This window comes from Pleurodeles waltl, chromosome 9 (assembly GCF_031143425.1).
Source record: "Pleurodeles waltl isolate 20211129_DDA chromosome 9, aPleWal1.hap1.20221129, whole genome shotgun sequence".
Taxonomy (NCBI): domain Eukaryota; kingdom Metazoa; phylum Chordata; class Amphibia; order Caudata; family Salamandridae; genus Pleurodeles; species Pleurodeles waltl.
In genome coordinates, this window is record NC_090448.1 from 1156461956 (window position 1) to 1156534044 (window position 72089).

Genomic DNA, 72089 nt, shown 5'->3' on the forward strand with positions numbered 1-72089 from the left:
GGGTGTCCTGCACTGATTAACTTTATAAACACCTTCATTTTTAATTATATCTTGCGGCAAAATCTTAAAAGTATGGTTGTCTCCTCAAAATTCAAAGAGTGTATTTCATTAACATGCAGATCTGTTTCACCTTAGTACATCAAAATGTATACATACATTAAGAAGTATTTTTTTTTAAATGATAATTTTCAAACATGAGTTTAGAAACATTCATTCTCCCCCCATGCCTCCCATCACCCCAAAAACAATGCCAACAGTGAATTAAGAGTCAAATCAGTTGTTGTGTACACTCTTTGGGTGCTCTAGGTTCCTATTATTCATGAGCATAGTTTATTAAATCAAACACAGGAGCAGGTTTTGTACAGTGCACATCCTCAAGTCTTGTATTTTGAGGTCCTATTTTATGTGATCATGAAGAAAAAAGAGGGAAAGGAAAATTAAACAATTGTCTGGGATCACACAATTTGGTTAAGTGGAGAAGCAGTGATGAATACTAATTTTCTGGCTTCACATTGTGTAATTCAGCCCCTAGATGTATATGCTCTGCTTCCCCTACACCCACCTTACCGCCATCCCCCACTCCAACCCCGACCGCCATGCTGGTGGCATAAATGCGGCCCTCGATCACATCACAGACCAAACTTTTTGGCCCCTGGGATAATGTTTGCTAGTACTTGTGCTTTGGGTAATGTGGATGGGCTGGACTCACAGACCAGTGTGTGGGATGTTTTCTTAGCCATTTGTAGGCCTGTTTTAAGGTCAGATGGGCATTGTTCATTTTACCACAAATATTACATGCAGTAAACACAAATCCATGCAGTCTCCCGTACCTTGCAAAATACCCATACAGCGAGCATCTACAAGTTCAAAACTGTACTGATTTTCAAATGTGGGACACTTTTTAGGTATCTGGTTCACTAGTGGGGGCCAGTTTTATTTTAGAGCCCAGACGATTTTTTTGTACCAATCTGACCCTGGACTCTGCTATATGACGGAGAAGGATTGTTGGTTCCAGATTTTGAACTCTAATTTTTAGTGCCACAAGTTCAGCATGGTTTGTATTGGCACCTATCCCTCCCCCTGCTGCCCAGTCTCATGGCGGGGGTGCAGGTGGCACCATGTGGTGCTCTGAACACGTCGCTGCATCTGAATATTACTTATCCACATGAAGATATGTCCTCAGTGCTATGCACATGAAGGGTCTGGGAGCATCTATTGTGCAGAGATTAAATGCCAGACCGCTGCTCCCCAGGGATCACCCTCAGAAACAATCCAACATTCCCCCACAAATGTCCCTACTATGGAGAAGAGAGTCCTGCTTACCCTACAACAGCATAACTTAATGAAGGTGGATCACAAATTTTAGGACACATCATTTTTGACCAAGAAGAGTTTATAGAGTTGGGTCCCAACTGTCTGCTATATGTTTTGATATATTATAGGCTGTGCAATGCAGCTAAATCTAAATACCCCACTTTTTTCCTTGAGCCACCTGAACTGCCCCCACTTACGAATATGAGTAAATTGGAAAAGATGCAGGGCCGGGTGCCAAAGCTATATATTTGGAGGCAGATATGCAAAAAAGTCAAGCAGCACAGCAAGTCACCTTGCTGCACTGTGTGACAGGGAAAGGGCAGAAATGCACCGTATTTAAAAGAGCCTGGTGCCCTCCTGCCTAAGTCCCTGCACTGGTGCAGTTTTGGCAGCCTAGCGCCAATGCAGCACCCTTGCACCATGGTACAGGGGTGCCTGCATTGTAAGGAGCATTGTTTTTGTGCAGGAAGGGCCACCTTCCTGCACAAAAACAATGCCATGAGACATTTTCTTCTTTTCATGTGTGCTGCAGACTGCAGCACACATAGCAAGAGGAAAGAATGAGGGGAAATAAAAATATTTCCACTCAACACCAATGGGAATGCCTCCCTGGCGCAGAGTAATGCAACGCAGTGATTTACGCTGTGTTGCATTTCTCGAGATTATTGAAGACACAGGGCTATGCAAAGTGGCCTTGCATGGCTTCATAAACCCTACTTAAGGTTGCTGTTGCGCATGTACCACAATGCGTGGTGCAAACATGATACAAACCGGGTCTTAAATATGGCCTTGGTTCGCAAGTAACTGTGTAGATGCCTCTATGTCAGAGATGGGGTGTGGAGGTGGGAGCCTAATGGTCGGAAGATAGATGGACTTATTATTGTGCACAATGTGTTCGGGTGTCCCCCAACTATAGACATTGACTAATACATTATAAATCTCTACACAGGGTTTGTATGACCCCTGAAAGGTTGCACCAGTTGAATCCATACTAACACCACATGTGCCAGAGATGCTGCCCACGGTCTTTATTCATCTGTCCTGGCAATCCCCAGTAGTAGCTAGCTTTTGGCGGTGAAGTGAACAAGATGTTAGAGTGCACTGTACCATGCCCCCTTGATAATAGGGCTCGTTATGTGACAGATCTACCTAACCCAGTGAGTAGGCCGCAAGCCATGCTGCTACTGCTGGCGAAGAGACGAGTGGCAATGCCCTGATGGAAGGGCCCTTGCCCCAGAGTGTCTGATTTGGTGAGGGATGCTGTTTGGTGTGAAGTGTGGAACACATTGATACCTGAGCCTATTAGGCCTAAGGACATTTGGGCTCTGTTCCAAACAACTTCTAGGTATGTGTGTGACTTGCATAATTTGCTGTAGCATCATTACATAGAATTACAGAAACAATTATGCAAGATAAGGCAAAATTACACAAGGAGTGGAACCCAGCAGTTAGAGCTATTTTCTTAGCACAAAATGCACCCTTGCATCCACAAATGGACCAGAGGATGAATTTTGCATTAGGGACTAGAGCTAACCGCAAAAGAACTTGAACAGCAGCAGCAGTTCACACTCTGTTCCTGTGCTCTTGCTGAAGCCATTTTATCCCCACACTGCTCTGAACTGGGCGAGCGGACTGAATAATTTTGTATCACAAGAGTAACACAAAATTACTAAAAAAGCTATGATTACTCTGGTGCAAATACACGTTTGCCCATGACTACTGGTTTCTGGTGTGTTACTCTAATTAGTTCAATGGAAGCAAAGTAAGGCTGCAACACCCACACTGCACAGAGCAAGCACACAAGTACCTAGTGCTGGATACAGTGACCACAATGACATTGATGGACTTTGTCAGTCTAGCTTGCATTGAAATACACTAATCCTCCAATATCCAGAGCTGCATTAAAAACAAGCATTGGCAAAGCCAAAGGTATCACCTCTGGGACCTCTTGCCTTTGACAATGGCTATTGGTAATTCTGCCCAGTATAATCAAGATGTTGTGCAGCACAGCCAAAAGTAAGAAAGAAAAATATTGGGGCAGATTTATCAACAAGTTGTGTCGCCCTTGTGCCACGCAAGGGGGCGCAAGGACGAAGCAACTACTAAGTCAGATTTATCAAGGCATGCAAGACCACCTTGTGTGTCCCTGCGTGGCTTGATAAATCTAGAGTAACGCAACACAGCACAAATCTCTGCATTGCGTTACTCTGCCCCAGGGAGGCATTTGATTGGTGGAGAGTGGGTATCCCCATGCATTCACACATGGATTATGGCGCATCCCCAGATTTACCGTTACTGGTGGACCTAGAAATGAGTCCAAATGCTACGCCTCTCCAGATGATGCGTAACAAGAGGAAACATATTTATTTCTCCTTGTTTTTCCTATTTCTACAGTGCTGCATTCTGCATCACACATAGAAAGAGGAAAATGCCTTGTTTTTGTGCAGGAAGGTGCCTCTTCCTGCACAAATACAATTGTGTCTGTAACGCAGGCACCCTTGCACCACAGCGCAAGGGTGCCTGCGTTGGGTCTAGGCAGCACTTTGTGCGCCAGCGCAAGCAAAGGGCAGGAATGCGCTGTATACATTTAAATATGGCTCATTCCTGCCCTTTCTCTTCCACCTAGCACACCAAGGTGGCGTGCTGGGGTGCTTGAATGTTAGATAAATCTCCCCCAGTGTGTCATTTGGCAGCCGTGTGCCTGTGTTATTATACATGCACGCCTACAAAACAATGACGAAGGGGGCCCAGCATCAATTTACTGCCTGTTCCTCTCCTCCAAAAAATAAAGACATTTTTTTTTTAATGGTAGATAGTTGAGAAGAGTGCAGGGGTGCAACGAGGAGTCGGTGGGGAAAGGGGAAATGCAGCACACAAGGAAGAACATTACAGGAGGTGGGGGCGGTGGAGAAGCACACGAGTGATAAAGCAACATGGGGTAGGTAGCAAGTCTGGCAGAGGGAGAACCACACAAGCGAGAGATCACAATACGAGAGAGAAAGATACATGGAGCACAGGCTGTGGGTATTTGGCAGGGAGAGAAGCACTTGAAGCAGACAGCTGGAAAACACATACACTCTGATGGGGTGCAAGTTAAAGAAAAAAATAGTTCCCTAAAAGTGAACGGCGGAAGGAAAGAAGCCAGTAAGAGAGCTGGTAAAGAAGCTATGCTTCAGAGAAGGGACAAACAGTAGATTCCCAAGCTAGAACAAGGAGAGTCATTGAATTAAATGCATACAAATGAGAGTGGCAATTAAGCGAACGAATAGTAAGCTAGGGGCCTCTGTAAGTTCTTGGTATGCCCACAATAGATCTTTTGCAACCAGACAGATTGCACTCATATGTGACCTACTTCTATTCTGTTGCCCAGGTTGGACAAGCAAGCACAAACTTAGACAGTGCCAATTCCCTCAATATTCTATTGCAGGGATTTTCAATGTTTTTATTTCAGTGCAGTTTTTCTTAACTAGATAAGACATTGTAATCAGATTTTAGAAAAACCCTTCATTGAATGAATTACATTTATTGTCTGTTTTGACAGCCTCTGATGCTTGATTGTTCCTGTGATATCATTGGAAATGAATTATTAAATTGAAATAAAAATGAACTGCAAATTTATTTGCGATACTTATGCTGGAATGGCAACTCATACAGTTTTCACTTTTGATTAGTAAAACTAATTTTGCCGTTTGGCATGAACTCCCACACCAGCGTACTAATTTTGCGCCTCCATTTTCAGATTACAATTGCTAGTGCAATTGTGCACTTGAATTTCAGTCTTATGTATATTGCATTGATTCTCGCAGTGCTTCATTTGAGCCTATTCCTGCCGGTGGGGACCACTGGCACTCGTTTATGGAGACTGACACTCATTTTTTCTCATCAGACTGAGAGCAAGAGAGGGAAACATGCAAAGGGGAAAGAAAGAGGAAGAGAAAGGCAGGAAAAACATCACACAGGGAGAAAATAGGAATGGGCAAGAGTGAGATGAAGGGGCAGGGAGTGCCTGTCAGTGGTTTAAAGTTGATTCAAGACTATGCAGTTCTGTTATTCCTAACACTGACATTTAATAGCACCGGCCGCAGGCGTTTGAGCAGAGCGTTGGGCACCTGCACTCATTCTTTCACAATGAGGGGCTGGGTGCTTGTGCAATTTCCCACCTACATTTGCAGTGGCATGTGGAGGGTGCAAAAGGTATCTTTTGCATTGTTAGCTTCTGCAAATGTGGGCCCAGATTTACTAACACGTTGTGCCAGGCTGCAGCGGGATTTCCCAACCAAGCACATCATGATTTGAGTTGGGAACTTGATTAAAGTGAAGCAAAGTAGCGCTATATGTTTCTTGCGTCTACTTTGCATGAAGGGGACGCACAATGGGTGGTACCTGGGCGTTCCTATGCAACCGCACACAAGTTTAGACACAAATCCCTATCTACTTAGGTTTGTGTACAGGGATTTGCACCAAAACATGATGCCTCCTCGTAGCTGGAGCAACAGTGGAGCAAGTTTTCCAAATTTCCAATTTTGCTGCTTTACATATGTATCTCACTGTGCAGCACACATATGTAGGAGGCTGGACTGGCTTGTAGTGAGTACCAAGGGGTACTTGCACCTTGCACCAGGCCCAGTTATCCCTTATTAGTGTATGGGGTGTCTAGCAGCTTAGGCTGATAGATAATGGTAGCTTAGCAGAGCAGCTTAGGCTGAACTAGGAGACGAGTGAAGCTCCTACAGTACCACTAGTGTCATATGCACAATATCATAAGAAAACACAATACACAGTTGTACTAAAAATAAAGGTACTTTATTTTTATGACAATATGCCAAAAGTATCTCAGTGAGTACCCTCAGTATGAGGATAGCAAATATACACAAGATATATGTACACAATACCAAAAATATGCAGTATAGTCTTAGAAAACAGTGCAAACAATGTATAGTTACAATAGGATGCAATGGGGACACATAGGGATAGGGCCAACACAAACCATATACTCCAAAAGTGGAATGCGAACCACGAATGGACCCCAAACCTATGTGAGCTTGTAGAGGGTCGCTGGGACTGTAAGAAAACAGTGAGGGTTAGGAAAATAGCCCACCCCAAGACCCTGAAAAGTGAACACATACAAGGTGGGAAAAGTATTAAAGAATAGTTTTTATACTGGAAAGGTCCCCTTCAAACACAAACTCAACGCTTGGCAGATCTCACACATCCTTGCACCATGGTGCAAGAGTATGTCTGCGGGCGCATAGCAGTCCAAAGTGTGCCAGCACTGGGGACAGAAAGTTCTATCTCTTAGTAGATGTGCACTATCCTGCTCTCTCCCTTTCATGCAGACAGAGCAGAAACTCTTGTTGCCGCGCTGCGTTGCTCCAAATGTTAGTAAATCTACATCCAGGTGTTTAAAGTCAACAGTTGTAGCGAACACGTGTGCAACTTTAAACCCACACATTTGTAGTCTATGTAATATGGCCCACAATATTACTCAGGAGCTTTTTGCTTGGAGTACTCATGGCTTGGGGTATAGTAATTTAGTATGATGAACATCAGTAGCTGGTCACTATCATTAGATTGGAAATACTTATTGCGAAAAGAGAAGTGATCATTGAACTGATTTCAACTCTCAACTGCATGGGAATCCAAATCTCATGTTATTGAAAACATACAACAGTTTTTGTCCTTGCAAGTAGAAGGACATCATATCACTCAGGGGAGACAGCAACGTAAGCCCTTGTCTCTGAGAGAAGGACACATTACTCGGAAAGACATATATTGAATTAAAGCCCTGAGGATGAATATCAAACCTTACCCAACATTCATTTGCCATGCATGAAATATAATGCATTGCCCTTTACCATGACCTTTGCAACAACTTGTAGTACATTGTGGGAGTTCACCACTCATTTTCATGAAATAAATTCATATTTGTATTTTTAAGGGCTAACGCTCCAAACCGCTCCAAACCCTCTTGTTTAAATATAGTTATATATACGTATGTGTAGTTATATACATATTCACTGAAAACCTGAAAACACCAAAGGTTAAAGGGACATTATAGATAGGAAATAGAATTTAAACAAACATTTAAATTAACTTAAAAAAAACAAAGGCTACAGGGACGTTACAGTTAGGTTCTGAATTTCCTCACACAAAACCATAGAAATTCAGCAGTTAGAGTTAGAGTTATTTTAAATAACTATAACTTGCGCCCTAAAGTAACTATAACTCATGGCCCCACCATGCACAGCTTTTTCTTCAATAATTTCACTGCTAATGTTTTATTGATATTTTTATTGACGTTATAAAAGTTGTCATGAGTGCTGTAGTATCTGGGGTAATTAGCAATGCAGTTATAGCTACCTTAGGGCACAAGTTGTTGCTACTTAAAATAATTCTAACTATAATTGCTGAATTTCTATGGTTTTGTGTGAGCAAATTCAGAACCTAACTATAACGTCCATGTAATGTTTGTTTTTTTAAGTGAATTTCTATCTTTTTTTAATTCTATTTCCTAACTATAACATCCCTGTAACCTTTGTTTTTTTCCAGTGAATTTCTATGTTTTTTTAACGTAAAGTAATTTTCATTACTATGGTGGTCATTATGAACATGACGGTCCGGACCGCCATGCCGGCGGTGGCGGAAATTGCCACTACCGGCATGGCGGTCCGGACCGTCATATAATGTTCAAGGTGACACCGCCACAGGTGGAACTCCACCACCACCAAACTACCGCCACCAGGCAGCCTGGCGATGGCGGAGTTCCTTATCTGACAGGGCAGCGCTGCTTGCAGCGCTGCCTGACGGATAATGTACCTGATTCCACCAGCCTGTCCCTGGCAATTTCCCCAGCCAGGAAAAGGCTGGTGGAAGGGGGGCCCCGGGGCCCCTGTGCACAGCCCCGTCGCGCATGTCAGTGCCCGATTTACGGGCAGTGATTTGCACAACGGGTGCTGCTGCACCCACCGCACTGCTACATTGACAACGGCAATGTCCAGGCCCAGCATTCCGCTGGGCTGACTGGCAAAAACAATGTTTCTGCCCGCCGGCCCAGCAGAATATTGTTTATTCAGCCAGCGGGGTCCTCAATGGGCTGGCGGTCTGTGTTTAGACCGCCAGCCTGAACTTGGCGGGAAATCCCACTGTATTCATAATAAGGGCCTATATGTTAATTCAACTACCGCTGTGCTGATTTTGGCCCTGGGGACCCTATACCCTGGGGCCCATGACTATTCAAAGGGGGACGAGGGGGCACGCCTTGTGCGCCCAGTGTGCACAATGGGGACTGCAGAGGGAGCGTTAAGGACCCTGCAGTCCCAGCCAGCTCACCACCTCCTGCAGAAGTCGGCACTGCTCTTGCACACAGGGAGCTGGTAAACATGCAGCTCTCAGTGTGCGAGAGCAATAGTTTCATCTCTTTCCCTGCCCGCATCTCTGCGGACAAGGAAAGAGATGAAAACTCTGCTTCCAACGGGCAAGAGTACTTTGACACATCTCACCCGCTGGAAGCAGAGAATTTCCTCTGACTTTACGGGTGCTGTCAAAGCTCATGCCAAGACAGAGCAAACAGCTATGTCCTGGGGTGGGCACCCTGGGAAATAGCAGTAGCCGGCCATGGGGGTTGGCAGTCCCTAGGGCCATGGATGGCTCCATGGGGAAGGGGGGCTCGGCCTCCCTCAGGCCTTTAATTTTGACCTGTGGAGGTGGAGGTCCCTGGGGCTAGGGGTTCCCGACGGACCTCTTCATTATCTTTATTCAGCCTCGGGGAGGTGGTGGACCTCGGGACTGTTGGGGGGGTGTGCAGCCCCCACTACATTAGAGCAAATGACCGTGTGGAGGTGGAAGTCCCCAGGGATCCAGGAGGACTGCATCAGGCACCACACAAATTTGATATTTAGCCCCAGGGAGGTGGCGGTCCCTGGGGCTGTGGGGGAGGCCATGCAGGCCTCCCCCATTTTAAATAAAGATTTTGCTTTGGGGAGGTGGTGGTCAGTGGGGCTAATATATGCCCTGAGAGTGGGGTCCCATGAGCCCCTCTCCTTTTTCAGTCCCCCAATGCCCCTGGGACCTTGCCCACCTCGGAGCTAAAAAAAATAAAAGTTTGATTTTTAAAAACTCTGAAAAATCGGCAAATCCTGATCCGTGAATTTTACTGAGAATGTTTTTAATAAATGCGGGCGGGGTGCATGAGCGACCCCTAAACAAAGGCTAGGGGCTCATGGTGAACCTATCCTGGCCCCTTTTCTTTTTTTTTTTACTTGTTTATGGGACTCGGCTGAAGCCGAGTCCCAAGACGGCTGGTAGCACTTCCTTGTGGAAGAATTGGCAGCCAATCAGATATCAGCACGGGGACAGTTGCATCCACAGAGGATCCGCGTAACTGGATATCTATATTTTTTCCCTTAAATATCTTCAAAACTACTGAACGGATTTACACTAAATCACAAAAAGAGCAATCTGTGCGACAAGATCTAGCCTCCTGCCAAATTTGGCGTAATTCCTTTCAGGGGTTTGGGCTGTTGAGACCTAAAGACCCTATGGAAAAATTAATGGGTAAAATATGTTTTTAACACCCCCCCCCCCTCTTTTTCTTCGCCCCCCCCAACCGACGGAGTATACGTTTTGAACATCTCGTGAAGATTCGTCAAGCAGTGCCAAAGTTATTGGCAAAACAAAAAATGTTCTTCCTATGGAAACTAGGTCCGAACTATAACTACCTACTGGTGATTGATATTTATATATATATATATATATATACATATATATATACATATATATATATATATATATATATATATATATATTACAACACTGGTGATTGATATTTGTTGTTTCGCTTGACAGTACTAAATCTTTCTATTGCTCAAATAACGTAACAGGCATCACAGTTCCAAGCATGTTATACAGTATGCATTCCATGTCCATGGGCTGTGCCATGCACCTGCTGCTCCCAAAATAAAGGTTCACGCCGAAAGTCACTGGAAAGCTAGGAGAGAGGTAGCATACCTCTGTCCCATCCCCTTCTCACCTTCCTGACACCAAATCTTGGATAAATGGCGTAATGTGCACGAAGAAGAGCAGGTCGGGCCCCCTCACTAAACAATCCTTCTCTAAATTTGCTCCATACGGGGCCACAGACCCTCCAGGGCAGCCGCTGTAGAGAGCGAAGCATCCCAATATTAATTACAACAGAAAGCTGAGGCACCAATCCACAGTAAAATCAAGCATTTTATTTCCACTTCAGAGCAGCAGAAAATGTGAGTTCTCAATCCTGACGCGTTTCGGCTAATGCCTTGATCACAGGTAATTTGAAACAGATGTACTCTCTCACAGTGTTTTTCAATCATCAGCACGTGGTTCAATAATCTGAAATGCAAATCCGATAATGCACCTTAGTGTTCGTTATTTCTCTCGACAGTACTCAATCTTTAAATTTCTCAAATAACATTTAAGTTACATGACGAAAGGTGATCTCACTCTTTTTACTTGACAATTAAATTTTTCTTTTCGATTTGTCCTGAGGTATATCATTCTAAATGTATCATTTATTAATGTTTAGAAAAACTCTCTGGGTGGTAACAGGAAGCTGGCTACAAGGCCTGGCCAAGGGTAAGGCCTTGTGGCCAACCCCTGCTGCGCATGGCCAAAGGCCATGGCGGCGTGGGGTTGAGTGGTTCTAAGGGTTTGGCAGCAGGGCCTGGTCACCCAAAGGATTGGGTGTCATAGGGACTTGGCCGCAAGGCCTGGCCACAGCCCAGACTCTGCAGTCAGCCTCTGCTGTGCACAGCCAACGGCCATGCTCTGAAGAGGTTGGATTCACGTATAGTGATTAAAAGTACTTTACGTTAAAAAAAGGAAATAGAAATTAAAAAACCTTAGAAATTCACTTCAAAATCAAAGGTCACAAGGACGTTATAGTTATGTTATGACTTTACTCACACAAAACCAGAGAAATTCAGCAGTTATAGTTAGAATTATGTCAAGTAACTATAATTCATGCCCTAGGGTAGCTTTAACTTATTTTTTAAGTGGATGCATATATATATATATATATATATACACACACACACACACACACACACATAGACATAATCTACCGAGTGGAAGTTGCAGCTGGCTAGTTATTGTTAGGTAGTTATATTTAGGACCACTTTCGCACAGGAAAAACATTTTTAGGTCTGCTAATAACTTTGGCACCATTTGACAAATCTTCATAAAACTTTTCAGAAAAATATTCCACCTCAACTCCTTCCTTGAAAGTATTGGGGTGATCTGTCAAGCGTGGGCTGAGAAAAAGGGGGGGAGGCCCAAAACAAGTATTCCCCATTCATTTGCTATAGGAAAATTAGACCCAACTACAGCCAAAATGGCTCAACTGAGTTACACCAAATTTGGCAGAAAGCTAGATCTTGGTCCAGACAGTGTAGTTTTTGTGATTTTATGTAAATCCACTCCGCATTTTTTTGGAAATGAATGCTCAAAAGCATTACATATTCATGCTACAGAGGATCTGTGACAGATCTGTGGTGGATCCACTGATCCACATCCTCAACCACGCGTCATGACTGGCTGGCTGCAATCTGAAGAAAATGTTTTGACAGCCACCCTAGGACTCATAGACTGTGTCTTAAGTCCTCAAAGATAAAACAAAATATAATAGTTAATGGGAAGGTAGGGGTACCCTAACCTCCTGGACCTTGTTGGGGGGGGGAGCAGTGTCCCACATGGACCCCCAGTCTCAAATTTTAAGAATATGATTTTTTTTTAGTTCCATGTATCTGTGGATCTAGTGGTGTCGAGCTGAGCATCGCAGTAGATCTGCAGATCCAGAGAACCCGAAAAAATAATAAAAGGGGATTGATCACCCAGGGAGGGTTGGAGTCAGTGTCTGACGACAGGCCAGTCCCTGCACTGAACCCCACACCGGCCGTGCATAGCATGGCGATGTACTGCCAGAGTACGACCGTGTAGTGCGCTGCAATGTGAGCTCAAAACATATGATCGGATTGGCTGGCTGCAACATGCATGAAGAGACATTTGTGACTGCCATTTTACGACTTTGGGATTTGGTCCCTGTGTCATCTAAAACAATTAAAAATAAAGAATAAGGTGGCAGGGTAGGGGCACTACGGTAAAGGGCCCAGAGGGACAACCCCTGGCATCAAGCAAAAAAAAAATATATTTTTCATGGCACTGCAGTATAGCTGTACTACCACAATGCTCTGCTTTATTTTGCTCAAGCCATGGATTGCATGGCATGATTTGTTCCTATGGTTTAACAGCTGTGTCATACATGCTGCACCTTTGAAAGCACCCTTGCAAAATGGCACTTTAATAAATGTATGTACATTTTTAAGAAGTTGACGATATGATCTGTACCTACCAATGTATTGTAGAAGCGGGTTCAGACTCCCTTGTGCAGTCCTAATGAGGCCTGAAATTGATTGGCTGAAACACATTGACTACATATTGGTAGGAGTCCATGCTTATAATGGAAAAAGACTATTGATGCATGGACTACCGCCTGACGTCATTGGATGTTCAGTACCTGAATATTAGACGATGGCTATAAAGAATTGAAAGTGGACTACCTTCTGACAGACCCACCTAGGAAATATACATTAGGCTGTCTATGTATTCATATATATGAGGACTTTGTTTTTGGTTTTAAGGCTGTTGCAATTTGATTTGAAATATGCAATCACAAATTTGTAATCTGATATGAAATAAGCATTCACAGATAAATCATTGATGTACAGCAACACTTCAGGAGGTGTCTGGAGGAAAAGTATATTTCATAAATGGATTGGCAAATTATGGTAAAGTCCCATAATAATTTATTAATTATTTTAGACCAAAGAGTTTGATTTTGTACCTCTAGCGTTACTGTTGTTGTCTTTTTACATAACTGCCCGAAACTCTACAGGATTATTTGTGAACCACCTTGGGATAAGAAGACCATAGGGATGGCCAGCAATGGGGCCTTGGTGGCCCGTGAAGAACTGAGTGCTGGGCTTCACCAAAGGCCAACCCCAAGCTGCCAAAGGCTGTGTGCGGTGGGGGATGAGCTGCCCAAGAGGGGTGGCTACAGGGCCTGGCCGCAGGCGAACTCCACACTGCTCAAGAACATGCGTGGCAGGTGGTTGGCTGCCCATGGGGGCATGCACTGATTATTACCGCACATATTACATTACTCACGAATTGTACTATGACATCATTGATCACATCAATGCAACATTTGAACTGACATCTTTGATGACAACGCTGTTCATGGTGAGGGTGCGAGATATAGTTATTTCAATTAACTATAACTGGTGAATTTCAGAGGTTATTTTGAGTTGGAAATGTATTGTTTCAACTGCTGTTTTCACATAATTACAACTTTACTCTAACCTTTGCCTTTTTTTGTGAATTTCTCAGTTTTTTTTTTTTTTTTACATAAAGTAAGATATTATTACCATACCTAACTATAACGACAGATTAAGCTTAGTTTCATACAATAACTATATTTGTTTATAAATATATTAAAACATGTTTAAAAAATACCTATATATACTTACCAGTGTAGTAAAGTACTGTGTTGTAAAAAGCCTAAAAAAGGGCTGTGTGGTACTTAATTGCATGGTACTTACCTGTGTGGTGAAGACCTCAGTAGTCTCAAGATACTTCAATGGTGAAGAAAAACTGCAGACATGGATGAGACAACAGTCACAGGATAACCTGTAGATGACACAGAATCACTGAGGGGACACAACAATTACAGCCTAACCTTCAGGCGTTAAACAGCACTAAAAGGAGACCACAATTACAATCTAGCCTGTAAGATGATGCAATATCTTTTGAAGAAGACTACAATGAAAGAGGGAGTGACAGAAAGACAGAGAGAGCAAAACATAGAGACAGAGAGAGAAAGACAGAGCGAGTGAGGGAAAGAGAAACACAGAGAAGGACAGAGGGAGAAAGACAGAGCGAGAAAGAGGGAGACAGAGAGAAAGAGCAAGAAAGAGAGGGACAGAGAAGGAAAGAGAGAGAGATAGTCAGAGTGAGGGAGATATATACAGAGAGAAAGACACACAGAGAGAAAGGCCGAGACAGTGGGAGAGACGGACGGAGAGAGAAAGACAGAGAGAGAAAGACAGAGTGAGGGAGACAGGAATAGAGAGAAAGCCAGACAGAGAAGAACAGAGAAAATAGGAAAGACAAAACGAGAGATAAAGACAGAGAAAGAAAGAGGGAGAAAAAGGCTGACAGCGTAAAGACAGAGAGAGAGAGAAGAAGAGAGAAAAGGAGGTAGAGAAGAAGGGAGCAAAAGAGAGGCAGAGAGAAAAGAGAGGGAGAGAAGGAGATAAAGAAAAAGAAACACAGAAAGAGACAAAGAGAGAAAAAGGCAGAAAGAGTAAAAAAAAGAGAAAAGCAGAGAAAAAAAGAGATAAAGAAGAAGGGAGCATAAGAGAGGCAGGGAGAAAAGAGAGGGAGAGAAGGAGATAAAGAAAAAGAAAGACAGAGATAAGTGGAAGAGAGAAAACGAGCCGGAGAGATGGACAACGAAGAGGACTCCAAGCGAGATTGACGCTGATGGAAGAAGATGTCAAGTATCCGGAAAGGAAAGCGCTCCGTTTGCTCAGGCGCGCGCAGGTGATTACGTGGCGCGCATTCATAATAAACAAATCCCTGATTAATGATGCTTTGATAAGACGAGCCACAATCACAGGTTTGCAGAGCAGGTGCCCGTCACCAGCCTCCGCCGGGCTCGGGGATCTGGAAGAGGGCGTCGGTGTCAGCGGGTCCCGGGGGAGATGGCTGGCGTCAAGCGCGGGCTGACAGAGGCATCCCTGCGCCCTGACAGCGCCGCGCATCCAGAGGGGCCTCCGCGCACATGCACGCTGCGAGCGCGCCATCTAATAAGCATGGCTAGACAGTCAGATTGACATGGGTAACTGCCTGGGTGACAAGCGGTAAAACATTGTCACCGAGGCGCTGTCCCTTTGATAGTGCGGGGGTGACAGAGCACCGGGAGGAGCCGGGAGGAGCCGGGCGCCTTCGGGCCTGCGGGCCGTGTTTGCATCCGGCGGGATTGACGGCTGGGTGATGCGCCCAATGTTTCCATCTGAATAGAAAATCCCATTATTTTTTTGTATATGGAAAAAAAAGAGGTTAGCGCCGAAGTTGGCAGATTGACAGCGCCACGAGTCCTCTCTGTCATCGTAACAAGCGGGAAGGAGGCAGTAGCGGAGCGAGCCTCATCCACGGGGGCGCGCGGCCCACCCTGCGCGCGCAGCCCCGTCCTCCAGGAGGATAACTGAGATGGGGAGACGGACAGGTGAGGGGGTCCTGTGCATCCATCAATCAGCGCTTAGAAACTCGCGTGAGATGACGAACCACGACATGGGCCCTTCCCTGCGATGGTTCTGTCGAGCGAGTTACTCTGGACACTAGCAAAGCCCGGAGACAGCGGGGAAGTCCCCACACTGGGCACCACCCCTGGCCCCAGTGTCTCAGTGGCCTCTCACCTTGGAGCCAAGCGCAAAACACAAGCTTGCTTATGAGAACCCATAGGCAAGGCAGTGGAGCTCAGGCTGGTTAGAGGGACTCAGGCCTGCTGAACAACAGTACTTTAAGTAATGGTTGTAGAGCATTGCAAAGTCCTGTGCCGAGGATGCGTTACACAGCAGAGGCGATGTATCAGCTCTGAAGCGCAGTGGAGCGCCGATGCGAGATCCTGCGTCATCGTCGAGGATCCTGTTGACAAGGGCGTGCAACACGAAGTCCAGCATTGAGGATGCATTGCGCAGTAGTAACAATGTGCTGGTTCTGAAGAGTGGCAAGGCTGTGATGCGAGAACCTGCATTGTCGTCGAGGCTGCCGTCAAAAAGAGATTTGCGATGCGGGTGCCCCTGTTGGTCAAGCTTCGCCACAGTGATGGTTCCCATGCAGGCTGCGTGTTCAATGCGGTGTCCTTGACTGGGAGAACACTCGCAACACAGAAGATGCTTCAGTTCTACTCGGGGTTGCCCTTCAAAGCACAGGACATGTGTGGGTTCTGCTGCATCCACAGCTGGGCTGGCAGAGCGCCTTCATGCCCACTTCTAAGGGTCCAGGAGTAGGGCGGCCCCACTTGGCAGTGTACGACTCACAGATAGCAGAGTCAGGTGTGGGTTCAAGGTTGTTGGAGCCTTCCTTCCCTGAGGCTCTAGTCAGGAGGCAGCCAACTAGCCCTTGGAGTCACTTTGGAGTCCGGGGTTCAACCGATGCAAGTCCAGTCCTTCTCAGACAAGAGAGCGGAAGGCAGCAGCGATGCACAGCAGGGCAGCAGTCCTTCAGAGCAGCAGCCCAGCAGAGTGGCAGTCCAAAGAGGCGAGCAAGGCCCAGGAGATTTATGAACATTACTGAAGAAAGACTTGCGATACCAAGATAGTTTTGAATGGATGACACTGTCAAGTTCATGGTGCTGTAACCCCCTTCTTAGTTGTTTGAAGTCACTGGTAGTGTGTTTAGTGTCCTCAAAACAGGTTGCAGTTGTTCCATAATCTCATTCCCACCATTGTCATTATAATCTCTGAAACTTTTTGCAAGTGAGTTTATAATTAAGATAGAATCTCTTGCACAGGTCTAAACACGAACACAAACTACACACTCAAAATGATTCTCTCGTGCATTTGTTTGAGGGGCCTGCTAGGAGAGCGTGTCTGCAGCCAGTAGGGTAACCAGGGTCCTTAAGTATATGGACAGCCAGCACTTGCGGAGCATGCATACGTTGTCGGTGCCTGCTCTGTGGGTGTGAATCCATCTTTAACACAACATCTTACAATGTCCCCAAAAAAGTAGAAATAGAACTCGGAGAAGATTTCTCCACCCAAGAATCAAGTGGTCGACCTCAATAAAGAAAAAATATAAAACACTGGGGGGACTTTTAAATCCCCACAAATCTTAAATATACAAAGTAAAATATTGAATAGAGTGGTAAACTGTTGATTTAGCTGTTTGAGTTAAAAGTTTACTACTGCAGAGACTTATTTGTAGCATGCAGACATGCTTGAATCATAGTGACACCACTTCAAACTTAAACCACTGTGTAAAATTGATGTAATTAGAACTGCAGAGGTGAATTAGGAACATCTAAAGTTATGAAGTTGGTACATCAGTCGCGACTCGCGAAGCACGGAAGGGGCGGTGCGCCTGTGGGAGTGGGGAATAAACATTTAATTAATAATAATAAAAAAAACACACTTACCTTGATCGTCTCCGCTGCATCACTCCATCTGCTCCTCTGCCTCTGCTGCAGGCACAGCCTCCCAGCCTGCTCTGCGGCCAATCCTGAGCCTGTTCAGAGCAGCGTTAGGATTGGTAGGGAGCGCCCACCCAGGGCGCTCCCAGTTAGAGTGGGAGCCTGTGCAGGCTCTCTCCAGTCCGCCAACTGTGTTGCTGGGCTTAAGAGAGCCTACTGCGCATGTGTGTTTGGCCGGCCTGAGACGACCGGCCAAACGTACATGCGCAGTGAGGGGGGGTGCTGTGAACTCCCCCTCACTTCTCGTCACTCCTGTGGCCCGCCTCTTTACCAGAAAATGATAATAAACTCAGTTTATTATAATTTTCTGGTAAAGGTTTTGCAGCTGCTGTTGCAGGCGGGGGCAACGCTCCTCCGCCCTAAAGGAGGAGCCGCCCCTGAGGTACATTGACTGTGGGAGACCCTAGAAAATGCAGGAACCAGATTTGAAGCTTGTCGGACAGATCAGTGGCCAAGGAATGAGACACTGAGACAGCGCCATCTTTGCCATGTTTGGAAACTATCCAGCATGCTTGCAGAGACTGTGAAGTGAACTATGAAGACAAGGGACATGGAGTACATACACCAACACTCCTGAGGTAGGCAGACAACTCATGCTTTTATAAGCTGCACATAGGACACTGTCGGCTTTTGTCAGCATAAAACTTCCTTTACTCAAGGACTGAACAAACTCCACCGCCAGCCCACTCCACCAGGAGTACAACTCCATGTGCAGCACACTTCCATGGAGATGTGATTACTCTAGCTGCCTGCACTTTCTATGTGAAGTATGCTTACCCGGCTCTACCCACAACTTAATGTGTCTGTGGTGGAAACCTGCAATCAGTTTAGGAGAGTGGGGCTCATTTTTCATCAACAGACCATCACCCAGAGCAAGAGAGAAAGACAGAAAAAGAAGAAAGAAGGAGAGAGATAGGAAAACAATGATGAGGATAGAAAAGTGGATGGAAAAATACTTGCAAGAATAAGTTAAAGTCAAAGTAAGTGTAGGACAGTGAAATAAAAGGGAAATGGCAATCCTGACATTCAGCAAAGGGTCCCTGAGAAACACTTGGGGCCCTAAATTTATGCCTTTACAATGTATCCAGTGCCCCCCCTCAAAAGGTTGTCACATCCACATTTAGAAGCAGACATCTCTCTTATTGTTGCTACTGCTGCAGCTAAAGCACCCTCACATTCAGCAGCACGACCAAAGGACAGCGCACCCTGGAATATGTACCACCCGCATAAAGAATGGACCACACATTTCACAGTAAGAGGTATCTGCTCCACATCAACAGAAGTGTAAGCTGCCCAGTGTCCAAGGATGAGAAGGAGATGGTGATAAAGTTAGCTCTCAAGAAAAGGGCACTTGCAATTCCAGTCCCAACTAGCACATTCAAGAGCCTTAGCAAGGAAATAGTGCTAGTTTTCATAGAAAATCTCCCCAAGTGTGTAAATGGGGGAACAGTTTGAAACATCACAAGCTACAGCTAGCAATCAAAATCTACCTAGACACGTTAAACTGCCAGCATAGCACAGCAGAGAAGTCCTATTTGTTTACAGTAACACTTACCTGTCAGCTCGCCGATTCACTGTAACCTCATCCTGAATGTCCAGTCAGATGTAATCACACGTGGCCTTTCATCTCATGCATAACCTAACTCTGAATTACATCAGCCTTCCAGACTAAGAGCTTAGTAACAGCAAAGTTACCCTGCGTTATTGCGTAATGATACAGTACATAGCAAAATGGGCAACATCACTGTAGTATGTAGCGGTAGGAGGACTAAAGAACTAAACCAGCCATACCCAGACAGGGTAACAACTTGGTAACTTTAACACGGCCAGACCATGCCCAATGCTCTCAAATTCCCAGAGCTATTGAAAAACAACTTCTGTTCATGTCAGGGAAAACAGCTCTTCAACATTTAGGGGGTCATTCCAACTTCGGCGGGCGGTGGAGGCCGCCCGCCAAAGTTCCCCCGCCGAATGACCCCCGCGGCGGCCATTCCAACTTTCCAGCTGGGCCGGCGGGCGACCGCCAAAAGGCCGCCCGCCGGCCCAGCGGGAAAGACCCTGCAACGAGGAAGCCGGCTCCGAATGGAGCCGGCGGAGTTGCAGGGGTGCGACGGGTGCAGTGGCAGCCGTCGCGAATTTCAGTGTCTGCAAAGCAGACACTGAAAATCTTTATGGGGCCCTGTTAGGGGGCCTCTGCACTGCCCATGCCAGTGGCATGGGCAGTGCAGGGGCCCCCAGGGGCCCCACGACACCCGTTCCCGCCATCCTGTTCCTGGCGGTAAAAACCGCCAGGAACAGGCTGGCGGGAAGGGGGTCGGAATCCCCATGCAGCGCCGCCATGGAGGATTCCCTGGGCCAGGGGTAAATCGGCGGGAAACCGCCGGTTCCCCTTTTCTGACCGCGGCTTTACCGCCGCGGTCAGAATAGCCCAGGAAGCACCGCCAGCCTGTTGGCGGTGCTTCCGCGTCACTCCACCCCCTTAGTGATTGAAAATGGTAACTAGAGCACAATTTAATTTCAAATGTTTGGAAATCATTTTTGTTGTGGTGTGATGGATGTAGATACTTCTGCATAAACCTGACATATGTGGATAATGGAGGAGCCAGCAGGATTATTTGAGACAACCCTAATTTGAAGGGGAAAAAACACAACTGCAGCATAGCTGAAAGAAGAAGTGAGGACACAATTTGTATAAGCTGCCAAATAAGTGAGCATCAATCTGTGGTACTGAAAAAACATGAAAGGAACAGTTTAATTTGACAAGTACAACATACATACATGGGCATGAAGTCAGAAATATTTCCTTGAAATCGGGCTACATGCCAAGTAGATGCCACATCACAGGAGAAACATTTTGTCCAAAGATAAGACACAGTATTTCTTTTGCAGTGAGATGGGGTGAATTCTGGTTGGGCTACTAGTACTCACCAAGAGCTAGAATGAAGACCTGGATTCAGCCGATCCCTCCCCACCTGCATCTCCATCTGGCTTCTTTCTTCCCCATTCTGTCCATGTGTCCTGTCCATGTGTTTGAGTTAATAGACTAAGGGGGTCATTACAACCCTGGCGGATGGCGGAGAACCGGCGGTAAGACCGCCAACAGGCTGGCGGTCTTACCTTGGGGAATTATGACCATGGCGGTTACTGCCATGGTCATCCGCCGGTTCTCCGTTCCGCCCGCCAGGGCAGAGACGACCGCCGGTCTGGAGACCTGGGTCTCCAGCCCGGCGGCCGTCACTATACCGCTGGTGGTATTTTGACCCAGCTTACCGCAATGGATTTCCAGCGGTTTGAACCACCATGAAATCCATGGCGGTAAGCACTATAAGTGCCAGGGAATTCCTTCCCTGGCACTGATGGGGTCTCCCCCACCCCGACTCCCTCCCCTACACCCCCCACCACCCCTGCCACCCCCCAAAGGTGGCAGGGCACCCCTCCCCACCCCGACCCCCAACATCACATAACTCACACACACACCCGACATGCATGCAGGCACCACCAACACACACACGCACACACCCCGACATACATGCCAACATCCACACACACAGTCAGACACGCACACCCACATTCAAACATACACGCACACATCCATACACACATACCCACAGACATACACGCACTCATTCCCATACACACAACACCCCCGCAAGCATACACGCACTCACACACCCCCTCTACATACACACACGCACACCCGCATGCACGCACACAACACACAACACCCCCCACCCCCCTCCCCTAACGGTCGATCGACTTACCTGGTCCGTCGATCCTCCGGGAGGGGACGGGAGCCATGGGGGCAGCTCTGCCGACACCACACCGCCAACAGAACACCGCCATGGCGAATCACAGGACGTGATTCGCTGGGCGGTGTTCTGTTGGCGTGGCGGTGGAGGTGGAGCAACCTCCACTTCCCCGCCGCCCGCCAGTATGGCTGTTGGTGGCTCTCCGTCGGAAAAACGATGGAGAGCAGCCAACAGTCATAATACGCCAAGAGGCAAACCGCCTGCACAGGCGGTCTTCCGCACGGCGGTCCCTCGGCGGTCTTGAAAAAAGACCGCCAAGGTCGTAATGACCCCCTAAATGTTGCTCCAGCTCCAATGGAAGGCAAAGTGCAGGGTGACTAAGGCAGATGGAGGAGCTCAGAAACAAAAAGACCAACATTCTGGGTGCTCATATTCAAAGGTCTCACCTGCTTGAGCATGCTGAAGTGTGTTGTGCTCTTGCTTGTGAGACTGCTGTGTTCAATAATGGGCCTGGAACAGGCCCCCTGCTTACCATTCATTGCCATATTCTTTGCGGCCTTCTCATTGGGCAGTGCTTGCCATGCGTCTCTTCCTTTTCTTTCCATGGCACATGAACCAAGCACAGATTAATTGTGTTTCATTAATGTCCCTCTGCTGGCTATCCACTGCTTGTGCTATGATTCACGTACTATATCTTATGCGAATGCTCTATGACACAGTCAGCACTGGCCACATCATAGCACTTTTTTTTAACCCTCTCCCTACTCCACCCCAGTTTCTTCTCCCACGTCCACTTTCCCATCACTGTTTATTCTCCACCACCTGACAGAAAGAAAGGAAAAATGCACTCTGAAGAGGCCAGAGTTGGCCACTTCAAAGCGCTTTTTTAAATCATCCTGTTATACACCCCCACCTACCCTCCTGTTACCCACCCTCACCTGATTGCCAAAGCCAATAGCTCACCCACAGGTGGGAACTGTTGGCTTTGCCAATGATTGTTTAATGATGTGCAACTAGAGATGACGAGCCACTGAGATCTCAAGCCAGGTGCCTGACTCTGGCCCACTTGAGGTCTTCTTCGGTCCTCAAGCCGAACATGAGCCGAGCTTTCATGTGGCTTCTGCCTACCCCATGCTCTAACTTTGTGCACTGAAAATTGAAGACAAAGGATTAATGGTTAATGGAAAAAAGATACCCATCTAGGAGCTGAACAGCACAATGTGCAACAAGAAAACAATTAATTGTGGGTACAATGTTTACCAACTATGTGATCCTAGGCAAATATTGTATTTCACTGAGCCTCATTTTAATTTATCACCAGATATGAGAACCCCTTCAGATAGGTGGCTTTAGGATGCGCGCTGTTTAAAAACCTCCTTGTGCTTGATTTAATAGACTACAATGTTGCTCCATTCATATTAAGAATCTGGACCATTTTTAGGGTACACACAAAAAGAGACTTGCTTCTTAGTTTACAAATGCCATTGTAGCCAAGGCCAGTGTAGGGAGGAATGTTTACAACTTCATGTTTCAAAAGCATCACTTTAAAGGAATATTTATCAATGCAGTCATATAATCTGATACACTAAGATGAAAGACCTCTGTGTGATAAATAAATACACCTTACCATATTCTAACATGTTAACGGAACGATTTACTTGCCAAACATTTCCAGGGCTCTGCTCGTGCACAGGCTCATCGAGCCAAGCCAGGCCCTTTGCTCGACCCTCCCTGTTAATTTGTTGGCTCACCCATCTCTATGTACAACAAATGTTGGTTTTCCAGCATCCTGGCATGCTGCAATCTGGGAAAATCACAGGGTGGACATTTTTCAACGTTCTTTGTGCTGATTTCTTTCTGGCTGTAGTCGCTGGGCATCCTGGGATAAATCACAGGGCAGACGCGAGGCAGGCTTGAAACAGTTTTCGAGCCTTGCTCCACTACTGCCCTGTGCGTAATCCTTAAGTCAACTTATACATATGTTTTTTTTAAAACTCTGCCCCAAAGAACCTGGCAATAAGGAGAAGCATTACAGTAAACCTGTTCTGGCTTAACTGGTTGCAAAGGCTGCATTTTAAAATGTTAAAGTACCTGCTGCAAGGTTCTTTTAGGGAATCTCAGGTAACTCTCAGGGACAAATAACAATGGTGAAATAATAATGCTAATTAATGCATTTGCTTTTGATATATGTGTTTTTTTTTTACACATAGGGCCTGACTACAAGGCTGGCCGTCCACAGACTGCCAGCCTCACGGTGGCTGCGGAGCGCTGCGGCTGTGGCGATTTAACCTTCACATTACGAGGTTGGCGGGCAGCCCCGTCAACCTACCGCCATCCCTGCCAGGATCTCAGAACCTGACAGACTGATGGAGGTGCAGGTTGTAATCAGCCAGGGCAGCTGATTACAATCTTGTTCTCGGCCATCCTTTTCATGGTGGTTCAGCCACCAATAAAAAGGGTGGCATAGAACAAGTGCAAGGGGCCACAGGGGGGGCAATGCCCATGCCAGTGGCATGGGCAGTGCAGGGGTCCCCCTGCCCAGCACCCTTGAAATGCTCACTGTCTGCTGTGCTGTGCAGACAGGACGCATTTCGGGGATGCTGGTGCCTCCTGCATGCGGCAGCATTGCCATCGGCTCTTTCACGAGTCAGCGATAATGCTGCTGCACCTTTCCCACTGAGCTGATCATCGGAAACCTTGGTTTCCGCCGGTCAACCAAGCGGGGAAGTCGTAATTGGGCCAGCGGTGAGGTGGCCAGCATGGTCACGACCACCCCGTCGGGATTTTGACGGACGGGTATTTGTGTCCGCCAAACTCCTAATCACCCCAATAGTTTTGATTCAAAGTAGCACAGAAGGTCAATGGGTCTCCTACAAAGCACATTGTGCAATATGCAGATGCCATATTTTTACTTTATGCAGATAGGTAAGTGGACTTCTGCCCTAGCAGAGAGATCCTTTTGTTACTTGTAGTCCATAAACTCCAATCCTTGTAATCTAGCATAGTGAACTACGGAGGACAAAGTGTGACCCAACACATTGTAACCTCTTTCAGAGCCGCTGGAATTATGCAACTTTGCAGCTGCTGCATTTTTCACACAGTTATAGACTTTCTGCATTTTCCACACAATTCATCATCTGCTGCATACAGTAATCTGCAGATTTCAACAACAACAACAAAAGTTTCTACCTCAACCAGATTAAAAGTTACTGAAAGCACAGTGACAAGTTGCAGTGGAAAACAGGCGTAACGTGGTACTAATGAGGTGAAACTTTTGCCAAGATTGTGTTAACCTGTGTAGAAATTCCAAAATAAGGAAGAAATATTAGCACTAAATGTGCCTCATTTTGCCGCATAATTTGCCTTTTCTTGCCACATAATTTAGTTAACTTTGCTACATTATTTCATCTGCTCTTGCCACATAATTCTAGTGGTTCTGTCCTCGTTGTCCTATGTAACACAACCTGTACATTCATTTACACACGTTCATGATTTATTGTCCATGAATAATGTGTGCTTGTAATGAAAAGCGTGTTGGCTCCCTACATTGGAAGTGGTGCTGCTGTAAAAGAATTAAATTAAAAAAATGCTTAACATTTTAAAATGTCAATCATGTAAATACTCATCCATACCAATGCATCTGACATTCCAGTAAATTCATATTTCTTTGATATAAGATTGAACAAAGTCAAAAGCTTGCTTCCAAGTCATAGTTTCTTTTAAGCACTTGTGAAGCATTAGCAAGCCCTGTGCTTTTGCCTGCACCCCCATTGTTCTGGCATTGAGGTGATGAGCTCGAGATAGCTCCAACCATACTACTCGAACAAAATGAGGGCGAATGTCTGTTTAAATCAGGCCTTTGTCTTTGGCCCAGCTGGAGGTAAAGTAAGTAACCCTCCTCATGCCTACATGTTGCTGCTCTGAAAGCAGACAATGTGCAGGCGCGGTGGAATGTGTCCCAGTGTCGGAAACTGACTCCAATTGGTGGGGGAACGGCGACCTTCCTGTGAAAATAGTGAGTGGACGCCGTCCACCCACATATACCCTCAATTTGTGCCCTGACCAGTCCTCTTTCTAGCTCACTCGGTCCTAGCAAGTACTTGGCCAAAATAATGTTTTATTGGTTTGCAGGAACCTCTGAATCATCCAATAATATTAAAGAGATTTGTCTAGTTCTGTGCCGCAAGAAAATTGTAGCTCAAACCATCTCAAAACACTCATAGGGAAACTTATATTGATCTGCCTAATAATTACATTTGAGTATCTTGCAGTGTTTCAAATTTCATAAGTGTTTTGCAACATCGAATGTACCAGAAAAACATATTTTTATAACATTCAAATTTTGGGAGGCAAATTAATGGATCGAACTTCCTTGATCTCGAGGCAGGTTCCTGGCATGGATTCCCGGTGTGGGTGTAGGTGTGCGTCTGAGCCCGGCTGGCCACCATTCGGAGTCCCATTGTGAGGTACTCTTGCCAAAGATCACAACTTCTGTCTTGTCTGTGTTGAGCTTTCATCCAAAGAGTCTTCGGTCATGCAAGCAGTGAACTTGTTTCTCGTGTTGTGCGTCTTGCCTGAGATGGAGAATATGAGCTGCTCGCCATCTACATAGAAGAGAATGTTGATGTTCTGTGCACAGATGACAATGGCCAGAGGGATTATGCTTGTTTTGAAGATTGTGGGGCTGAGCAATAAAACTTGAAGCAATTGGGTTTGCGGGCTTCCAAGGAGTAAGGCACCAGGCTGACACTCTGTGTTCTATCTGTTTAAAAGGAGCTGATACAGCAAAGAGCGGGTCTTTGGATGCCAATCTTGTGCAGGTGCCTGATGAGGATGGGGTGTGAGACCATGTCAAATGCTGCAAAAAGCTCCAGGCGAATGAGGGCTGACATGTCTTCTCTGTCAAGGATTGTGCGGATGTTGTGTTTGGCAGCGATGAGTGCTGTTTGTGTACTGTGGTTGGGCCTGACTCCAGACTGCATGGCACCGTGGTGCTGGTAGTTGTTCAGATGGTCTGTGAGATGTCGGTTCATTAGTTTCTCTGAGACATTGGCCAAGTACAGTGGGAGTGAGATGGGTCTATAGTTGGAAAACAAGCTGGGTTAAGGCAGGGTTTCTTCAATAGGGACATGACGTTGACACAGTTCCAAGTGTCCTGGAATGTGGCTGAGCCAATGGTGGAGGTGCTGAGGATGGGTGTTAGTGCTTTGCTGATCGGTAGGAGTCCTTTGGCTAAAGGTTGGTGGAGAAAAGGGTCAGATGGAGTCCCGAGTAGATGATCTTCATAGTAGCATCAGTTTCGACTGTGGTGATGGCAGGCCATGAGGTCAGTGTAATCGGGCATGATGGGAAGTTGAGTTACAACAGTCACGGTGGTGATGGCAGGCCATGAGGTCAGAGTAATCAGACGTGATGGGAAGTTGAGTTACAACAGTGACCAGTATGGTTGAGGGTCAAAGTTTCTGCATATTGAGGTGATTTATTTTTTACAGAAGAATTCAGAGTGCTTGTTGCAAGGGTCTTGTGAGTGGGTGATGTTGCTGGAGGCTCCAGGAAGTACAGCAAAACCTTTGATGATGGTAAAGATTTCCTTTCTGCTGTTAGTGCTGGCATTGATGCGATCTGCAAGAGCTGTGCGCTTGGTGTTCGTATCTGCTGATGGTAGTGTTTTAGGGCTGATTTGAAGAAGTCCTTATCTGCAGTGTGTTGACTCGTTCTGCATTTGTGTTCTAGTTGTTTGTAGTGGAGTTTCATCAGCTTGAGTTCCTTAGTGTACCAGCTGGCCTGTGGTTGGGCTTTTGCATTTGGGTTGCGTTTACTGGGAGCAAGGATGCAGGTGAAGGTGGTGATCCAGCAGATGAGGTTTTTGAGGGCTTTTATTAAGTGATTGGTGTGCTCAGGCTGGCGCCCACTCCTCTTCAGAGATGCTTTTCCAGGTGCTGTGGACGATTTCAGTGATAGTAGGTCTGTGATGGTGAAGGATGAGCATGCTGAAACTGAGGAGGGCGAAGTCTGTCCAGGTCTAAGTTGCTGGCTTGTTGACTGTGATTTTGCTGACTGAGGCAAAAATCTGGTCCAATAGATGTTGGGCAGTGTAGGTGGGTTTAGTAATGTGCTGGGTGAGGTCAGGGTTTCCAAGGTTTTCTAGAATAGTCTATAGTTAGGGTCCGTGCATCCTTCTAGGTGAAAGTTAAGGTATCCACTGAAAAGGAAGATGCTGTCTTTGATGATGGTGTGAGGAAATCTCTGATATCAATGGCAAAACTGGTGCAGGGTCCTTCTGGTCTGAACACTAGGGTTCTGCCCAGGGAGAGGTAGTTGAGAAGGGATGCATTTCCATGAGTTGTTCCATGTAGCTGGTGGACGTGTCCCCCACCAGCTATATGGTGCAGCTGATGGTATCTTTAATTGTGATGGTGTCTCCACCTCTGTGCTTGTGCTCATGGCCTTTCCTAATGATTTTGTAGCTGGTGGGGATTGCTGTAGAGATGTCCGGTTCAGTTTTGTCATGTTCCTGTGACAAACAGCATGGCCGGAACATGGTTGTGCAGTAGGTCTTTGTGGTCAACCAGTCAGAAGGATACATGCAGATGTTATGCAAGTGTATGTTTTGGTGTTTGTTTAAAGGAGCCTTTCTTTTACATCCACTGAACTCTACATTCATTTATACAAGGGTCCAGCTTCTTAGTCCCATGATTAGGAGTAGAAGGAGTGAGCAGTTCTAGTGTTTCCTCTCTTGGCTTTCCTCCACTTTTCTTCTGGACATATGGGTCCCCCCTTGGGCTCAGGTGCTTGTGGCGACCCGAGGATAAACAACAAACAGAACAATATATGTAAAACAAAAAACAAATCACTGGTGGTGCCTATAAGTGCTTATGAGTGCTCGGCTTGAAGTAGCAATCACCAAGTGCTCAGGGGTCTCATGCTCCGGTTTAGTGCCCATCTATGTAGCTTTCCCCCGTGCTCCTGTTTCTCTCCCCGTGCATCCTCGCCCACACCTTCTTAAATATGTACCTGCCAGCGTAAGCACTTACCTGAGAACAGGCCCTCCTTGACCGTGGTTAGGGAAGCCTCGGCATCCACCTGCCCTCGGGTATCACCAGACCTACGCACAGTCTTTTCTCCACGTCCCTCAATCTTCCTCCATGGCTCCCTTGTTTTCGTCTCTCCCCTCCTTGCCTCGGGCCTTCAGGGTCCAGGTGCTCCGAGTTCTGCTTTGTCCTGTTTTGCACCATGCGCTGGTCCATGTCCTCCGATCTCCTTGCCTCCAACTCCTGGACTGAGGAGAGTCCTCCTTTTAAGACACCCAGTCACATTGCGGTGTTGCTATCTTCATCTTGCCTGCATTCTACACTTCAGGGCTGGGTATTGTCAGCAGCCATCTTGGAGGTTGCCGGCACAGCAAGCAACGTACTACAGTCCCATATCTCCGTGGTGTGTCTGGCGAGCAAGCAGGTGTTGACGAGCATGCATGCGAGTGTGGTGGGTTGCTTAATTGGTGTTTGGTCTTTATGAGAATAAGTGGATGACTGGTTTGTGTGAGTGGGGGCGAGTGGGGTGCTGGGTGCTGTTAGTGCAGGAGTGGTATGTGTTGAAGAGTTCATGAGAACTTGCAAGTGGCACAGTGAATGCTCTTTCCATGGTGTGTGGTGCGGTTTGGCAGTAGTGCGGTGAGTGTGGGCTAGTGCAGCAGGGTATCGGTGGGTTGGGGAAGAACCAGGGTTCCAGGCTCTGAGCCTGGTCTAGGCACGAATGGTTAGCAGCATGCCCCCTCTGCAAATCCGTTTCGTGTTCATGCTGCAGCCACCATTAAATAGATCCTCGGAGGAGTGCAGGGTACTGTGGGTGGGAACCTAAAGATATCACTTCCTGTGTAGCTGGATGATAGGAAATCCAGTGATGTCACATGCTGTGCAGATGGAAGATAGGAAATCCAATGATGTCACTTCCTGTGCAAGTGGATGATGGGAAATCCAGTGATGTCACTTCATGTGCAAATGGATGATGGGAAATCCTGTGATGACACTTCTTGTGTATATAGGCAATGGTAAATGAAGTCCTCTTGCTTGGTGTCTGTTTTTTAGGGATAGTTTTGGTGGGAAACCAGTTGTGTCACTTCCTGTGCAGATAGATGAAGCAAACTCCAGTGCTGTCATTTCCTATGCAGATGGACAATGGTAATTTAAGCCCTTTCGTTTGCCTTCTTCTTTTAAAGATCTTCTTTTAGAGTCATAAGTGTGGCCTCTCCAGGCACCCACTGCAGAATACTCCTTTACCTGGAAGAACAGAAGCTTTGATAGACTGTACGTGCTTTCTCTTGTACCTACGACATAGAAGTGTAATCCAGGAATAATAAGCCTGGCATCCTTTCAAGCGACAGGGATACAAAAAGTTTCAAAAGGCCTTTTCTACAACTGCACCAAATGACCAGCGGCAACTGGACCTGGCCCCCCGTGTTGGTCTCTGGCTGACAGCCTCCCCTGAGTTCCTGGGGTGTTTTAGAAATGTACTCATGTGGTGGATTGGTACTGGAAAAACTTAGCCGGAAGATAAAATCTTTGATCAGGGTGAACCTAGTTGGTGTATCCAACCCACACTCCATCGTGGTTAGCCTCTCACATTGCATCTAGGCCCCAGTCTACCGCGACCATTGACTATCTTTGAAGCTTTGTGCTGTGTAATGCTATTTCTACTTACAACTTTAAAAATTCATATCTCCGGTTGGCCTGATTGGATTTTTGTCATTTTGTTTATTAAACTTTGCTCAATTTTTCTAATCCAGTATTGGATTTTTATTGTTTTGCATTTCAACTCTATTATGTTTTGGTACTGCATAAATACTTTACACATTGCCCTAAGTTGAGCCTCTTTACTCTGGGCCACAAATACCAGTGGGTTGAGCTCAGGTTAATTTAGTGACTTCAAGGGTTCACGTTCAAGGTTTGTGATTAATCCTTGAGGTGAGTAGTTTGCCACCCCAATTAGTAATCCAGTTTCTTACAGTCACCTTTGCAAAAATTTAAAAGGAAAAACAGTAATATGGTTACCACTAACTGCTAAAGTACCTGTCACTTTTTTAAACACTGGAGACTTTTGTCCACTCATTGAAGTTAATATTAGAATAGATTTGTTTTTTGGTCTGATCCAAAATGTAAAAAGTCTGAATGTAGCATAATGTGCATTGTACTTGTGTCCCTTGATAATATCCCATAACCCGGGAAGTCCTGCCAGCTATGGTCTTCTCTTCTATCCACTTTAAAGTGAGCATTTGATAGAGAAGTTTCGTTAATGAGATGCACAAGAAAAGAAAATATGCTTTTGAGCTACTGATCGATTTTCATCGCATACGCCTCATAGTGTCTGCTTAATGCAGCAAACCTTCATATAAATTCCTAGTCCACACCAGAGAACATAAAATTTTGTGAGACTTAACAAAATACTATGTCAAAAGAGCCAATCACTTAAAAGCTCAGCCCAACTATTGAAACTTTTTGTGAACAATCAACTATCCCTCCAATCCAAAGACACCCTCCCAATGCAACTCACAGTGTGGATGTAAACTTATTTTCTTCAAGTGAATCTCAGGAAGTATGAGATCATACTCACAAGCTCTCAGTCCCCTATGTGGGATGCACATCTCTGGGTAAATACACTTACCCTTACCTTAGCTCATATCCTGTGGTTAGAAAATAGAGACTTCATATTCACAGGTTATTTTGCCTGTTGGAATGTTTTAAAATAACTCGGTTGAGGAGGATATGCCTTTGGATTGCCCTTTCCTTAAAATCAGGGCAATAAATACCTTCATCTCCACCTGGTGAGGTGACAGCAGTGCTTAATTTTTTAAAGAATAAGTGCATGGCCCAATCTTCTGGTCAGCATCCTACTGCTTGCAGGACTGAATATCACCGCACCGAGTACCAAGGCTATGTAATCATGTTTACTGCTCATGAGTAGTCTTCAATCCTCCACCAAAGACTCCTTGCCCATTTCTCTCACTATTGCAGGTTTGTACTTTCTCACTTTGTCATGTTGTTTTACAGTCTTTCTCCTATTTCTTCTCTCTTTCCTTTGTGTGTTTTTTCTCTCTTCTTTAGAGTAAAAGTATGATGAGGAGTGCCAGTCCCCAAACATAAGTGCCGGTGGGCCCCACCTGCAACCACCACCTCAAAATAAGCACTGGGCGATAGTAGCAGCATTTTACTTGACCTATTATTCAGACTTACGCTGAAGTGTTATTATGCTGTTACAGAAGGATTCCTTGGCTCTATATGGAAAGAAAACTTAATACCATTGATGCAATGTATATTAGGTCATCATTAATCTTCACAATTTCAGACTTAAAGAAATACTTCACTTTGCCCGGCATTTCATTTGCACTAGTGTCCACCACCTGCATTTATGTTTACTCTCACATAATGATGAAGTACTATATTTTCATTCAAGCATTTTGTTTTACAAACCCAGTGGCCTGACTAGTTGCAGTGCTTCTGCACAACCAGGGTCTCCGAGCTCCATCCTTCCATCAAGCAGGAAGGAATCAAGGTCTCTTACTGGATGGTAAGGATAGCAGGTTGAGATACGTCTTGTTTGCAGGCGTGCATGGCAGTGCTCTGTATGACCAGGTGTATAGTTTGTTGGAGTTGGATCAGGTTGGCGGAGTTGTCTGAAACCCTACCTGTGGGCCTACAGGCCTGATTGCTTTCCATAGCATATTGTGACATCTGATTGAGCAATCTCATGTGTATATATGTTCTAGAATCCTGGCCCTCCTCCTGTTGTGTAGGACTTTTGGTTTTATCTGATAAATTTGTGGAGGAAGTGTTAAAGATTTTTCAGATGTGCAGATAGTGAGTGACAACTAATATGTGCACATTTGTAATTTGGGCAATGCATATGACTGTAACCGATAAATTAATGATTTCACACTTGAAACAAGATGATTATATTATTTAGAAATTTGAAAAATAATGCAGTGAAGTTGTGTCTTATTTACAATGTGAGATGCCGTGTAATCAAACTGAATGTAGTTTGTGGAGTTCTGTTCAACTCCCACCTGTGCACCCCCTTCCCCTCTGAATTGGCTGCCCGCGAGCCTTCTCTCCACGCAGTTTCCGCAGAATATGCTGATGACGTCATGTGACTGAAGTGGTAAGGAGAATAGAGAGTGTGGTGTGAATGAAACTTTCCATGGTGTACCCAAAGTATCATTTAGAAGGATTTCAGCTGGAAAGTTCCGATGTCAGCGAGCAAGAGAACTCAACTCTATGGGCTATTGTTTAATGCATGTTTCTTATGGAATCGAGTACCTTCGGAGTGTAGGTGCTGAGGTAGCAAGCAGAAGATTTCTCTTACTTTAAGAAATGGGTTAGTGTTAAGAACCTTTTAACTTAATGTAACTGTTTGTGATTTGCCAATGTGATCTAACCGTTATCATACCATGCTTAATTTGCAGTTTTATTAATTAATATGCATTGGATGTGTATAAAAGCTTCTTGTTTCGAAAGATTGTGGGGGCAACTTCTCATTTTCTTCCTGAGACTCTGTTCTAGCTTTCTGAGACATTTTTTCTCTAAGATTTTGTCAATACTCTTTGTAGGGTTGCAGGCCCTAAATAAAACACTGGATCACCAATGTGGTTGATGTACTTCTTTATTAGTTCGTAGCTATGCCCTGCCTCCCTTTCCTGCCTCAGGTACCCACATATATAACCTTTGACCTACGTCACAAGGGCTACATCCACCAGCGCAGGACCTGGAGGGGGAGATGACACATCCCCAGGACAGAGAGGAGTGTGACGGCCCACCCATGCGTCAACACTACATTCCTCCTCAACCAGGAAACAAACAACATAAGAAACAACAGGAAACCCCCCCACAAAACATAAAAATGCAATGTCAATCAAATGGGTGACAATGATGGCGACACCACCACAGTGCTGCTCAGAATGTCAAAGTTCAGCCTAGTGCAAAATCCATTTACTGCTGAGAAGGGCCAGGGTTGTACTTCAGGTGATACCGCTTACTCCCGGACCTTCCAGATGTCAGCATCAGGCACAGCTCCCCGCTGGACGCGGCGGACCCCAGGGCGGAATCCCCGACTGTGGAAGAGAGGGAGCAGCCTCTGGCCGATGCATTGTGGCTCCATCAGATGGAGGGCTGACTGGCCTGTCCATGCTCCCAGGGAAGGTCAAAGGTTCCTCCTGAACGCTCGGGCCCCAGCGTCATCGGATTTGTCATCCTGGCCATTCCGGGGGGCGCCGCAGGGAAGACGCTTGAACTGGGAAATGTTCCTTGTTACTGTTTTGAGCCCCTGGCTAGCCGTCACCATCGTGCCCTTCACCGCAGTTACTGTCCAAGGCTTGGCTTCAAAAGGTAAATTAAACTTGCCCCCAGGGTGGCGGTCCTTCACCAGTACAGCATCGCCTACTTGCACTGGGACTAGTTGGGCCGTTTGTCTTCGGGACGCATAGGCATTGGCGTGGGACCTATGCCTCATGGACTGGCTCTGAGGTGTCGGCAGGTTCGCCCAGGACGGGTGATGGGGAATGGTGTCAGTCACTACCCTTCCAAAACAGAGCTGGCTCGGGGTCACACCAGTGGTGGCGTGAGGCGTGGCTGGGTACTCCCGGAGGAAGGTGTAAATGGCACTTTCAATGTTTTGAGACTCTGCTGTGGCAATGCGGATTACCTTGTTCAGCATTTTGACAAAATGCTCCACCTCCCCATTTGTCTGTGGCCATCGGGGCGTGATCTGGCAATGTTTCGCATTGGTGGCACTCAAAAAATCAGCCCATTCGTGACTGTTGAACGGTGGCCCATTATCTGTGCGGATTTCGCTGGACAGGCTATGGGTGGCCATATTCTTTTCCAACTTTGGGATGACGGTGGCTGATGTAGACCGCACCAGTTCAACTTCTGGGTAGCGTGAGTAATCATCCACTAACATATATGAGCCATCTGGCAGGCTTCCGAAGTCGGCACTGACACGCAGCCACGGGGCTGAGGGACCGTCCTCCGTGATGACCGGTGCTGGGAGATCTGGAGTTCCACTGGCCTGGCAGACTAGGCACCCTTTTGCGGTGTCCTCCACTTGCTGGTCCAAACCTGGGAACCAGACCTTGTTTTGGAGGCGGTTCTTGGACTTAACCATGCCCTGGTGAGCACTGTGGGCAAGGGCTACGGTTCTGCCAGTCAAACTGGAGGGAATTACTAGACAGAGCCCACTCAGCAGACACCCATCGTCACTTACTGAGAGCTCATTCCTCACAATATACAACGCTCGAAGTCGGGCCTTGGCTTCTATCGTACGAAATGTCTCTGGGCATTGAAGCTGGCGCCAGTCACTCAACCGGGTGGCGGCCACAGCGATCTGCAAGCACTCATCATGTTTTGTAGCTTCCACCACTTCATCAAGTGGTATGGGTATGGGCCAGAACCTGTTAATGACCAGCCGCACGTACTCCTCAGTTTCTAGAGCTTCTTCCTCCTCCTGGGGTGTGACCTGGCGGGCATGGCGTGACAAGAAAGCGGCAGAGTTCCGAGTGCCCGGCTGGTACTCCATCGTGAAGTAGAATTCCTGCAGCTGCAGTATCCATTTTTCAATCCACGGAGGCGGCTTCGATGGGATTGTAATCCGTCACCACAGAGATTGCTTTTCCATAAAGATAAAGATGGAAGTGCCTGCACCCCCAATGGATAGCTATGGCCTCCCTCTCTATTTGAGAGTATCACTGCTCAGTAGGCGTGAGCGTGCGGCTAGCAAAAAGCGATGGGAGCCCACTCTCCACAGTCTTGTTTTTCTGCTAGAACGGCACCTAAGCCCGTGGGGCTGGCATCAGCAGCTAGCTGAGACTCCTGGCGTGGATTGAAGAATGCTAGCATGGTACCTGCAGGAAGTGCATCCTTAGTGTCTTGGAAGGCTCGCTCCTGTTCCTCACCTCATACCCATGATTGGGCATTCCGGGTGAGCATTCTCAGAGGTATGGTGATGTCAGCTAGGTTTTTCATGAACCGGCCACAGTATGTAACCGTGCCGGGGAAGCTTCTGACTCCTGATACGGAGGTGGGGGCTGGTGCTTCTTTGATGTCCTTTACCTTGTGGGGGTCTGGGCCAATTCCGTGCTCCGAGAAGCGGTACCCAAAGAAACAGATGTCCTGCTTGAGGAAATCACACTTTTCCTGGTGGAGCGTCAGCCCATGTTATTACAATCTCACAAAGATTTCCCGCAGCCTCGCCATGTGATCTTCCAGGGTGGGGGCATTCACTAGGATGTTGTCGCTCACGGTCAGGACTCCTGTGAGCCCTTGCAGGACACCCTTGATGGTGTGTTGGAACACCTCAGCAGTGCTGGAGATACTGAAACCTAGCCTGGTGTATCTCCAGAGTCCAGTGTGCGTGGAGAAGGTGGTTATCGGCCAGGACGCTGGATGTAGCACGATTTGGTGGTGCCCTGACCTGAGGTCCATCTTGGAGAAGCACTTGGACCCTGAGAGCTCTCCTATGATATCATCTATGGTAGGGGTTAGATGTCTCTCTCTTTTAATCACCTGATTGGGCAGGCGCATGTCTACGCAGATATGGACAGCACCTGGCTGCTTGGGCTTCTGCGCGGCGACTATTGGGGACACCCATGGGGTACGGCCTGACACCCGTTCTATGATGCCTGCTTGCTCCAAACTTCGTAGCTCTCACTCCACTTTCGGGCGTAGATGAAAGGCCACCCGTCGTTGTCTGAGGGCGACTGGGGCTGCCGAGTCGTCGATGTGGCGCTTGAGAGGTGGCCCTTTTAGACAGCTGATGCCATTAAAGAGTGAATCGAACTCCTTCACCAGGTCTTCCAGGCCACTGGCGTGGATGACAAACGCAAAGTGCACCAGATTTAGGTTTTGGGCGGTCTGGCAGCCGAGCAGGAACCCTGAGCCTTCTTTAGACACTAAGGGCCAGATGTAGCAAAACTAGGTTTTGCGACTCCGAGCGACTCGCAATTTCCGAGTCACAAAACCATATGCAGAAAGGTGTCTCAGACACCTTCTGCGAGTCGCTATGGGGTTGCAGAGACCCACCTCATGAATATTAATGAGGTGGGTCGCAATTTGGGGCCCCATAGCAACTATGGGCACTCACGGATATGGAGGCCTGCTGTAGTCACCAGACCTCCATGTTCGTGACTGCTTTTAAATAAAGCAGTTTTTTTTTTTTTTAAGTGTAGCCCATTTTCCTTAAAGGAAAACGAGCTGCACTTAAAAAAAAAACGAAACCTTTTGTTTCGGAATTTTTTCAGGGCAGGTAGTGGTCCCTTGGACCACTACCTGCCCTGAAAAAATAATTTGGGGTCCAGTCACAAAGGGGAAGGGGTCCCATGGGGACCCCTTCCCGTTTGCGAGTGGGTTACCATCCACTTCAAGTGGATGGTAACTGCGACTCCATTTGCGACCGCGTACGCGGTCGCAAATGGAGTTGCATACCACTCCGACTCGCAAATAGGAAGGGAACACCCCTTCCTATTTGTGACTCTGAAATGCATTTTGCGAGTCGGTCCCGACTCGCAAAATGCATTTCTGCATAGCAAACTCAGGTTTGCGACTCGCAAACGGCGATTTTCGCCGTTTGCGACTCGCTAACCGTTTGCTACATCTGGCCCTTAGACATTGGTTGCTACCTTGGTGCTCTGCCCTGATTTCATCTTCCTCACTGGGCAGTGTGCACGTACTGGCCAGCTCCCGCAGCCACGCATGGAAGACGTCGACTGACTCGTTGGACTTTTGGCAGGCTTGACGCAACAAAAACAGCTTGTAATCCAGGTTGGCATATGGCTCGAAGTGTGCCGTGATTGCCCCTTTGAGTGTGTCATACGTGTGAGGTTTTACTTCTATTATCAATTTAGACACTTTATGAATGACTGCCCCCCCGCCAAGGTGAAGGAGAAGAGGCCTCTTACGCTCCTCTATACTGTCCAGAACTCGAAGCATGTTTGGAGGAGCTCCACCCACACATTGCATCTGGCAGCTTGGGTGGAGGGGCTCCAGTAATGGCGAAAGGTTCCAAGGCAGGGATACTGGCCATGTCGAGGGGCACTCTGGATTGCCCTTGTGGCGTACCTTGTTGTACCTCTTGATCAGGGTCCGGGGAAGGCAGCCTCCTCACTTCTAGTAACGCTGGAGGAACATCCGAGGTCGACGCGCTCCTTCCGGGGTTCTGAGCCACAGTGCACAGCCCGGCTGGTAGCAGTACGGGCGAAAACCAGGCCCGCCAGGCTGTCCCGATCGGCATGTGACAGGAGCGTGTTTGAAAGCGCTGGGGTTGGGGAGGCTTACGGTGAGCCTGATGGAGCTTCCAGACACCCTATGGGGCGTGGCACATGGGCGGGCTGCTTCGCGGACTGCCTTGGCCTCCCGGTGCGTCGTATTTGCCGGCTGACACATGATCCCCTTTCCCTCTGCGGTCAACCGCGGCCTTGCAGGTGGACCACGGAACAGTCCAGAGGGGCGTGGCTGCGCGTCGTGGTTGCCAGGTGCTGCGTGGCCTCTATTCACTCTGGGTGTGGCTGTAGAGGCAACTGGGTGGGCCGGACTGAGCTGGTGAGCCTGGGTGGGCTGAGGGTCGGCTGGAGGTGTGGAGACGGGACGCCGGTGAGGGTGCAGCGCTGTTCGGGGGCGGCACCGTGCACGAGACCCTCTGCACGCGGGGAATAGAGAGGTCCACCTCGTCGCCAATTGTAGGGTTACAGGCCCTAAATAAAACACTGGATCACCAATGTGGTCGATGTACTTCTTTATTAGTTCGTAACTATTCCCTGTCTCCAGTTCCCGCCTCAGGTACCCACATATATAACCTTTGCCCTACATCACGAGGGCCGCTTCCCCCAAGGCAGGACCCGGAGGGTGAGTTGACATTACACCCCGGGGGACAGAGAGGAGTGTGCCAGCCCGCCCCTGCATTAACACTACACTCTTCATGAGCCTGACACATAGAATTTAGAGGGATTTTTTTATTAATTGATTAGGGCTTCATTATGATTTATGATTCTGTGTTTGTCAAGTTTAATAACTAAAATGTTGCCATTATTTTTTCATGCCTACTCATGATTCTGTATTAAACCTTTACAATGTACTTTTGATCTAGACCTCAGTTACTTCAATGGTGCCATTTTCTAAAATAGCTCTATTCTGTTAAATGTATCTGACTGTAGGGAGGGTGGTCTCTTACTGCTAGACCAATGTGGGGGTTTGCAGAACTGAACCACCTGAAACAAATTTTGTGGTTTTATAATACTGGGGTTCAAGAAAATATTGGTGTTCAGGTCCCACATAAGGTATCTTTACTCTGGTAACATGAGGTAAGAGGAGGAGTGGTCTTAATTTGGAACCAGGGGAAAAGCAATGGTGTGAGGGGTCGAAACACAGAAAAGTCAGCAGAAAATAATTATTGGAGTTCTCCAGATCTGGAGTCAATTCCTTCAAAATCACCTAACCTCCAAATCTATCAAAACAGGCTATGAAAAATGTCAAACTTGAGATTCTAAGGAAATTTCACGAGTATCACTGTGCACAAAAGGGATCCCTCAAAATCGATCTTCTAATTTGTAATCATAACACCACCTGATGGCACCACTTCTTACACAGAACCATTAATATTGCTTCTACAAATGCTATTCCCTAAGGATGAACGCTGAATGGATCTCCCTCTTTACACTACAATGGCTATATTTCCATTTCCATCTTCTATAAAGGAAATATTATTTTCCAGTCTAACAATGCATCTCTAGCTCTCACCTGATCGCCTTTTTCAATCTGTCAACTATAATTCCCCTTCCCCTCTACTGCCATCCACTAATCTCAGACTCCCAACTAACCTAACCCCATTACATCCCCTAATGGCTACCTTCCACCCCACAGAGCACTTCTCCCTGCTATCAATCTGACCAACATTGAGGTGACCTGCTTTGACCGTGCACTATGTCAAAGATCCCCTCTTCACTAAACTCACACCTACCCAGACACCACCTCACCTCTACCCATACCTTCTTATTGTCTACACCTGCATTTTTTTAACTTACTCCCCCAGCAACAGTTCTGCCTTACTCTCCCTCTATCACTCACCCGAACAGTCATCTCACAACTCTCCTTGCTACTGTTGCCCCCATCACACTTCTCTGATTCAATCTTGGCCCCATACCTGTCCTATTCTCTGCTTATCTCATCGTGAGGCACCTCCCATCGTCACTCCAATTAATCTCTCCATCTCAAAACACTGTTCTATATCTTATCACTTTTGTCTCCTATCCCCACTAACTCTTAGACCACCACCTCACCCACCCCCACTCTCCTCCTCTTCCTCCCTCCCAACCCTTACACTTCTGGCTACTACTCACCCACTAACCTTGATTCTCTCCTCCTCTCTAGTACCAGTCCAGCGACCACCTCAGCTAGTGGACCATAGCCACCCATCTCCCCATCTCCTTTCAACTTATATCCTAATTTCTAACCTCAGTTTGTTACTGTGGGATCTGTAACTGGCTCTCCAACAAATACCAACTTTGCCTCTACGATTTCAACCTAATCACAGAGAACTCAGTTAACCTTTTCTCCTAAACTCATCCATAGCGTGATGATTTCCTCCACACCACTTCCTACTATACCTCCTCTGCCTTCCCCACCTGAGCTTTTTGGCTCTCTGACTATCCTATCTAAGAAAAGTGACTTATCACAAATGATTTCTCAACTCTCAACCTCATTATCCACACTCAACATTGTCAATTATTGCTTGACCTATAATCCGCAACCGTGTTCTCACTCCCGGAAGAACAACCCCTGGGGTATCAACCGACCTAGCCTAGCCCTAAAAGAACAATTCCGGCAATGGATGATAATGACCTTAGTCAACTTATCAGAAGCTGTGGGCACTTTAACAAAATCAACAAACCCACCCATAAACAAGCTCATGTCACCTCCTCCATACCAATCACCAAGAACAGCAGACCTCCCTTATCGTATCCTCCAACCAGGAGCAAAGGTTCCCTCGCACTGTTCCATTTTCAGCTGTGACCATGAAATCAGACAAGGTGGTGGTGTAGAAGTGATTCAGACGAGCACGCTTAGCTGTGAATTACGTCTAGCTGATAACTTCCCATCTTTCCAATGAATATTGCTCAAAAGTGGTGCCTGCAGACCCTCAGAATGAACGTGGTATACCATCCTCCTGACGAAAGCAACATTTATCAAGGAGTGTATCAAATGTATATAATCACAGCTGATATGCTTGGAACCCCTAACCTTTCTTGGAGACTTCAGTCTTCACTGAGGTGGAGTTAACAAAAACCTGCCAACCCATTCTTTTCTTCCCTGTAAGACAACAACCTCCGCCAGCCATATCAGAAACCATCTCACTACAAAGGATCCATTCTTGACCTCATTATCTCCAAGGGCATACTTCTGACTGTTGAAGACCCTGTGACGGTGGATTAGTCTGACCACGTGTTAGATCTGACATCCTTGGGGTGGTCTTTCTCCAGACTTTTACCTTTTGCCTCTCATTTTAGCTGATTCTTTCTGTTGGCATTTGGACTCTGAACACTTTACCACTGCTGACTAATGCTAAAGTGCATGTGCTTCTCCCCTAAACATGAAGAAATTGGTGTATACCTGATTGGCATTTTTTAATTACTAGTAAGTCTGTTGCAAAGTGGTATACCATATACCCAGGGTCTATACTTTGAATGCTACTATTGGGCCTGCAGCAGTGATTGTGCCACCCACATAATAACCTTTCAATCCTTTGACACTGCAGGGCCTGCATGTGCAGTTTACTACCACTTTGACTTGGCATTTAAACCTACTTGCCAAGCTTCAAACTCCCATTTTATTACATACAAGTTACCCCTAAAATAGGCCTTAAGCAACCCTAAGGGCAGGGTGCTACGTAAGTAAGAGGTAGTATATGTGCCTCTATGTTTTACATGTTCCGGTAGTGACAAACAGTCTATTTTCGTTTTTCACTACTGTGAGACGTACTCCTCTCTTAGCCTAGCATTGGGAATTCTTTAATATACTTTTAAGCTGTAATTCCTATTCAGAGAGGAGTAGATTTGTCATGCTTCATGTCTTTGGAATGGCACTGGTGAAGTTGGATTGAACATTACTATTGTAGCATTTCACTTTTAGAAAGTGGGCATTTCTCTGTATTTACTGCTCTGTGTGTCTTCCAGCCTGTCTCCAATACAGGTCTGGGCTGGGTGACAGCTACATTTGTGCATTCCCTCCAGACAGCCGCAACACAGGGCACTCAACTGCATCTGCATTAATTCGCATACTGCTTCCTGGGCAGGGAGGATGTGAGGTGCTCACACTTACACTTCAAAGAGTAGTATCCTGACCCCACACAAAGGACTGATTATCTCCATACATAGATTGGCAGATAGGAATGGGTTGAAGGGATCTTTGTGCACTTCAGAGAGTTCCTTTGAAGTCACCCCCTACATCAAAGGTCATTTTGGGTATAAGTACTGGGTCTCTGATCCCATAAAACCAGACACTTCTGAATCTTGAACTGAATCTCTGTCAGAAGGACTCCTAGGCTGCTGAAAGGACTTAACTGCACTGCTTTTCTGGAAGGACTGCTTTTCTGCTTATTTTCCTGCTTGCTGCTGCTCCATGAGTCCAGAGGGCTGTGTCACCTCCCCAAAGCTGCTTAACCCTGCTTACACCTCAGGGCAAGATTTTGAGAAACTCTGGACTCCTTTATCATCAATATGAGGATGAAGCCTAGAGCTTCCTGAAGATTTCTTCCCTGAAGACATTGGCCTTCTCAGTTCCACCCTCACCAAGATTAAAAAATGGATGTCCAACCACCACTTAAAACTCTGTACTGTGACGCTATGGTGGCACAGGCCTCTCAGTCATATCTATGATGGACGCAAAGCCACCCTGCCTGGCTTTGCATGGCCTCATAGATATGGAGTGACACAAGGCAGAGCAAAGTGCTGCATTGCCTTGCTTTACATTAAGGAGGAGTTACATGAGCATTGTGGTGGGTTTTCTCATGCAACAAAAACAATTGTGTCAACAACACAAACACCCTTCACCATGGTCCGAGGGTGCCTGCGTTGGGGCTAGGCACCCATTTGTGTGCCAGCGCAGGCAGAAAGGACAGGAATGTGACTTATTTCATGAATACGGTACATTCCTGCCCTTTTCTTTTGACGCACGGCAGTGCAGCAAAGTGACTTGCTGCACCGCCCTGCAGCAAAAACTAGCAAATGAGGCCCTGAATTTCTATTAACTCTTTAAAAAATCCAGCCTTCCTATCAAAGAACCGCTGCAACTCTTCTCTCCCCTGAACTGCCATCTGCCCATTGCGGAGAATGCCAAATTGTTGGGCCTTATCCTTGATAACTGTTAGAATGCCAGATGAAAATCTCCTCCAGGGCCAAAAGTGCATGCCACGAGCTAAGATTGCTCTGTGGCCTCAAGCAGTTAATTCCTGAGCAAGCAAATAGCAAGAGTCAGTGGTGAGGAGGACATTTGTTGTGTTGCCAAGGAACCAAGATGTCCTAATGCACTGCCACGTATTATGGTTGGCTGAGCCTTTTTCTCTTCACTCTTCTAGTGGGACTGTTGTTTGTGACCTGGATGACCCTCACCAGGTCTAAAGGCTCCTCAACTGCTCTCCCTATTCAGATTTCCTGTCCCATTTTATGGGCTCCTGGCCAATGTCAGCTCTCTAAGACATAGGGCAGCTCTTCCTGAACCAAGGCAGACATCCGGCCTTGTGGTTCATTGACTTTATCCACAAAACATCAGATTCACGGGTGTCAACTACACATGTACAGAGTGAAAAACATAAGAGAAAATAAAATATTGTCTGAACATGCTATAGGGGCAGGAATGTCTCCTGCAATGTGTACAGTCACATTGCCCTATCCTGAGTGTCAGACTGTGATCACCTGGGATCTCAGTTTTTGATTTTGGCACATACATCATGGCAATCTAGCATATGCACAGAGGCCTATGCTGTTCCTTAATGTGACTGAGGTCCTGGACCTGTCCTATGACCTGGGGGTGCAGACCAGGCACACCCTCATTTTGCTGGTCATGGTCTACCGGCCCTGTCACATGTTTAGCGTATAGATTGGTGGTGCAGCATACCATGTTTTGTGAATCCATTGTCATGACCAGACTTTTTTATCTGTGTCAGTGAAATGCAGGCCTATCGGCCCCATGTGTGTAAAGTTCTGCTTCAATTCTTTAACCCTAATCCTTGGGCTAACATGCTAAATGTTTGTTAAGAATATTTATGGATTTTTTTGCATGGTACATGCAATATGTGCTTGAGGCGTGTGCTGCCAAAGGACATAGAGACCTGCGTTGTTGTGAAACTGTAACAAAGGGGTCTGTATTGTACTGATCACAAGCATTAATGGGCTAGTGTACCTACTCCTGGGACTTGATTCATGTTGCACAAACCTTTCCAACCTAACAGAGACCTGCTTAGACTCACAAGAAGAGGGAATCTTGGGAAATGGGTAAAGGAGGGTGTTATCCCAAGGTGCAGTAGCCCAAGGGCCAGTATATATTATCGTACCTGCTACCATTACCTATGGTGGTATTCAATTTTAAGTGTGTGTATTTAAGTACTCTTTTTATCCAAGTAAAGCATTGTGCTGGGCCGACATGTAATATGCTGCTGTCTGATTGAATTTGTACACCCCCACACTACCTCCCTGAGAAGGCTGTGACTGCTAGCCATTGCTACCACTGAGACTCAAGTGCTGAAGGGGTAGTATTTGGCCCAGTTTGCAGAGCCATAGTTTGTGTGGATTACAGAACATCAGAGGCAAAATATCCCAGCCCGCCAGGCTAAAGCCCACTAGCCCTTGCTTCCTTCATGGCCCTCTGAACGGGGTCTGACAGATGCTCTAATAGAAAGGATATGTATTCAAACTGACCAGCTGTGCACTGTGTGCCTCCTACCTCTCTCTCTCTCTCAAAATATATATTATATATTTATATAGGCTCAAATTGGTTGACAGAAAATCAGAAAGGTTTTTGGTGCTTCTCTAGGTGTAAAGCCTGTGGTTATGGGCAAAATAGAACATCCTTCAATTTGCACATTGGAAAAACCGAGCAAATAAGAGATAGGATAACATATGAGACTACATTTGTGGTTTATATCCTGGAGCGTATGTGTGGAAAAAAAGATATAGGGAGTACTGTTATAAATGAAAACGATGTATTTTACAACACCTGAGAGGGATCACCAATAGGAATTTCACCTATGCCATGGCCATGCATATTTGGGGATGTCATGAGGGAAATATGTCTGAGCTGCATTATTATGTAATACAGAAAATTTAGAAATCACCCAGCGGAGGTAATCAGGAATTAGTGCTAAGGAAAGTGGAGCCAAGATGGATCATCAGGATAGGCACAGAAATGCCTTGGGGGCTAAATGCAGAGGCTGAACTCCATGTGCATTTAACTTGAAGATACATGAGAATTGTTGTGGATTGCTGCAGTGATATTGTCATATAATGAATTTTGGGATCAAGTGTGAGCATTAGTCGAGGGCAGATCACTTGTGTGGATGAATGTATAGAGCCCAAGTACTGAACCTCATTGATGTAATTGCACTTACTTGCACATCACTCTTTATTCTGGCTGCACATAAAGGGAATGGTACATGGTATGTGAGTGTTGCAAGCAATACAATCTGGTCAAGACATAAATGGAGTTTGGACTTTAATAACAGGTAATCCATCTTAGGGAAGTTTAATAAAGTGCAACACTGGGGATTCTTCAGTCAGTGGAGGGGTCCTCAGGATAAAATTATGAACTGAGGTTTGCTGTTTTACATGTGCTAGTGTATTCCTTATGACTTATTTTTGGGAGATTGTTCAGGTGGTACGGTGGTACAATGTATGTTTGGACCAGCTGCGTGTAAAAACTCAGGCCAGACTAATTAATTTGATAAATATACCCAGTGTTCGACTGAAACATGTCTTGCATAATTGCGATTTCCACACAAATGCATATTGTACTTTAGGCAGTGCCTCCTAATGTGTTGTACAGGCAGGTCAATAGAATGTACCTCTGGGAGGTCCCCAACAAATAGGGGGGCTGCCAGTATAATAAGATGAAACAGGATGTGTTGGTCCAAGTAATGTTTCTTCTAATTGCTCCAATTCACTGTTGTATAATGAAATCATGTGTTGAGTGCATGCAGAAGCTCAGGGCAGACCAACTGAGTGAATAAACGTATAAAGCCGGGGCTGAAGTCTATCTTATACCATTGCACGTCATGGTTATGATTGCACTTGTTTGCATTTTGCACATTATAGCGATTTGCACACAATCACATATTGCACTTTAATGTTCTAGGCAGTCCTTTTTTATGTTTTGTATCTTTATTGTATACAGTGCTTTCAGAGTTTTCAAGAAGGGATCCTTCTTAACTTCATTTGCCTCCTTCTTTATTTCCTTCCTTTTCCCTTTCATTCTTCATTTATTAGGAAGACATATTGAGTGGGATAACATATATGTAGAAGGTAGAAGTAGTCATTTCCGTGGATTTTGAGTGTTGTTTCCTTTTCAATGAGAGCCAAGGACAGCAGGGATGCAGCTAGGAATGATGCAAGATTCTTGATACTAAAGGCATTCAATCAAAGCAGTGAAAGCAGAGTGATGTTCAATAAAACTAACAGTGTTATAAAAACGGCTTCACTGATTTGGTACTCTGGAAAACATCAGATAACACCATTCATGATTCTTTACAAGTTAATGTACTTGATTAGTATCAGAAGAATTTTTGAGCACCTTCATGGATGTGTTTCAGTACTTCTGAGACTTACTTTTTGGGTCTGGCCTGACAGCGCAGCTGTAGCTGGAGCTTGTGTGATAACCAGAAAAAGAGCTTTCAGGAGCACAATCGAGAGGGTGTGTTGGTTCTGCCCATGTTGTTTCTCCTGAATACAGCACTTGATCATAGACATTTGCTGCTGCTGCCAGAAAGAGTGGTTGATGCACTGCTATGGGTTCTGGAAGGATATTTTCTTGCCTAACATGGCTGCGCTATAAAATGTAATGACCTGGCAATGTGCAAGAGGAAGGCCCCACAATCATGCTCTGATTGTATTGGCCCATGACTACTGCTCCATTAGCCAGCAGCAGTATGACTGGGAGAACAATTGGTGAATAGAGTTTGTCAGTAAAGGTTATTCCCTCATACAAAATGGCTGCTGTGTCCAAAAGCTTCCTGTCACTCCACCCTCTGGAACCAATCCACAGCCTTAGCTTACTCTCCTAACTGCACCGGCCCCTCCACAACCAACTCCTGCACCGGCCCCAACAACCTCAGCGCGGTCTCTCCTCCAGTATCCGCTCCTGCAGAGCACTTATGATGTGCAATCCAATGGGGTAAAGATGCTGTGCTACATTGTGGCTTCAGGAGGGGCAAAAGCAGGTTTGGTCACAGTTGACCCAGCCATACTGAAGGGCAACAAGGATCAGGTACAACGCGTACATCTATAGCCTGTGACCACTAACACCGCACCCTCAAGCTGAAGTCTCCACTCAATTCTCTTACCAGCCCATAGCCTCAGATGCTGTGATCCCCTACCTGCAGCTTTCACCTGCTTTCCCCTCCTGTACCCCATCCCCACTCCCTCCCAGCTCAACCCCACCACCTGAATCCGATATATACTCCCACACCACACCTGCCCCCACAGACTCAGCCCAAGCTCACCTTAATGTTCCATCTCACAGCCACTGTCCACTCTCCCCTCTTACACCAGCCTATTTGCAGATGGAACTGAATATGCATGTAGTACGCCAAGAAGAGCAGAAAATGTTGTGGGTGCATTTGTAGACGTGTGCATGTTCACGGTTTTTGAGTAGTTTAACATATGCTGTGTGAGAGGTGTGCTCCTGAAAGTGCTGGAAGACTGAGTTGTATGAGTGCAAGGTTAGTGGTGTAAGTGCTGAGTGAATGGTGTGCCAATGTTAGTGCAGGGTGAGTGGTGTGCCCAAGTGAGAGCTGGGTGACCGCTGCGTCCATTTAAGTGAAGGGTGAGCTGTGTAATAGACGCGTGGATTCCCCGGCGACTGGAGAGTGATGTGCAATAGATGCGTGGATTCCCCTGCGAGTGAAGGGTGAGCTGTGTAATAGACGCGTGGATTCCCCGGCGAGTGGAGAGTGATGTGCAATAGATGCGTGGATTCCCCTGCGAGTGGAGAGTGATGTGCAATAGATGCGTGGATTCCCCTGCGAGTGGAGAGTGATGTGCAATAGACGCGTGGATTCCCCTGCGAGTGAAGGGTGAGCTGTGTAATAGACGCGTGGATTCCCCGGCGAGTGGAGAGTGATGTGCAATAGATGCGTGGATTCCCCTGCGAGTGGAGAGTGATGTGCAATAGATGCGTGGATTCCCCTGCGAGTGGAGAGTGATGTGCAATAGATGCGTGGATTCCCCTGCGAGTGGAGAGTGATGTGCAATAGACGCGTGGATTCCCCTGCGAGTGAAGGGTGAGCTGTGTAATAGACGCGTGGATTCCCCGGCGAGTGGAGAGTGATGTGCAATAGATGCGTGGATTCCCCTGCGAGTGGAGAGTGATGTGCAATAGATGCGTGGATTCCCCTGCGAGTGGAGAGTGATGTGCAATAGATGCGTGGATTCCCCTGCGAGTGGAGAGTGATGTGCAATAGACGCGTGGATTCCCCTGCGAGTGGAGAGCCGTGAACCTGCGTAAGTGTAGGTGTGAATGCAGGACGATATATCTGTAGACACCCCAGGAAGCTCACCCTGCCATTGACGCTTTGTAAGTGGAGTTTTAGGTGTAACTTAAACTAGGATTATTGTGGTGTCAATTGGAGATGTAGAGTGAAGAACATTCTTTACCATGTGATCCTGCAACAAAATGTCAGCTTTCTGGTCATGCCTAAAGTTGTTTTTCTAGAGGTGGGAGAGCCAATGAAGACCAGTCACATACTGACCTCTAAAAGATGCTTTCTTGGAACCTTGACCCAAGTCTACGTATGGCTTCTGCCACTCACCTTTTGTCAATCACTAAATCCCCTCTCCCTTCATCTGGTGGTTAAACTGTGTAATGTGAAACTAGGATACCTGGGATACCTACTTGACAAAAATGGGTGACTCCACGTTATTTCACTGTGCCATCTATTCTTTAATCATCACAGTTGTGAGTACTTTAAAAAACTTCAGTTTAGGATGCATGCTCTATACAAACTGCAAATGTCCTATATGCTCACAGGGTTCAGATGATAACTTACTTTTATCTTGGTTTATTAATAGCATTGTCATCAGAGGCATGAATGTTTCTAAGTTTATGTTTAGAAACTAAGGGATAGATTTACTATAAACTCATGCAAAGCAAAACAGCACCCAAAGTTGCTGTGCTATATTGTGTAAGAGGGAGGGTAGGACAGTACCGTATCTATTAAGGTATGTTGCGTTCCCGCTCTTTCCCTGGCACTGGTACACATTTCAGACTGCCTACCACCACACACTCAAACACCATAGCACCATAGCACCATGCACTGCCCGTGGAACGCCCCCTTTACACAAAGGAAAGGAAAGAGGTGCAAAGCGCTGCCTTGGGTTACTTTCAGGCAATTTAGGAAAAACGCAAAGTAAATTCCAAATAAACATTTGACTTCAGTTTGCATCACTTTTGTGACAGAAACCTGGCACAGAATGTTAATAAATCTGCCCCTAATAGTACTCATAAATGTCCTTTAATGCAGAAATTATTTCTGGTGTTCTGAGTTGAAACACTTTTCCATTAAAGAGATATACTTTTGAGTTTAGAAGTGTCTTTAGGACATTTATACATAACAATTTAAATACCATGCAGATGGCTCGGTTTGTATTGTGGCGATTAGGGAGAAACAATCCATATAATTTGCTTAGGTCTCTGATCGCCCGATTGCATGTTTCCCGGAAATACATTCTCCCTCTGTGGGCAGCAATAGTCCTTTACGGGAGTGGGGTGGCAGGTGGAAAAGAAGTAAAAATAAAATCTCAAAGGCTTCTTAATTGTGGTACTTTGAAAATCTGCGAAATGCTTTGTGTGAGCCCAGCCCATCACAGCTCAAGAAGTGCGTCTGTCCTGGAATACGATACAGCATCAGCCCGGGCTACGGTAGAGGACTGGGTGGCTAACGCCCTTTCAGCTCAATGGGCATTGCGTGATACGTACGGTAACCAGACGTCCTGGATTTGCCGGGACAGTCCCAGTTTTTCCCCAGCTTTCCCGGCAGATTCCAGGACATTTAGTTCATGTCCCAGTTTTTAGAAAAGGTCGACTGAAAACGGTGGGAAGTGTCTTTTTATGTTTTCCAAAGCGGGGATAGTCTAATTAAGCAGTTCAATTAACAGGCATGATACTGGCTTAAAAAATGCATTTTTTCCCCTGATTTCAAGGTTACTAAATAGGTTGTTTTTATGATGTTTGTTAACCAGAACTTACTTCCGGCTCTCATGAAAAACGCTCTGTCACCTTTGGGCCTCCTTTATCCTACATAAAATCCACAATAAAGAAAACAATAAATACATAAACTGGTGGACAGTCCACCCCAGCTCTTCGCAGCACACTGTCTAGTCCAGCACAATCAAACTCAGAACTGCACGTGCTCCACTGCCAGGGCATCCACGCGCATGCGCGAGCCCACCCTCCACCCAGCGCCTCCTGGCGGGCCGGCGGCGGCGCTCCACGCCTCCGCCCCGGGAGTGCGGCTAGACACCGGGTAGGAGGTGTGATCCTACTGGGCTGTGTAATTGAAATGTCAGCACTCAGGCAGCTGGTGAAAAACTGGCCCGGGAGAACTCCTGGTGTCTCCTTAATAAGTCCTAATTAAATTGTATGTTCTTTTTTTGGCATGAAACTTCATTAATACTTTTGTCCATTACGGCCTAATATAAATGATAATAACTGTCACGATTCTTGTTCCAAGGGACAGAGCGTATCCATTAAAGTGATACATTCTAACACCCGTAATTAATCCCACACAAAAAAGGGAGCGCGCGCGCCACCGTGGATGTCAGCAGAGAGCCGGCCCTGTTTGAAGAAAAGTTTGTGACTTCACTCCGAAGCTGGCAAGAATTTTAATTGCACGGTCCACGTCGCTCTGCACGCTTATGAGGCCGAAGCGGGATAAAAGTCTCGTGGAGGTGGAAGACCGTTCATTCTAAGTGTCATTCATCCATTACTTCTATAGCGCTTCATCGCAGTGAGAGTCAGTAACCCAGCTTTATACAACTGCAAGAAGTGTCAGATTTGTTTGTTGAAAATCCCTAAACAAAATCATGTGCGAAAGCAACATCACGGTTGCAAATGTCCTAGATCGTTGCACAGGGAAGGCAATGCTGGATCACTGTGACAGGAAATGCAGAAAAGGAGGTCTGCTATCCCTTCTGAGCACTGAATGCAATCTTTCACTACTTCAATGAGACGTCATGCATGGGAGTGATAGCTCAGGGGGCTAATGCAGCCACTGCATGGATCAGTATTTGAGAATATGGTCACTGGTTCTAATCCTGGTGGGATGGCTTAGTCTTTCATCCTCCTGAGATCAATTAAAATGAGAACCATAGAATTGGATGACAATGAGCATCTGGTATTTTCAACATGACAGCCTTTGGGGTGAGCATGCTGTTTACATATATATGTCGTTTTCGTAAATAAGGCTGCCTGCCAATGTTGCATGATCGTTCCCAAGGAAGGAGAAATTCACACAATACCTTTGATGTGTACTTTAGGGAATTCTTTTCTCTTTGATACGGCTATCTGGAAGATTCTGGTAATGTCAGATGAACACGAGAGAGCAGTAGACACTCCCTCGTCCATGGCTCGTTTTAGTGAGGCCTCTGACAGGCAGCGCCTCAGAAATTTCTGTGATCTGTCCAGGATGCTACCCTAAAAGTGTTTGGATTAAATGATCCATTTATGAAAACCATTCCCAAGACATTCCTTTTGGCATGACCTCTGAGCTCCTCCTGGCTTTGCCTGGGCTCATATGGTCTAGTGGGCAGGGAGCTCTCTGGATGGGAAACACAGGGTTTCCCGAGTCATTTGGGAACCATGGGGAAGTGTAGGCAGATGTCTCTGGCAGTGTGAACAGAGGCCTCTCCTGGTGGAGTGCACAATGTGTCAATCATTCAAAGGCTCTGCTGTCAAAATGTGGAAGTCATCTCCTGTGCCTACGCACCAGACCTTCCTCTGTGGTCAGTTGACCATCGTCTTCCTTTCCTTGACCTATGCGCCCTTCCTAACCTTGTCACACTTTAACTCCCTAATGATAATCTTCATCCTACTTAATTCCCGGAATCAATATGGAATACTCTTGCTTTTGTACTTCCTCAAGTTTGGAAAACTTACATAATGTCATGACTCTACTCTAATACCATTGGGCAACTCCCTTGTTTTATCATATGTTTTGTTTGTGAGCTATTGCATGTTAGTATCTGGGGGAGTCTACATCTATAAAACAGCAGACTACCACAAACACAAGGAGAACACCTGAACTACCAATAATGCCAGCATCAGAAGCAATGAGCAAGTTTAATCCACCCCCAAGAACTCCAGGATCACACAGATGGCAGCATCCAAGATACATGGCTTTACCAAACAAGAATAACTGATCTGTGTGTGTTTACATGTATTTGTAAAATGCATGGCACCCACAAGGGTATCCTGGCACTGAGCAGACATATGTGCTAGCCCTGACTATTGTCGGTTGGTTAATTGAAAAGCCTGGTCTTCAGCTTCTTGTCAAATTTAAGAAGAGAGTAGGAGGCTTTGGTCTGTAGTGGAGGGCCATTCCATGCTTTCAGAGTAATGTACGAGAATGCTTGTCCTAATCTGGTTCTGTGTATGGGATGTGTGTGATTAAGAGTCCTGCTGAGCAGAGGTGTCTGTGTGGCTGGTAGAAGGAGGTGCAACTGATCAGGTAGATGGAGCCTAAGTTGTGTAATGAGTTTGTGTGTGAGGAGTTTGAAATTAGCACATTTGTGTTTCAGGAGCTACTGGACCCCCCAGAGGTGTGGTGTGATGTCAGTTCTATGTGGCAGGTTGAGGATGGGCCTGGCTGCTGAGTTCTGGATAGTTTGTAGTTTTCTAGTGACTTGCTTGGTGAACCGGCGTAGAGGGTGTTCCTGTAGTCCATCTTACTTGTGACTGGGGCGTGAGTCACAGTTTTTCTAACGTTGCTTGGGAGCCATTTGAAGATCTTCCTTAGCATCTTCAGGTTGTGGAAGCAGAATGCAGTGGCTGTGTTGATTGGTGGGGACATATCTAATTTGCTGTTGTTGATCATTCCGAGGTTCCTGGCATGGGTGCTCTGTGAGAGTGTGGGTCCAAGTTCGGCTGGCCACCAGTTGGAGTCCCGTGGTGAGCTGTTCTTGCTGAAGATCAGTTATTCTGTTATTGGTGTTGAGCTTGAGACAGTTGGCTTTCATCCAGTTACCAACTTCAGTCATGCAGGTGGTGAACTTGTTTCTTGTGTTGGGAGTCTTGTACAAGAGGGAGAGTATAAGTTGGGTGTTGTTGGCGTAGAAGAAGCTGCTGCTTTTCTCTAAGACCTTTACTGGGTCAGCGGAGGGTTTCTTGAGCAGGGGCAGGAAGGTGACATGTTTCCAGGTGTTCAAGAATGTGGCGCTGTCGATGGAGGCATTGAGGATGGGTGTTAGTGCTTCGCTGAGTGGTAGGAATCTTCTGGTGAAGGCATGGTGATGGCAAGGGTCTGATGAGGCCCTCGAGTGGATGGTCTTCATGGTAGCAGTGATTACAACGACAGGGAACAAGGTCAGTGTTCACTCTTCAGCTGTAATGGAAAGTTGAGGTGTAACTGTGATGGGGTCTGGTTGAGGGTAGAATTTGCTACATCAATCAATTAATCAGGATTTATAAAGTGCAGCAAACCACGCATGAGGTTCTCAAGGCACTGGTGCTGCTAGCTGACTTGCGATGCTCTGTTAATTTAAATTGACATGTACTGAGTCCTTTTTTTAACTCCTGGAGCATTGCAGTGCAGGGGAAGGTCGTTCCAGGCTTTGGCCACCATGTGAGAGAAGGAGTGACCACCACTGTTGGAACGGCTGATCTGGGGGTTGTCTGTGAGGAAAAGGGAGGCAGATCACAGGTGTCTGGTAGGCTGGTGGAAGGTCGTTCATTTGTTGATGTATGCAGGTCCTTCGTTGTGCAGGGCTTTGTAAGCATGGGTCAACATCTTGTACTGGTATCTCTTCATGATCGAGAGCCAGTGGAGCTTCTTGAGGTGCGGGTGATGTGAGTTCACCTGGGGAGGTCAAAGATGAGTCTTGCCGCTGAGTTTTGTTTTGTCGGCAGTCGCTTCAGGAGGTGCGCAGTGATTCCTGCGTAAAAAGTATTACAGTAGTCCAGCCTGCTGGTGACAAAGGCTGGAATGATGGTCCTTCTGGTATTGACTGGGAGCCTCCTGAAGATTTCAAGGAGCATGTGTAGGGTGTGGAATCAAGAGGACAAGACTGTGTTTACCAGTTTCTGCCTAGATAACTTGCTGTCCAAGATGATGCAGAGATTGTGGGTGTGGTCTGTAGGGGAGGGAGAAGAGCAGAGTTCAGCAGGCCACCAAGTGTCGTTCCATGGTGAGGTGTTGTACCCAAAGATGAAGACTTCTATCTTGTCCGTGTTGAACTTGCGGCAGTTGTCCTTCATCCAGTCAGCGACGTTCACCATGCATCTGTGGAAGTTGGTTTTGGTGGTGGAAGGGTCTTCTGATATCGAGTGGATGAGCTGTGTGTTGTTGGCATAGGATATGATGTTGAGTCCACGTGATTTGACTGTGTTGACCAAGGGGTTATGTACTTGTTGAAGAGGGTAGGGCTGAGGGATGATCCTTGTGGGATGCCACAGATGACCTTCTTGGGTTCTGAAGTGAATGGTGGGAGACAGATTCTCTGGGTTCTTCCAGTAAGGTATGAGGCCATCCATTTGAGAGTGTTTTCCTGGATTCCGATTTGGTGGAGTCTGTTGATCAAGGTATGGTGGAAGACGGTGTTGAAGGCATCTGACAGGTCTGGGAGGATGATGACTGCTGTTTCACTGTGGTCTAGGAAGGCCCAGATGTCATTGGTGGCTGCGATCAGGGCTGCCTCAGTGCTGTAGTAGGCTTGTAATCTGGATTGAGAATGGTCCAGGAGGTTGTACTGTTTCAAGTATTTGGTAAGTTCCTTGTTGATTGCCTTTTCGAGAACCTTCCCCGGAAGGTGGAGCAGGGAGATGGGCCAGTAGTTGTTCGGATCTGCTGGATCAGCGAATGATTTCTTCAGGAGGGGCCTCACTTCAGTGAGTTTCCAGTCTTCAGGGAAGGAGGCTGTGGTGATAGAGGCATTCAGGACTTTCTTGAGCTCATCACCAATCCTCTCGCTACTGAGGTTGAAGATGAGGTGGGGCATGGGTCTGTGGGTGCTGCTGAGTGTACGTAGTTCATGATGGAGATTGTGGCTTCAGTTGTGAGAGGGTCCCCAACGGGTGAGCAGGTGTTTGCGGCTTGTGTTTGTGGGTGTGAGTAGGCTGATGCTGTCAGTGGCGGGGGTTTGAATATCTCGTAAATGGCTAAGATTCTTTCATGGAAGAAGTCCCCCGGAATGTCATACAGTTCTTGGAAGGGGTTGATGTTGTTCCCCGTGGCTGGGGGCTTGGAGAACTCCTCTATGATGGTAAAGTGCTCCTTGCTGTGCTGTGTACTGGCTTCTATGCCGTCTGGTAGAGCGTTCTTCATTGTTTCTCACAGAAGGCGGTGGTACTGGTTGAGTACTGTGGGTATGGTCTTCTGACTTTTGCTAGTTCACCACTTCCTTTCTAGATACCAGCAGTTGCATTTGGAGGTTTTCAGCTCAATGGTGAGCCAGCTGTCTCTTCTGGCCAGTACTTTCAGTTTGGCTATATTGGCGGGGGCAATTGTGTTTGACCATTCCGTGATCCACTGAGATAAGTTCTTCGCAGCCTGTTCTGGGTCGGGTGATGTGTCTGGGACGTGGGAGTTGAGAGCATTGTTCCACTGGTCTTCTAATAGCCTTTCCCAGTTTCTGCGTGTAGAGCTGGGGAGCGTGGTGCCAGTGTTGGTAGATCTTAAGATGGTGAATTGGACATTGTAGTGGTTGGTCAAGGTGAGCTGTGAGACGTGGTTGTATTTGACTCTGTTGCTGGATGTAAAAATGGGATGGATTGTGTGTCCTGTGATGTCGGTGGGGTCAGCGACTAGTTGTTGGAGGCCGATGTTGCTCTGCTTTCCAGGAGGTCGGTTGTGTTTGTTTCGTCCGCATCATCGAGGTGGAAGTTGAGGTTTTCTAGGAAGATGTAGTGCTCGGAGTCGATGGTGGACAGGGCAATAAGGTCAGGGATGGTTTTACAGAAGCTGGGGCATGGTCCCAGTGGTCTGTATACGAGGGTGCCTTTCATGGTGCTTTTTCCATCTGGGTGAGGTTGGAAATTGAGATAATCAATTATTATGGTCGGCTCGTCTGAGGAGGTTGTGCAGCGGATAGTGCCTTTGTAGATGATGGCAATTCCCCCTCTGTTGTTCATTCGGTCCCGTTGTGTTATCTTGTAGCCTTTCAGTATGGCAATGCCGATGTGTGGCACAGAAGCGGGGTTCAGCCATGCCTCTGTGAGGAAGATGACATCTGGGGTGAAGGATGAGATTGTGTCCCAGATCTCTGTGGCGCGTTTACCGAGCAATCATACATTGAGTAGAATGCACTGGAGTTATGCCGTGGCGGTCTCGGTCTGCGTGGTGGGCACAGTTGTGTTTGTAGTGTCTCCCGCATTGTTGGTTGCCTCAGTGTTGCAGATAAAGTGGCAGTCCCCTAGTGATGCGTGAAGATGTGCAGAGGCAGTTGTTGTTTTAGATGCACCCGGGGTCCAATGCTTAGAGGTCCGTGGGGGTGTTGCTGCATGGGGTGGAAGAACCAAAGTTCCTGGCACTGGGCACGGTCCAGTGACGGATGAGCGTAGACAGGCTTGCCTTTGTCAGGCCTGCAGCCTCCATTAAGTAGGTCCTGGAAGGTGGGAGGGGCACTGGGAGCCGGTGGGTGGGGTTAGGCAGAAGGGGGTAAAACGAGTGGCAGACAGGAGTGGCAAATGAGGAAAAAACAAGGCGAAGTGAAAAAAGAGGGAAAAGCAGAAGAAAGCACTCAGAGAACAGGGGAAAGGAAGGGAAAGGAAAAGAAAAAGCAGTGAAAAATAAGGGAAAAGTGGTAGAAAACACTCAGAAAACAGGGGAAAGGAAGGAAAGCAGTAAAAAAAAAAAGAAAAGCAGGTGAAGCACCCAGAAGACGAGGACGAAGCAAGAGCGATGCAGCAGCATGTGGATAGCTGACCTGGGACCGGCTATATATAAAGGTGATTTTGTTAGTGAGAATCACGAGAGATTGTTGAGAAGGTCTTGTGAGAAGTTGATGTTGCTGGAAGGGGCTAGATGTGAGATGAAATCTTTGATGATGCTGACAATTTCCTTGCTGCTTGTGCCGGAGTTGGTGCGATCCTCAAGAGCTGAGCACTTGGGATTCTGTATCTGTTGGTCTTAGCGTCTTAGCGCTGATTTAAATATGTCTTTATCTGTGGTGTCTTGACTTGCTCTTTATTTGCTCTCCAGTTGCTTGCAGTTGCTTGCAGCAATATTTCCTCAGCCTGAGTTCCTGTGTTCCAACTGGCCTGTGGCCGGGCTCTTGTCAATGAATTGGAGGATGTGGTGATCCAGCTGTTGACATTCTTGGTGGCTTTTGACAAGTTGCTGTAGCAGGTGCGGGCTTCTAGGGGAAAGCTAAGGTCTCTGGGGAGGATGAGAGGGCTGGTGTGATGATGAGGAGTGAGAAGAAGTCCATGATATTCTTGGTGAAATTGGTGCATGGTCCTGGAGGTCTTTATACATGGGTTCTGCCCAGGGAGAAGTTGGCTTTGATGCATTTCTTGAACGTATGTTATTCCATGCAGCTGGTAGGGGTATCTTTGTATGTGGTGCAGCTGATAGTATCTTGGAATATAATGGCGATTCCACCTCCGGGCTTGTGCTGAAGGTCTTGCCTGGCACTCTTGTAGCTGACTGGGGTGGCTGTAGTGATGTTCAGTGCAGAGGTTGGGTTTAACCAGGTCTCTGTGAGGGGAAGCAGGTCCAGAGCCTGGTTGTGCAGTCGGTCCCATATCTCAGTTGCATGTTTGGTGAGCGAGCAGATGTTGAGAAGCATGCATGAGAGTGTGGTGTGTTGTGTTCGTAATCTTTGGTTTGTGTGAGAGGGTGGCTGCTTTACGTGAGCGTGAACAAGTGGATGGGGGGTGTTGATGATGCAGGGGCTGCAGGTTTAGAATGTGGGAGAGTGCCTAAGAACTTGCAGGAGGCACAAGTTAATGCTTTTTCCGTGTTGTGTGTAGCAGTGCGTAAGCAGTGTGGTGAGTGGCAGTCAAGGTTGAGAGCATGTAGAAGCAAGGGAAAGTAGTGGTGGGTAGGGAAAGAACCAGGGTTCCTGGTGCTGGGCATTGGCTAGGCACAGACAAGCACATATGGGTTTGAGTTTGGAACGCCTTTGGTGCGCCAGCAGCATAACCATTGAGCACCTCTGCTGCACATCCGCACTGCAGCTGCCATTAGGTAGGTCCAGGAAGGGAAGACAAGAGTAGGGTGTCTTGGGCTGGAAAACAGTGATGTCACTTCCTGTGCAGATATGTGATAAAAAATTAATTTCTCTTGTTTGGCTTTTTCTTGTACAGACGGGTTTGGCAGGAAATTAAGATGTCACTTCCTGTGCAGATGGATGATGGGAAATCCAATGATGTCAGTCTCTGTGCAGATAGGTGCAATTTAAAAAATACAGTTTCTCAGTTCAATGGTGCAATTTAAAAAATACAGTTTCTCAGTTCCATGCACCAAATATATATTAACATCGAGGGATCTCCGCTGTTCTATTCACACATGACTTGCATCTGCAATCAAGTTGCAAGCAGAAATTGACGATTTTCTTTATCATTTATTAGAACGCACTCAAATTGCTTCCTTTGTGCCACTGAAATTCCACCATTGGGTCTTACAACGTTTCATCTTTGGCTAAAAACATGATCCTTGATACCCCAGACAGGCAGGTTACATAACGGAACCAGAACCACAGGACCAAGAATAGATGTCAATGGATGTAACATGAGTCGGTCACTTTAAGTCCCTGCAGGCAATAGAAATGAAAATCAGGGAAATTTGCAAGGCATTCGCTATATGCACACACACACACACACTCACACACACACACACACACACACACTCACACACATACACTAGACATGATGTTGCATAATAATAATAATAATAATAATAATAATGTGTTATTGACATAGCACTTTTTCCAATGCACTTTACATGGACCATTTCATGTACAAATATTATTAAGCTATTATATCCTTGAGATAGGTATTTATTTTATTAACTTTAGAAGATTGAAAGACTGAGTGGATCTTGCCATGGCTGGAACCTGCAGATCGCACACAGATGGTAGGTGCAGGCACTCAATTTGCTGAGATATTGCTCTGGAAATGAGAGCTGTGTGCCTAACTGAAGACAGGAGAACAGAAGATACAGGAGGAGAAGATGACTTTACACAAGTCCTAGCATGCAATAGTAAGTAGACTCAGGGAATCGTTTCTTTTACACACACTCATGTATGGTGAACGTAAATTAACAGGAAGGATGGCAAATCAGTAAATACATGATAATACATAGCAGTAGAATGTTGTCGTAGGCCTCATGGGAGAGAGAGTGGGGGTAAGGTCAAGTGTCAGTGTGACTAGATTTGTCCCACGGCCAACAATAGACACAAGTAGTGGCCAGTCTGTTTCTTAGACCGGTCAGGCTTAGGGTGGTCTTCCCACAAAGTTTTTGCTTTCCTCTCCTTATTTTTGTTGATCTCCTTTTAAGCTGGGCTTAGGACTCTGCACACTTTACCACTGCTAACCAGTGCTAAAGTGCATCTCATCACTCCTTTAAATATGGTAACATTGGCTTATCCCCATCTGGCATGTTTAATCTCAAATCAAATCAAATCCTAAATATTTATAAAGCGCGCTACTCACCCGTGCGGGTCTCAAGGCGCTAGGGGGAAGGGGTTACTGCTGCTCGAAGAGCCAGGTCTTGAGTAGTCTCCGGAAAGCGGAGTGGTCCTGGGTGGTCCTGAGGATGATGGGGAGGGAGTTCCATGTCTTGGCCGCCAGGTAGGAGAAGGACCTCCCACCCGCCGTGGTGCGGCGGATGCGAGGGACGGCGGCGAGAGCGAGGTTGGTGGAGCGAAGAGGACGGGTGGGAGTGTAGAAGCTAAGGCGGCGGTTGAGGAGTTCGGGTCCCTTGTTGTGGAGGGCTTTGTGTGCGTGGGTGAGGAATCGGAAGGTGATCCTTTTGTTGACGGGAAGCCAGTGCAGGTGTCTCAGGTGGGCGGAGATGTGGCTGTTGCGGGGTATGTTGAGGATGAGGCGGGCGGAGGCGTTTTGAATTCATTGCAGACGTTTCTGGAGATTAGCGGTGGTTCCTGCGTATAGTGTGTTGCCGTAGTCCAGGCAGCTCGTGACGAGGGCGTGGGTCACGGACTTTCTGGTGTCGGCGGGGATCCAACGGAAGATCTTTCAGAGCATGCGGAGGGTGAGGAAGCAGGAGGATGATACAGCGTTGACTTGTTTGGTCATGGAGAGAAGTGGGTCCAAGATGAAACCGAGGTTGCGTGCGTGGTCTGAGGGGGTCGGTGCGGTGCCAAGGGCCGTGGGCCACCAGGAGTCATCCCAGGCGGTTGGGGTGTTTCCGAGGATGAGGACTTCTGTTTTGTCTGAGTTCAGTTTCATCCAATCTGCGACGTCTTTCATTCCATCTTGCAGGTTGGTCTTGGCGCTGGTGGGGTCCTTGGTGAGGGAAAGTATCAGTTGAGTGTTGTCGGCGTAGGAGGTGATGATGATGCTGTGTTTGCGTACGATGTCGGCGAGGGGGCTCATGTAGACATTGAAGAGTGTCGGGCTGAGCGAGGAGCCTTGTGGGACGCCGCAGATGATCTCGGTGGGGTCTGAGCAAAAAGGTGGGAGGTAGACTCTTTGGGAGCGGTTGGAGAGGAAGGAGGTGATCCAGTCCAGGGCCTGTCCTTGGATCCCGGTGGAGCGGAGGCGGGATATTAGGGTTCGGTGGCAGACGGTGTCGAAGGCAGCCGAGAGGTCGAGGAGGAAGAGGGCGACTGTTTCTCCGTTGTCCATCAGGGTTCTGATGTCGTCTGTGACTGAGATGAGGGCGGTTTCTGTGCTGTGATTGGCTCGGAATCTGGACTGAGAGGATTCGAGTAGGCTGTTGTCTTCAAGGAAGTTGGTAAGTTGCTTGTTAACGGTCTTCTCTATGACTTTGGCGGGGAATGGGAGGAGCTAGATGGGGCAGAAGTTCTTCAGGTCGCTAGGGTCCGCCGTAGGTTTTTTCAGTAGGGCGTTGACTTCAGCGTCTTTCCAGCTCTCGGGGAAGGTAGCAGACGAAAACGAGCTGTTGATGATGGTCTGGAGGTGCAGGGCGATGATGTCGTCGGCTTTGTTGAAGATGAAGTGTGGGCAGGGGTACGAGGGGGCACCGGAGTGGATGGAGTTCATGGTGGCTTTGGTCTCTTCCGTGTTGATGTGAGTCCAGGCGTTGAGGGTGATGGCTGGGGTTGTAGGTTCTGTGGTGGTTGGCTGGGTCTGGTGTCCGAAGCTGTTGTGTAGGTCGGTGATCTTACGATGGAAGAAGGTGGCGAGGGAGTTGCAGAGGTCTTGTGAGGGCGTGATGGCGTTGGCGTTGGCGTTGGCGTTGGTGTAAGGGTTGGAGAGCTCTTTGACAATGTTGAAGAGTTCTCTGCTGTTGTGGCTGTTTTTGTCCAGTCTTTCTGTGAAGAAATTTCTTTTGGCGGCGCGGATCAGTTGGTGGTGTTTGCGGTTCGCGATCTTGACGGCAGTCATGTTGTCTGCGGTGTGGTCCTTGCGCCAGGCTTTCTCGAGGGTGCGGCAGGTTTTCTTTGATTCCTTAAGGGTGTCGGTGAACCAGAGAGGTTTTTTGGTGTTGGTCCGTCTTGGGAGGCGTCTGAGGGGAGCGAGGTTGTCTGCGCAGTTGGTGATCCAATTCGTGAGGCTGAGGGCTGCGTCGTTGGGGTCGGAGGAGAAGGTGGGTTGGTTGTCGCTGAGAGTGGAGAGAAGCTGTTCCTCGGGGATTTTGTTCCACTGTCGACATGGGATGGGTTGTGTGCGGAGGTGGCGAGTCTCGCGTCGGAAGGTGAAGTGGACACATCTGTGGTCGGTCCAGTGTATAGCTGAGGAGTGGCTGAAGGATATGTGGTTGCTGGCGGAGAAGATGGGGTCTAGCGTGTGTCCGGCGATGTGGGTGGGGGTGTTCACCAGTTGCTTGAGGCCGAGGTTGGCGAGGTTGTCGAGCAGGGCGGTGGTGTTGGGGTCGTTGTTCTGTTCCAGGTGGAAGTTGAGGTCACCGAGGAGGATGTAGTCCGGCGAGGCAAGGGCGTGCGGGGAGATGAAGTCAGTGATGGAGTCGCTGAAGAGAGTGCGTGGTCCAGGGGGTCGGTAGATGAGAGTTCCTCTGAGTGTGGTCCTGGGGTCGGTGTGGATCTGGAAGTGCAGGTGTTCGGCGGCGAGGGGGGTGTCTTCGGTGGAGGTGGTGACATTGATGGAGTCCTTGAAGACGATGGCGATTCCTCCACCTACTTGGTTGGTGCGGTCTCTCCTTGAAATCTTGTAGCCGTCGGGGATGGCTATGGCGATGTCGGGGGCCGAGGAGGCGTTCATCCAGGTCTCAGTGATGAAGGCGACGTCCGGTGCGGTGGAGTCCAGGAGGTCCCATAGTTCAGCGGCGTGCTTGTGGACGGAGCGTGTGTTGATCAGGATGCATTTGAGGTAGTTGTTGGCGCGTGGGCTGGCGGGCGTGGTGTTTACGCGGTGGAAGGTGAGTTTGCAGGTGTGACATATGAAAGGTCCGTGGGTGCGTTTCGGGTTGGCTTGGAAGCAGGTGCTGGAGCGCCCCGGGTTGAGGACGTGGAGGGTGACGGGGTCGTAGCGATGCTGCGGGGTTTGGGAGTGCTGGTGGCCAGGGGTCGTGGCGCTGGGCACGGTCCAGGCGCGGACGGGCGCAGACGATCTTGCCTTTGGCGCGCCTTCCGCGCGCCAGCGGCGCGGCCGCACAGCGGCCGCCATAAGAGGGAGGAGGGGTCAGCTGGGGGCGAGGGGACGGGAGTGGGGCGACGAATGGGAGCAGGGGGGACGGCGCGATCAGGTGGTCCCCCCTGCGAAGAACAGAAGAGAGAAGAGCCCAGAAGAAGGTAAAGAAGAGGAGGAGCAGAAGAACAGAAGAGAGAAGAGCCCAGAAGAAGGTAAAGAAGAAGAGGAGCAGAAGAACAGAAGAGAGAAGAGCCCAGAAGAAGGTAAAGAAGAAGAGGAGCGAAGAGCAGAAGAGAGAAGAGACAAGGAGAAGGTAAAGAAGAACACAGAAGAAGAATACAGATGAAGATCACAGCAGAAGGACAAAGAAGAAGAGAGAACACGCAGGACGGGGTGCAGGGAAGAAAGAAGAGCACAGAAGAAGAACACGGATGAAGACAGAAGAAAGAACACGCAGGACGGGGTGCAGGGAAGAAAGACGAGCACAGAAGAAGAACACGGATGAAGACAGAAGAAAGAACACGCAGGACGGGGTGCAGGGAAGAAAGAAGAACACAGATGAAGAACACAGATGAAGACAGAAAAAAAAACACGCAGGACAGGGTGCAGGGAAGAAAGAAGAACACAGATGAAGAATACAGATGGAGAGCAAAGAGGAAGATCAAAGATGAAGAGGGAAGCAGGAGAAGAGGTGAGTAGCGCGGGGCAGGGCGAGGGGCTGGGTGGGGGGAGTACTTACTGTGGTTTCACAGGACTTGCTTGGAGGGTTCAGGAGCCTGGGCTGGTGGAGCTGCAGCGACAGGGAGAGCGACCTACCCTTGTTACCCTACCCTCTATGTTTCGGTCCCTAGTACAGTTGTACTACATGCATTCAGGGCCTGAAAATTGAATGCTACTTGTGGGCCTGTGGGAAACTGGCACCTTGTTGCAGTACCTCCAACTTTTTGCCTGGTTTCTGGGTGGAACTTGGATTGGCGTGCACTGGGATCCTGCTAACCAGATTCCTAGTGCCAGTGTTCTAGCCCTAAAACATTGTAAAGGTAATTGGAAACACCTTTAGCTACCACTATAAGTCCCTAGTAAAAGGTACTTAGGTACCCAGGAATGGGGTACTAAGGGTAGGCCCCTGAGGGCAGCAGCACTGATTGTGCCACCCTCTAGGCCCATGCATCCAGATGCACTCAGCACTGCCATTGCAGCTGGGTGCCTGGTGCAAACCTAAAATACAAACTCAACATGGCACACTACCTGTGTGCCCTGTCCACCATACACTGCACGCACTATGGATAAGACACCCATCTGGCAGGCCTTCCAGCCCTAAGGCAGGGTGCACTATATGACATGTGAGGGTATAGCTGCATGAGCAATATGCCCCCACTGTGTCCTTAAGAAACATGGGACATAGTGAGTGAACAGAGCAGCTATTTTAATATATGTGCTGGACACTGGTCAACACAAGTTTCCCAGCTGCATGATGGCTACTCTAAACCCTGGGTTGTTTGGTATCCAACAACTCAGTATGATAAATCCAAACTGATGCAAGTACTGGATTTATTATAAAATTTACCCAGGGGTCACCTTAGAGGTCCCCCCTGCAAAAGCTAACTACCCTGGCATGGTTGCTGACTGGTTCTATCCAGCCTCCCACTTCCAGACATCCAATCTACAAACCTTGGGGGAGAGTCCTCTCTCTCTGGTTTGTAAAATAATGCCCTTCCTGGTTGGAGGTGCTAACGCCACCTTCCCTCAGGAATGTGCACTGCCCTGGTGGTGAGCTTCAAAGGGCTTACCGCCCTTGAAACTCGACCCCCAGGCCAGCTGCTAGCAGCAGATGGCCTCCCCTTCGGGAACCCCCACTTTTGGCAGGAGCAAAGGTGGGAAACCACACAAAGGATAGGAGAAGTGGCCCTACCTGACATGCACCATCCCATAGGTGTTGCCTGCGAGGTGGACACTCCATTTCATTTTCCTCCATCTTAGACGGAAGGAAAATAGCCAATCAGGTTTAGGGAAGTGGTCACTATAGTGCGTGTAGCCACCCAAAGGTAAGTGTCTCATTGGACAATACCAGGTTCCCCCTAAAACATCCACTAAATTCAGTATTTAGTGGGCATCTCTAGACCAAGAAAACAATTTAAAGGGACACAAAGAAGACTAGCATAAAGAAGAACCAAGGCACAAGAACTGTGGACCTGCTGCACCAAGAAAAGGTGCCGAACCCTGCCTGCTGCACCCAGGATCTGACAATCGCTGCTGCAGAGAAGCTGGACACTGGACGGACCTCAAGAAACTCAGAGGACCTCCCGGCTTCACCCATCACCCAATAACTCCCTCCAGAATGGAGGTACCACTCTGCAAGAACCAGCAGCCCAGTGAGGGTCACTTCACTGACCGGCTGATAACTCCCGAACCGGAAATCGCAGTGAGACCCAACAACACACCGACAACCAGGAGGACAAATCCCGCAGGTGAGCCAAGCTTGGTGGCACTGCACCCTCCAGTGACCGAATCATGCCAATACCCTGAGTACTGGTCAGCTGACATCAGACACCAGGAAAACCAGTTCGCCCAGAGCTGAAAAAGGGCCAGGAGAAAGCCCTAGTCAGGGGATTTCAGGAACAACCCAGACCTCCCACCAGAGGGCCCCCGCTGTCCTGTAAGTGACCCTCCAAGACACCTACCTCCAAGTCCAAAGGACATATTTGCACACAGCCTCTGGCTCACCGATTCACTCTGCACCCGGCTGCCATGTTCCCTGCAATGAAGAATCAGCTGTGCCTCAAGGGTCCCTCGGCCCTTGCTACCTCAACAGCCCAAGGGGACCATAAGGAACCACTTTTAACTTGACCAGACCTTTTCCATGTGGTCCCCTCAGTGGCCCTGCACCAGCTCCAAGAGAACTTCCACCACTGCTCGCGCCAGAACCGGGAGGCGCCTGAACTTCTCCAGCTGGCACAGTGTGCCCATAAACCACCTCGATCAACCTGCAAAAGCAGAACTTGGTAAAGCAGCTGTGTGAGTTTATATACATTTTTAAAGGTGTCTTCCTATTGATTCCTTGGTGCATAATTACGCACAGAAAGACTGCATTTATTCAAACTTTAAAAATCCATAACTTAAAAAGTACTTTACCAATTTTGATAATCTTGGTCTTAAAATCTATATAGAAATCGGAAGTATTTTTATAAATTGGTCTCAAGTTATTCCTTCGAATGTGTGAGTTGCATGATTGATACTGTAATGCTTTGCCCTTATCCAAGATTGGCCTAACAACTGGACCAAGCTACCATAAAAAGTAGAGCATTAGGTGATCTAGTTTGTACCTCTGTAAACCAATGTATGGTTGCCTGGACCCCCTGCACAGTGTGTGTAGCTTGCACACTACATAGAGGGCCAGCCTCCTACAGGGCCTGCAGCACTGATTGTGCCACCCACTTATGTAGCCCTGTAAACATGTCTCAGGCTTGACATTGCAGCCTGTGTGTGCAATTTTAAACTGCCATTTTGACCTGGCAAAATACATATTTTGCCAGGCTCAAACAATCCTTTTTATACATATATGTCACAGCTAGGGGAGGCACTGGACAGCTTAGAGGGCAGTGTACTGTATATGTGAGAAATTGGACATGTTCTTTTTAGTTTTACCTGTCCTGGTAGTAACAGCTGCTTAAATTCATGTTTCACTAGTGCAAGGCCTACTTCTCCCATAGTATAAAATTGAAGTTACCTTATTAGATTTAATAAGCTATGAACTCAAAATGGGACAAGGTGACAAGTTCATGTTTGGTGTCTTTGGAGTTGTAATGAAAATTTCTATTTTATGGTGAAGTCGGATTTCACATTGCAGTTTTTAAAATGCCACTTTTAGAAAGTTGCATTTTCCTGCCTTAGCCATTTAGTGCCTGCAGCCTGTCTCTGAGTCACATGACTGTAGGTAACTGACAGTTGGCCTTCGTGTATTCCTCCTAGACAGCCACCCACAATAGAGAGCTTACATGTGCTTGGATGGGCCATCACTGCAGGATGGGAGGGCGGTTCTGGGCACGGCCCTACTTGCACTTGAAACGTTGTGTCCTGACTCCACATAAAGGGCTGCATGCCCCCATGTAGTTATGCTGGAGCCAGGGCAGGGAAGGCAGTAAGCCAGAGGAGAATTTCCAGGAGCATCTCTCACCTTTCAGAGGAAGGGCACCAGGAGTGAATATTGGACCTCGGATACTATCTGTTCAGTACACTTCTGGACCTGTGGTTACTCTGCCAGGAAGAAGGACTGCTGTGCTGCTGAAAGGACTGCCACTCTGCTCGACTGCTGCCCCGCTGAACTAGTTCCTTGCTGGACTGCTGCTGTGCTGCTACCTAGTGCCCTCTGCTGCCCTCTTGTCTGGATGAGAAGGAATGGACCTGCATCTGCTGAACCCAGGGGTCCACGGTGACTCCAAGGGCTATTTGGCCAGCCTCCTGACTACAGCCTTAGGAACAGAAGGCTTCAGAAGGCTGCAGGAACCTGCACCTAGACTCTGCCATCTGTGAGTGCCACCTGACAAGTGGTGCCACCCCAGGCCTGGACCCTTAGAAGCTGGCCTGAAGGTACTCTGCAAAACCATTGGGATCCAGCAGAACAAATGCATCTCCACTGCCCCATTAGGAACACTGAGCAGAACCAATGCAGCTCCTCTGCTCTTTGGCGCAACCCCGAACAGAACTGATGCATGGCCTCTGCTGTGAGGCTCCTGCCAATGCAAGGACCCCATATTGACCTCGCAACTTGCATCAGAATCGCCACCTGTGCAAAGCTTTTCTGACACAGGCCCTCGCATCTCTAATCCATCATCAGCGGCAGCCTGGAGGACTATGCAGGTTCTGCATCGCAGCTTCACAGCTCCTCAAAACCAATGCATCGCCTCGATTGCATGACACATCTTTGATGCCGGACTTCCCATCGCAAGCCCTCTTTGACGGGATCCTTGACAATGACACAACACCTTGCATTGCAGCTCTGCAGTACCTCGGAACTGAAGCATTGCCTCTGCTGCACAATGCATCCTCTGTGCGGGACCTGGTAAAGTGCCGCAACCAGGACCTAAAGTACTCTTGTCCAGCACACCTAACTGGGTTTCTGTAGCCAGCCCATGTTCCATTATGGATGGCCTGAGCTTGTGACTGTGTTCTGGTCCGGCAAAGCCAGATATCTACAGTTGGCGCTTTGTGATTTTTGGTGCTATTTTTACTGAAATCTTTAAACCTGCATATCTCTGGTTCTAATGATTGGAATTTTATCATTTTAGTTTTGTGTTCAAAATGACTCTATCTTTCTAAACTGGAGGGGTTCCTTTTGTGGTGTGTCTTCACTGTGTTACTATTTGAAGTATTGCACAAATACTTTACACATTACCCTAAGTTAAGCCTGCTCTGTGCCAAGCTACCAGGCGGGTTGAGCACAGGTTAGTTTAGGGTTTGCTTGTGACTTCACCCTGGCAAGGACTGTGATTTCTCCTTGAGTAGGGTCTTACCCCTCTCCTCAACCAGTAACCCAATTTCTTACCATGCTGTTGAAAGTGTCCTAACTCCATATTCTGGTATCTACTTCTGGGTGTGGATAGCTCTCCCCGAGGTATCCACATATAATACTGTTCTGTGATCTGCATAGTACACCTTCTTTGCAGCATTTCGTAAAATGAGTCAAAACTGCCACTAGACAAAACACCATCTCTCTCCGGCGGCTACATTATTCACCAGAATTATCTTGGCACTTTTATTGTTGCCTGAAAACTGTTGAATATACAAGGAACTCTGCATTGTTTTTAAAACTGCTGCACAGCTACAATCCGGACTCCAGTAACCAAATTGTCCCAGCCTCTCAGGAAATGCCTGATGCCCGGTATGGTCACTCCAGCCTTGGTGTCTGGGTGAAGGATGTGGAAATGTTTTAGCCATTTCTCTGCAGGATGAGTCACCTAGTGGCATCACCACCCTTGTCATAAACAGCAAGATCACTTATTTCTACTCCTACTCCAGTCCTTGGCCCACTGAATTTCTTTGCCACCCACCATGCCTACAGAGCCTGCAGGTTTCCCTGGTCTGTACCGTTGTTGCCACATTCACCATGAGTGAAAGTGACCCAGCCATGCTTGTGAATCCTTCTACAGTGGTGGTGTTGCTGCTTTAATCTGACAGATGCTCCATGCTCCAGGAGCGGTTGTGTGGTTGTTGACAGTGGTTTTGTTGGTAGTGCAGGAGTAGAGTCACCTGATGACAACCGTATTGTACCATGGTAATGCACAGGAGTCTTTTGGCCCCTGTTGGCCCATTCAATACTGCTTCTTGTCTGGATGTGGTTCCTGTTGTAACCCCACTGGCCTCTGTCTATTGAATGATGGAGCAGTGAGCTTTCTGTCTGGATGTGTTTCCTGTTGTAACCCCACTGGTCTCTGTCTATTGACTGTTGGAGCAGTGAGCTTCCTGCCCAGATGTGGTTCCTGTTGTAACCCCACTGGTCTCTGTCTATTGACTAATGGAGCAGTGAGCTTCCTGCGTAGATGTGGTTCCTGTTGTAACCCCACTGGTCTCTGTCTATTGACTGATGGAGCAGTGAGCTTTCTGTCTGGATGTGTTTCCTGTTGTAACCCCACTGATCTTTGTCTATTGACTGATGGAGCAGTGAGCTTCCTGCCTAGATGTGGTTCCTGTTGTAACCCCACTGGTCTCTGTCTATTGACTGATGGAGCAGTGAGCTTTCTGTCTGGATGTGTTTCCTGTTGTAACCCCACTGGTCTCTGTCTATTGACTGTTGGAGCAGTGAGCTTCCTGCCCAGATGTGGTTCCTGTTGTAACCCCATTGGTCTCTGTCTATTGAATGATGGAGCAGTGAGCTTCCTGCCTTGATGTAGTTCCCGTTGTGACCCCACTGGTCTCTGTCTATTGAATGATGGAGCAGTGAGCTTTCTGTCTAGATGTGTTTCCTGTTGTAACCCCACTGGTCTCTGTCTATTGACTGATGGAGCAGTGAGCTTCCTGCCCAGATGTGGTTCCTGTTGTAACCCCACTGGTCTCTGTCTATTGAATGATGGAGCTCTGGGACAACCTTCTACAATCAGTTACCTAATGGATTTTTTCTTTGTTGACATGAGAGATGAAGGGCTTTAGCATTAGTCTAACAAGTTCAATTAACAGTATACCCTATTTGGCTGCAAAATGAGGACAAGAAATCAGAAATAAAGTTAAAGAGTTTTATTTCAAGTTGACAGGTTAATATAAATCAATTTCAAAAACATGCTGTTAAGATATAAGATAACAGCAGGATAGTGAAACCTTCTGAAGATGTTTAGGCAAATCAGCAAAAGGCAAAACAGAAGTTCAGATACAACAAAACCGAAAATTAGCAATAAAATCTGGTGCTCAGAGAACAGTCTCCGAGCTCCACTCCTAAACATGTGTAATGTATAACATCATCAAATTTAGGGTCTACATCAATCAAAAGTAATTCAATCAAAAAGGGTTTTAAAAACATATGGGAAATTCTGAAAAAGTAGGAAAAAATATGTGCACATGGATATACAGGGAAGGTGACAGCATTTCAGAAGCTCGGTCAAGAGTCTTCTAGAGTTAGAAAATTTAGGGTTAGCCTAAGCCACACTGAGCAAAGGACAAAAAGGGGGAAAGCATGGAGGTCTGCACCTCTCAAAGTCGAAAGGAAAAGTGCCTCTCATCAATCTTTAAGAACACTAGATAATAGCACACAAATCTTCTAAGTAACACCCATTGTTCACGTCATCAAGAGTTTCATTGTCTTTTCCATTCTCATGGTGTGAGATGAAACAATTGCAGATTCCCCCATCAGTCCTGAGGACGCTGTCGACCTTGGGTAGCTGCAACTCCTCCGAACATTACTGAATAGGAACTGTCAGTTAATGCTCTGCCTCTCCACGCTCTTTGGCAAGGTCCTTTTCCCATGCTCTCTAATGCTAATACAGTGTTATATCTATTGTCAAGCTAACAATCCACGTGAACGTACCTGCAAAGAAAAAGATATGCAAGAAGAAATGGAAAACAACATTTCAAGTCGAAAGAAATACAGGTCTAGTCATGTCAAGTTTAAACTTATAATGCAATGGTGCACATTTAATTTGTGTTATTTGTGCACATACAAATACAAATAAATGAGAATGACAGTACATCCATTTAAATTTAAATTCATGTTGCAGTTTAGGTAAATGCAATGCAACTTTAAGTACTTGTATATAGGTGACTAAGAACTACATTATAGGTTGAAATGTGTAAACATTAGTGCACATGTTTACATAAATCCTTTTCGGCTCTAAAGTAAATATGTTTTAAATGTATGAGGATGATATTATGCAATCCCTAAAGACTACATTTCATTTAATAAGGTTAAGTCACACAGAGTGTATGAATTTCTAACTTCAATACTGGGTTCAAGTGCAACACTTTACATTAATAATGTTAGAACACACAATGGATTCCCTGCAAAGTGCACATATATATATGTGCCACATATATATATATATATACAGAAGCATATATATTTGTGACGTGTAAGGGTGGAGTCAAAATTGTGTTACTCCATGAGCATAGCTAGGGTAGTGTGTGCCATGTGTTTAGTGGCTTCTGCTGCCACTTGAAGGGGATCAGGAGTGGCTGGACTGTGGTTGAAAGTGATGTGTGGTGTTTAGCTATGTGGTTGACAAAGTTTTCATAAAGTGAACTGTACATTCTTACTGGACCTGCGCTGGCTGACTACATCATTCCATGAACACAGGAGGTATTTTGCATATGTGGTGTAGACTAGGCTAGCATTATACACCAAATGTACACCCAAATTCGTTTTGTGCTTTTATTTTTGGCTGACAGAGTGCAGTCACTGATGTTGTGCCAGCTGCCCCACTGGATTATGGTAAATGTAGTTTGCTTGCTTTTTGGAGTCAGACATCGCTGTCACACTGGAAATCTCCTGGATTGTTGCGGCACACCATGCTCTGTTTGATGTTTCAATGCAGCAACAGATACACAGCATGTAAGAACTCAAAAATGGAAAGAATATTTTCACCTTAGGTCTGGCAAGAGCTATGAAACACGAGTTAGAGACTTTCAGTGTGACTGAGCACTACTTGCCCACAGAACTAAGGCCCATATTTATGGGCTTCTGGCGCAGGGCAGTTCAGCAAGTCACCTTGCTGCCCTGCGTCAAAAGGAAAGGCCAGGAATGTGCTGTATCTATAGCATAAGGCGTGTCCCTGTCCTTTCCCCCTGTGCTGGTGCACAATGGGCTGCCTAGCAACAAAGCAGGCACCTATGCACCATGGTGCAAGGATGCTTGTGTTCCATGCAGGATTGCTTTTATGCAGGAAGGTGCACCTTCCTGCACAAAACAATCCTGAGTCTTGTTCCTCTTTCTATGTGTTATGCTTTCTGCAGCACACATAGAAAGTGGAAGGCAGGGAGGCGTAAGGTTTTCGCACATCCCTCCATGTAAATGTGGGGATGCGTCAAAATCCATGGATGCTGCGTGGAAACACCCATCGCAACGCCCATGGAATG